At 34.1% G+C, this 69634-nt stretch overlaps 5 protein-coding genes and 2 pseudogenes across 7 annotated transcripts; 3 read left to right on the forward strand and 4 right to left on the reverse strand.

Moving 5' to 3' along the window:
- LOC107873888 overlaps positions 1 to 2828 on the reverse strand; it is a 5355-nt pseudogene extending 2527 nt beyond the window's left edge.
- A 1402-nt stretch (positions 2829 to 4230) lies between these two features.
- LOC107875838 (homeobox-leucine zipper protein ROC8) lies at positions 4231 to 8883 on the reverse strand. The gene is made up of 10 exons (XM_016722690.2): positions 8197 to 8883; positions 7628 to 7745; positions 7339 to 7524; positions 6783 to 7247; positions 6592 to 6693; positions 6290 to 6502; positions 6011 to 6191; positions 5530 to 5798; positions 5273 to 5362; positions 4231 to 5150 (listed from the first exon to the last, which is right to left on the reverse strand). The coding sequence occupies exons 1-10, from the start codon at positions 8319 to 8321 to the stop codon at positions 4695 to 4697; spliced, it is 2205 nt and encodes a 734-aa protein (XP_016578176.1). The 5' UTR covers positions 8322 to 8883; the 3' UTR covers positions 4231 to 4694.
- An 8838-nt stretch (positions 8884 to 17721) lies between these two features.
- Positions 17722 to 28390, reverse strand: LOC107873887 (long chain base biosynthesis protein 2a). Of its 2 annotated transcripts, none has more exons than XM_016720820.2 (13): positions 28010 to 28326; positions 27656 to 27721; positions 27441 to 27529; positions 27066 to 27211; positions 26862 to 26986; positions 26691 to 26784; positions 26432 to 26595; positions 26090 to 26251; positions 25233 to 25359; positions 24951 to 25117; positions 24668 to 24775; positions 19081 to 19176; positions 17722 to 18359 (listed from the first exon to the last, which is right to left on the reverse strand). In XM_016720820.2, the coding sequence occupies exons 1-12, from the start codon at positions 28133 to 28135 to the stop codon at positions 19081 to 19083; spliced, it is 1470 nt and encodes a 489-aa protein (XP_016576306.2). In that variant the 5' UTR covers positions 28136 to 28326; the 3' UTR covers positions 17722 to 18359. The 2 variants fall into 2 exon arrangements, with proteins under 2 accessions (XP_016576306.2, XP_047269921.1); XM_047413965.1 differs by lacking the exon at positions 17722 to 18359 and adding an exon at positions 18492 to 18968 and having other exon boundaries at positions 28010 to 28390.
- Positions 28391 to 29360: 970 nt separating this feature from the next.
- Positions 29361 to 30411, forward strand: LOC107875836 (mitochondrial import inner membrane translocase subunit TIM14-3). Its single transcript, XM_016722688.2, has 3 exons — positions 29361 to 29629; positions 29845 to 30014; positions 30096 to 30411. The coding sequence occupies exons 1-3, from the start codon at positions 29627 to 29629 to the stop codon at positions 30250 to 30252; spliced, it is 330 nt and encodes a 109-aa protein (XP_016578174.1). The 5' UTR covers positions 29361 to 29626; the 3' UTR covers positions 30253 to 30411.
- A 102-nt stretch (positions 30412 to 30513) lies between these two features.
- On the reverse strand, positions 30514 to 40592 carry LOC107875835. Of its 2 annotated transcripts, none has more exons than XM_016722683.2 (8): positions 40277 to 40592; positions 38337 to 39722; positions 36183 to 37518; positions 33525 to 33804; positions 32999 to 33106; positions 32639 to 32917; positions 31324 to 31467; positions 30514 to 31027 (listed from the first exon to the last, which is right to left on the reverse strand). In XM_016722683.2, exons 2-8 carry the CDS (start codon positions 39646 to 39648, stop codon positions 30839 to 30841), a joined length of 3648 nt encoding a protein of 1215 aa, XP_016578169.2. In that variant the 5' UTR covers positions 39649 to 39722; positions 40277 to 40592; the 3' UTR covers positions 30514 to 30838. The 2 variants fall into 2 exon arrangements, with proteins under 2 accessions (XP_016578169.2, XP_016578172.2); XM_016722686.2 differs by having other exon boundaries at positions 40357 to 40591.
- A 643-nt stretch (positions 40593 to 41235) lies between these two features.
- On the forward strand, positions 41236 to 46795 carry LOC107873886 (annotated as a pseudogene).
- A 1311-nt stretch (positions 46796 to 48106) lies between these two features.
- On the forward strand, positions 48107 to 49802 carry LOC107875834 (CASP-like protein 4D1). Its single transcript, XM_016722682.2, has 3 exons — positions 48107 to 48332; positions 48438 to 48573; positions 49351 to 49802. Exons 1-3 carry the CDS (start codon positions 48187 to 48189, stop codon positions 49588 to 49590), a joined length of 522 nt encoding a protein of 173 aa, XP_016578168.1. The 5' UTR covers positions 48107 to 48186; the 3' UTR covers positions 49591 to 49802.
- The last annotated feature ends 19832 nt before the right edge of the window (positions 49803 to 69634 follow it).

Genomic DNA, 69634 nt, shown 5'->3' on the forward strand with positions numbered 1-69634 from the left:
TATATATATATATATATATATAATAGTGCAGTAAAATTTATGCCGCTTCTGCTTGCTGCTGCTAGGCTCTTGATATCTACTAAATTGCTATACTGAATCATGGACTCAACACACCAGTTGAGATAAGCGATGAGAACCAATGGCCATAGTTACGGATGGGAAAAAGAGAAAAAAAATATATATAAATACGAACAATATATTGATGGGAAAAGAGACATATGAATTTCTAGCTATGTAAAAGAGACATATTCTAGCTATGTAAAAGAGACATATGAATTTCTAATTTGATGGGAAAAAAAACCCATATAAATACAAACAAAACCTATATAAATACAAACATAAAAATAATTAACTAAAGTGAGGGTTATTTTTAATTTGTAAACAAATAATATATTTTTACAAACAATGCACTATATATTATTTTTAGTACCACAAACCAAACAACCACTAAAAAATAATACCAGCATAATTTATCCCAGCACAACTAATCCCACCATAACTTATCCCAGCATAACTAATCCCGATATAACTTGTTTTCAAACCAAACGACCCCTAAGAATTTTGTTTAGGAGGAGATTTTCTCTAATTTATTTTTTATGCTTTTGATTTAGGTTTTTAACATGTAGGTCAATTGGCCGAATCATATCAATAATATTATGTTTTGGTATATTTTTCTAGTCATCTTATTTATCGTCTAAATAGTTTGCAACTAGTACCTTCCGCATGATGTGCCGTGGATTTCGAACCCAACAAATTATTGGGGCTGCATGTCGGATTTAGGTTTGACAAAAATCCAACAAGAAAGCCTGGAAAGTATACAAAGGGTAGAAACTACTGAAAAGACAAAATGATGTGCTTAATGCTATACTTCTTACAAAAACAAAGTAGTAGTACAATATAATTAACTTATTCTTCTTGTCTCCGCCGCAATAGAGTAGTTAGGAAGACAAATCTCAACCAAATTCTTAATGGATAAATTTGGACCTGATTATTTTACCTAATAAAAGTTTATTCTCTCTACTTATTTAGTAAGAATCCAGCAAAAAAATATCGACAAATCCCATATGCTTAAAAAACAAGAGTTAGGACAAGGGTATGGACGGCTAGCAATATATATATATATATATATATATATATATATATATTATGGTGACTTATCTATTGGCAATTTGTATTCATGTTAAAAATTGGAATAAAGTGAAAAATAAAGCAACCAATGCAACCGACATCATCTTATACAAAATTGAAAGTGATGTGTGGTTAGGGAGCCCTACTTTTAGCTAGGTTAAATCCAATTGATATATCATCATGATTTCAGTTTCTTCATGTGAGGAATTAAGAATATTTGATTCTAAATTAAAGAAGGAAAAAGACAAGCAAAAACCAATCAACAAAAATAGCAGATACAGTGATGATTGAAGGCTAGAATATTCGATCATACGTATTATTACTACTTTCAGGTTACTATATATATGAAGAGACAAAGTGAAGACAAAAAAATTGTCACTCAAGAGATCTAAAGTGCAAGTAACGAATATTTCAGCTAGATTTGTTTATTTCCATTATCATTCAAGAATATTATAGTATTGATATCCTGCATATATATAAGAAAAGATAAATAAAGCAATAAGGAATATATGAAACACTAAAGCTTTCCATGCATGCAATGCAGTCCCACATTAGTACTAATTAATGCTCATGATAAAGAGTTTGATAATAATGGAGTACTCATTATAATGGTGTTAAAGTATTATTCATGTTAGTCAGCAACATCACTTGTCCAAATGAAATAATATTTCTTATACTGTCGTCGATATATAGTAACTAAAAAATTATAAAATGAACTAGTTACCTGAATGGTGGAGCTTCCTTCACTCTCTTGATGATCATCGATTCGATATATATTCATGCATAACCCTATCGGTCCTGAGGGGCTCTCCCTCTGTAGTAAACCGGTGTCTTCTTCATCGCGATTGCTCGAGTTTGGGACATTACTGTTCGATCTTTCCCTGTCGATCGATTTCCAGTATCCAGCTCTGGTCGCTCTATTTGTCCAAAATCCATTTGGGTATTTTCTATCCCTTGGCCCAAAAAAATATCATTCTGGATCTCTACTTGGTAAAAATGATTTCTCTGACCCGAATAAGAAAAAAGAAAAAGAATGAATGATTCATTCCTGCCTGAAACTTTTGGGGGAATTATTTTTAATAATCATTTTCTGGAATGACATGATTATATATATACATTTTCTAGTAGCTAGAAAGAATGTGTCATTAATTAATGGCTAAATTTGTGTGTAAATAGATAGAGCCAGCCTTTTAAAAGTGTTGTTTTCAAGATCTCAAGTAAATGAGGAGCTAGTACGTAAGTCATACCCCCCCCCCCCTTCCTTTTCCTGTATAATTACCGATTTAAAATTTAAAGTTTATGGTTCTGATAATTTCTCATTTGCAGCTGAACCCACGAATCATTTATGCTACTGAATTTGCAGTACTTATTTAGAATATTTCTCTGACACATATACAAGATTTGAGCTAAAGCTATTAGGTACGTACTGCAGAAGCAACACCATATATATATATACTGAAATATCCACTTCTGTGTCTACATTTATAAGTAGTAGCCAAAAACAATTGGTCAATAATAAGGTACACATGATGCAACCTAGGTTTTTGATGCTCGTGTTTTCACTTGGAACATAATAAGTCAATTGCCAAGGCTCACATTTGTAAAGATCAATTTGAGGCCATGTATTTTTCTCTTGAGATAATAATTGACAAGCTCTTCATCTGTTGGATACCAGGAGGCAATCCCACAGCTTCAGCCATTGATATATGTCTTTTCTTATTAAAGCTATGCACATATATACAGCAGTTAATATATGTATATGAATCAATATATTTTATACATAAAATATACCCCTTCTTCTAATATTTAATTTTTCACTTTTTCCCTTTTCCGGATTCTCTTAAAACGTTTCTCTCAAGCACTACTATATATACTGTCTCTTCTTGGATACGACTGTTTAATTAACACATCTTATCTAGTTCTTCCACTAGCTCATTAATAAATTAATATATATGGCTTTCCCTCGTGAATTATGTGGCTAAAGCAGGGAGAATTTAACATCCCGTTTGGATGGACTTATAACTTTTGGCTTATTTTTGTCCGTTTAAAAGTTATTCTGGCTTTAAAACACTTAAAATAAGTCAATCCAAACAGGCTCTAAGACAGTTCTGTTCACACTAAGCTGCTTAATTGTCTCTAATCCCTACATAATATATACATGCGCTTAATTATATCCTACATGACTCCCAATGAGACTTTTTTCTTATACGAAGTAATGGCAATGCAAATTCAAAAACTATATTCATTGAGTTCAGAATATGTGTGATCTTAGCCTTAATGATCAGCCTCTGATTAACTTGTACGTCTATCATAATAATTACAGATTATAATTTTGTTAAATTTTTGATGCATCTAAAACGCAATAAAGTAGTTGGTTGAAAGGGCTAAAAATACAGGCGCGCACACACTACTAAAAAATATTTACTAGCTCTTTTGTTTTTTAGAGTATATCAAAAAATAAAATTTTCTTTTACTTGTTCATGTTTTGCAAATTGAGAATGAATTGTATCAATCCTTTTTATTTTTTACCCTTAGTAACACCGTTGTCCAAATAAATTAGAGTATTTATATAGTTAAATTTAAATTTTTAGAATACAATTAATAAGAATAATTCTGTAAAATAAATACTTTTAAGTATTGTTTTCTTTAAGTTGTAACTGGTAAAGTTGTTGTCATGTGGCCATGAGGCCATGGGTTCAAGCCTTGAAAACAGTGTTTGACAGAAATGCAAGGTAAAACTGCATACAATACAACCTTTTTTTTTTTTTTTTTTTTTTTTCTTTAAGGGGTCCAATATGCTATAAAACAGAATGGAGGGAATAATAATCTAGCAAGAAATCTAAGCAAATAAAATGGTGTTTTGTACATCATATATATCTTGGTTTATGCAGTACAAATTCCGACCACAAATTACACAAACTTAGAATAGGTGAGAATTGAGACCTTCTTTGATGTTAGCAAATAAAGTTTTTCCCAACATGTCCTTGTTTTTTTTTGGTCCCATTCATGGTTGTCATTTTTGTACCACATTGGACCACATTTTGGGATGCATGTACATTTAATTTTACTATAGAAAAAATAAAATGGATAGATGTAGATATAGAGAGAAAATGATACACATCATAGTTAGTTAGATTGATGAAGGAAAATTCCATGTGTAGAAGTCAATACCCGAACCATACAAAGTTCTTGCCTCAATAAAATAAACATGTATGGTGCGTTCTTGACTCGCTAAAAATAATATATAAAACAAGGACAGATCGGTGCTGCATTTACGCGGTTCTAGACTCTCTCTTTTAAGCAAAACGGAGAAGAGAAACCAATATTTCAAAAGCAAAAAAAGAAGGGGGAAACTAGCTATGAGTAGTTAAAGTGTAATAAAGCTTTTGGCAGGAGTAGTAGCAGGAGGGGCATATGGATGTATTAAGCATTGTGTCAGCTCCAGGACTACGTATTGATGAAAAAAAAAAAAAAAAAGAAGAAGCATAGCATTGAAAATTCTCAACTAACTCCAAATAAGATCTCTTTCCCTTTTTTTTCCCTCATTGAATTCATGATTCAACTTCTCATCTGTACTCAGTATTTAAAGCAGCAGCTGAATTAAATTCAAAATTGGAGCAATTCAAGGCAGCTTTAATTTGGTGGATAGTGTTGCCTATAAGGTTATTAACTGTGTTTACTGATTCTGGGCTCATTTTGGCTGATGATGACAAACTGCTCACCAATATCTGGAATGCCACTGTCACTAGTGACCCCCCACCCCTTCCCCCTCCTGTCCTGTTGTGTTCTCCCATGGTATCATTATTATTATTCATGGATGCCTCATTGGACCCTCCGTCGTGTCGGCCGTCCCGCAATATAGTGAAACCTGAGGGTAGCAGTGGGATGTAGGTGGTGTCTTCACCACTCATGGCAATGTTGATGGATTGTAAATCCACAGGGCTGTAGACTACTAGTGAACCTGAAGAGTCTATGCAACTTTCTTGAAGTATCAACATGTTATTCTGGCTAGTGTTGTAGGCCTGCAAGAATGTAACATTATGTGGTTATTAAAAGTTTTGAGTAATTTAAAGAGGAAAATAATAAGAGGAAATCAGATCATTCCATTATTTGTTAAATATGTCAATGGATTATGGAAATTTACCCTGAGCACAGAAATAGAATTCCCTGGATGAGAGCCATTTGCAATGTGAGCTACCTCTTGTACTGGATTTTGGTTGGAAAGAACATCCCACTGTGTCAAGAAAAAAGGATCAAAAACGATACAAGAGTTGCTCAAAATAATGAATACGTTTGAATTAGAACAATGTGAAATATGCACACCCTCGATATGTACTACACGTTGAACAACAATAACGGTCTCCCTTTCAAATTCAAGAAGCTTAGTAAATTTTTGCACACCTGAGACCGAGTCCTTTCGTCCCTGAGGAAGTTGAAGACATGTTGTGGAGGAACCGGGAGCCAAATTGTGGAGGCTGCACTGATAACTACGCCATTGGGCTGGCCAGGATCGGTGCACTTTTGAAGGGTGGCTCTGACTTCAAACTCATTCGTTGTAGAAATGTTGTTCCACTGGTGTCCATTGGACGGATTTATGCTGGCACAGAAACTGCTCACCATTCTTTGAGACACTTTCATCATGCTCTTCTTCCCTTCTGGTGATGGAATCACTGCCACCATTGCGTCAGACACAAATTAGTTTCAAGAAAATCAATTTTCCTTTGTATATTTAGTCTCAAGCTCGAATATAAGAGGGGTTGTAGTAAGTGGATGATTCGTGTAAAAAGAGTCAAACCAGCCGACCCTTACTGATTTGGAAATTACGCATAGTTGATGGATAGATTAAACTTGTATTTGATGCAGTACTAATTAGTGAAAGTACCTCCTCCAAGTTCACGAGAAGAGTTGCCGCTAACCATTAGACAAGCATCTCTCTCACACATTCTCTGAAGAGAACCAAGCCATCTCTCTGCTCCAAATGCCATACCACTATGTATAAGATCTCTATATAGCCTATGAATTGAACCTTTCTCTTCCACTTCAACATGTTCCAACCAAGTTACCTATTATACAGTAGAATTAACCAGTTAGATATAGTACTACTAATACAGAATTATAGAGCTTAATCACAAAATTGTGATATTGGAGACATTTCAATAACCTTGGAATAACCATTCGGCATGTCTTGTATCAAGCATCCAGATGGAAGCTTATGAACCTTGCATGAAGAGGGAGGATACAAATTTTCTTGAGTAATATCATAAGAAACATCGACAATTGCCCATGAGCCTGGCTCAATCTGCTGGCAAAACCGTAGGAAATACAAATGTCGCGTTGGGACTAATGGGGAAAGCACTTGCTGTTCTTCATACATCTGCAAGAAGCAGAACTAATTTCAGCCTCGACAACATATATGAATATAATTTCGAAGAAAAGATGGAAACTAAGACTGCGTTTGTTTACCAATTGTAATGTACTACTCCGGCTGTCCATTATGCCACATGATATTACTTCAAGTGTTCCTGCCTTTGAAACAATTGTAGGAAAGAATTCCGCCCATTTATTCTACAAAATAATGAGAACAGAGAAAAATTTTCACTATCAGGTTATTTGGAAGCAAAATAAAGATAATGAGAGCAAGAAGATAGACTAACCACATCAATGAACATATCAACTAAGGCCAAACCATTCATGATCACAACACCCGACTCCCTGGAAGCCTCAACGCGAACATTTGGATTTTTCAACGAACTGTTAGCCTTCGGAAAAATCTGGTCATAGGTATCGACATTAAGAACATGTCTACCATCAGTTGTAGACTTTGTCCACAAAGGTTCGTTAGTTTGTAAAAGCCTAATCAGTTCCTCCATGGCATTGCCAGCAATATCAGCCATGAGGGACTTATCCATGTCAGAAATGTTCAATGTAGGAAATGTTAAACTTGGAACAGTACTTGTCGAACTTCCAGGGAGAAGATCGAGATCAAGTGAAGGGCCAGGTAGTCCGAAATTAGACATGGACATTAAGTTTAGTGAGGACAGATGAACAGGTTGCACTGGTGGGAGCTGTGCAATAGGCCTCCCCATATACTTTGCAGCAATGCTTGAAATTTTGTCAAGCTGCAAATGCCAAGAAAAGGATAGTAAGATAAAGAAACAGAGAAATTAAGCGAATACGAACAAGAAATTATATAAAAGGATTGACACGGACCTCCTCTTTTAGTTGCAAATTTTCCATCCTCAATTTCTGTTCATCAAAATAAGTGTGTTCAACTGGAGGACCTCCACAAGAGGGACATATCACATTCTTGATGGCTTCCCTCATCGCGATATTTTCACATCGAATTCTATCATTTTCTGATCGAAGTGCACTGTTATCTGCTCGCTCGTGTTGACTCTAACATCAAGAAGTTTATGTTTATTACTCCATCAAAGAAATACATAGAACTCCGCACTTAATATTGAAACAAAAGAAATAATTAGATAAAAAAGATGAAAACCTTCAATTGAGTCCTCCTGTTTTGGAACCAAAACTTTATTTGACGAGGAGCCAAACCCAAATCTCTGCTTAACTGCAACCTGGTCTTCTCGTCTGGGTGCGGACATTCTTTGAACACACTAGTACAATGTATGAACACCAAAATATTACTCTAGTTAGTACTACATAGTATGATAAATTAAGTACTACTATATATTTCCTGTAGAATTTAACTTCTAGTACAGTTGAATTTTGACAGTACGCTATCTAAATGATAACTATAAGTAGGTGTCCATAAAACTGGCTAAGATTTCATCTTTATGGATTATGAATTTTAGAACGATCACTTTAATTACTGGATTCTAAGTATAATATATCTACATACTCTAGGTTTTAGCAAAAACTACTCGATTATGCTTAACCCCTTGTATAAGAAAATGGAATCCGTAAACAGAAAAAAATAAGACATATTACTTGCTACAACACGTTAAAACATACACATTTTAACACGAGCTGATGGTATATAAGTTAAAAGTCATTATTATCATTTTATTCCTATAATAATTACTAATAGTAAGAATTATTTCTTACGCTTCAAGGCTTTGAATTTGGTGTGCAGTGTGTCTATGGAAGCATTTCTTCTTCCGTTGAGCATCCGCGGCGTCGCCGCCACCACTTGAGGAAGCAGCACCACCTCCGGTACTCCCGTATTCCATTGATCTCTTTAATTTCTCTCTATATATATTGTGAACAAGGTAAGGAAAAAAAAAAAATTCAATGATAATAACTATATACACATGGTTTTGAGTAGATTAAATACTTGTTGTAATGAGAAGCACGAGTATATATGTAATAATAGTACTATTACTAGGAAGAATGGATGATATATATATAACTATGAAAAGGAAAAAATGAAGGTGGTTATAGGAAAGGCATAGTAAAAGGCAAGACTTATGGTTAATATAATGGAATATATACAAATAATTACTAGTAATATTGTGTAATGAACATGAATATTGAGAGGGGGATTTGGTGGAGAAAATTAGAAAGTAAGAAACGGATGGAGAGAAAATAGAGAGAGAGGGGGGGGGGGGGGGGGAGGGGAAGGTGGGATGTAATTAATGACAAAGATTGGAAAATGTGGGAGAAAGGAATGAATATTAACAAATATGCTATGCTATAGAGGGGAAGGGAGGGAAGACAAAAGCACATTTGTTAGAGAAATAAAAAAATGCCAACACAAACCTTCTTTAGAGATCTATTTTTTTTTTTTTTTAAATTAGGTCCAGTACATGTATGGATCACATATGTTCCAACATAAATATTTGCTCCCTCCGTTTTAAAATAGTTGCCTTGCTTCACTTTTTAAGAATTCAATTATATGTAAATCAACATTTTAAAATATATTCTATCACTATATTAGTTGATATGAGATGCATCATATATTATCGACGTACTTTTTGTATAGTTTATGAATATCTAATTGTATTTTCAAAATATTACATTAATTTAATTCAATTTAGATCCAAAAGTTAGTTAAATTAATTCTCGAAAAGTGAGACATGAGAACTAAAAAAGAATGAAGAAAGTAGTATCTAATCATGGTTAATTTTAGTAGGAAAGATTACACACACAACAAATATAACTCTTATATTTATTTAAAATAGCAACACTACTTTAAAAAAGTTAAGATGCATAATGTAATTAAGTTGGGGTTTAGTCGCAAACGCACCTTATTAAACACATATCTTCTTATTTAAAGTCTGAAATGTTAGTGTATCACTAAATACAGTGACATGCTATTTTCAAGTGATTTTTTATTGTGGTTAGCCTGTTTTCTATGAATGTTACAAGTATAACAAATAAAATACAACAAATAAAATACAAGTGTGATACCATAAAAATATAGTGACAAGAACATACATATTTATTTCCACGTGGATACACTATATTATATTGCGTGTGGATACAATGTATTTAAAAATTTCATTACATTTTGAAACAACTATTGTTATGTTTCGTTTAACACACAAAGTCACAATCTATATATTGTTATGTTTTGTTTTGGTTAGGAACAAGTTCTTTGGGATAACTAATTATTTTAAAATAAGTTATTCTGTGATTTTATTCCAATCAAGCATGAAATAAACTCATATTAAAATTAATTTTGAAGTTAGTTATTCCTTATTTCTTATACTGAACTAGCCCTTATTCTAAGTACGTATATTTATTAGTTACACCAGTGAAGCACAGGAGCTCAAGGAGGTTCATTTGAACCTTCTTTGTCGAAGAATTACACAGTATATATTATATTATATTAAATCTTCTTGACCTTTTTATGTGCTTATTTTTTGATATTTTGAATTTTTGTTGATGAAAATTATGACTATATCACTGACTGGTGATATATATGAATACTATTTCTACTACTTTACCTACAACCTGGTGTAGATCCAATGCTTTGTCACTCGATTCATTCAAAATCAGTATTTATAATGTAAATATAGAATTTTATACAGACAACTATAAACATTTCAACAAATATTAGATTTGAATCAGTAATCTAAAAAATATTATTATTATTAATTTAATGTTAAAATTTTAAAAATTAAACCTATGATATTAAAATTCTGAATCATCATATGATTGCAACGTATTTTAGACACTACGAAAGGTGTGTGGGCGGGATTGAATTTAAATCTTGACCTATAGGTTTTATATTTTAAATATATATATAAAAAAGATTCATGCGTGAAGAGATTGCTCATAATATATATGTGGAGGATTTTAAAGAAATAACTAGTTATTATTATTATTATTGATTTATTGGACCAATTGATTTTTTTTGTTAAAATTATATGTATTTGAAAGTTTGTACTAAATATAATCGTAAGTATTTGTTTTATATGAAAAAACATGAAGATATATGATTAACTAATGCATCGCCTTAGGAATTAGGATATTATGATATGAATATGACGTGCTGATTTGGTAATTAAGACTGTGTAAAAGTTTGAGAAGTAATTACAGGACTTGTATGTTTATAAGAAAAAGTACAACCTTTGAAATCTAAATCACATAGTAATTTCGAACTTCTTAGTCAACCTCTACAATGGAAAAAAACAACAAAAGATATAAATGTAGAAGAAATAAAACAATATCCCTTAGCAATATTGTTGAGTCTTATTGTCCGTACACTATACTTCTTCCTCCAAGTACATATACTATTGGTCGTTTTAGTCAAATAAAATCATTTTAAATATGTGACTTTTAAAAAAATAGATATTATTTAATTTTTCTTTCTAAATCTACTCTTAGTACTCCAATAATTAGTGAAAATTGAGACGTTCCACAAATAAAAAAATAAAAAAATAAAATGATAGTGTAAGTAAACACTATCAGAATTAAGATATTATCTTTTTAAGTAGCATACAAAAGATTAAAGAAATATGTAAGTTATAAGTAAGTAGACAAAGAAGCAGCAAAAATGAAGTATCTTGAGTTTATGAATTTTAAATTTTGAAATAAGTTAATTTATTGGGTTTTATATGAAATATTTATACATAATAATTAGTAAATTTTTAAATATAACTATAGAATTTAAATCAAAATTAATAAATTTTGCCGAATCTATAGGGAAGCTTCGGGGTCATTTGGTAGATTGTATTCGAAAGTTAATGCATGCATTAGTTTAATGTGTACTACTAATACCTCGTTTGGTATACTTTTTCATCGTAAGTATAATACACTCTATTGTGTATTGAGGTGTGTATTACCAATACCTCAAAATCCATGGTATTAGCAATGCAGTGGATCTAATGCATCCATTAACATGATTAAAGATACTATTATACCAAAAAAGAATTTTCGCATCCTTTACGACATATATATGGAGGATATTTTTGTATTTTTGTTTATAAATTATGTAATTCATGTTATTTTTAATATAATACACCAAACTAAACACTGCATAAGAAAAATACAAATATAACTAATTAATGCAAGTATAGCTAACAAAAACATTATTAATACAAGCATTACTAATATACCATATTTTATATTATTCTTATACACTCTATCAAACGATTAGTGTGAAAGAGTAGTATTTTTGTTCTCATAACTTTGTAGAAAGTAGAAACAAAGGATTATGGAAGTACATTAAGGAAACAATTGGTATATATGGAGGAAAATATTTTCTCAAAATGTTTTTAAATTTTTCATGTTTAGTTGGTCAAAATATTTTCTCTACGAAAACAAGTTACTTAATAATAAGAAAAATAACTTCCCTAATAAAAGTGAAAAAGGAAAAAATTCGTAATTAAGTGATAGTTCAAGTTCATTGTCTCTTTGCCACCTCAATCGCTTCCCAACCTCCACCTATAAGTTTTTATACGTGATATTTCAAGCTCATCGTCTCCTTACCACCCCAAGCTCCGGGCACATAACTCATCGGGTAGCACTTTCGAGGTACCTAACGACATTCAATCACCACGAGCTTAGGGCATTGGTTTAGAATTCCTCCACGGCCACTCTCCAATCGATCCCAATTAACCACATGTATTTTCTTAAATTACATATAAATGCTCTCGCCAGAATATATTTTTTTCACCAAATATTAAAAAGAAAAAGTAATACCCCCACCCCCACCAAATTACTAGGCTGACTAAGTCAATAAGCAAAACTATCTGTGACTTCATTAAAATTCCAACTGCAAAAGTATTGCTTTGCCAGATAACAATGTTTTAGGGGTGGTGACTAGTGACCGGCCCAAATTTGAACATTTCTCCCTTTCAATTTCTCTTTTTTTTTCTACAAAAAAAATAATAATTAAAATCTTCATTTTATTTTCAAGAAAATAGTACTATATATATATATATATATATATATATATATATATTTCCTTATTGCCCTCTGCTAACCGATACAAGCAACATGTTTAAAATTAATTGTCTTAGTTTGAACTCAAATTTTCAAGCTAACTTATTGATAACCAAATGTTATATATGTATAGTTGGCAAGGTATTTAGTAGGTACAAAAGAAATGAACAGGATATAAGTTTAACCTTGTTTAATGAGTGTTTTTATATGAGCTTTTTCTTTATATACTGTACATTTTAAGATAAAAAAGTAATAATGTTATTAATTCAGTCACAACCGTCAATGAGACTTGGACTCCGTTTTTACTTTCATAATTTTAAGATCAGCACTACAGGGTCCTTAAACAACACTAAATTAAATAATGTATTTAATACTATTTTTAATTCTTGTGGGTGCCCGCATGCAATTTTTTTTTTTTTTTTATTTATTTCGCGCTATTTACATTAGAACAACCTCTTTATCTCCTAAGGTAGAATATAGTTTGCGTACGTTATATTCTTTTCAAATTACACTTATAAAATTACATTGAATATATTATATTATTATACTACTCGACATTTATATTATCAGGTATTGATCTTAGCTATTTAATTTGGAATATATTTTGAGTATATAATATATCGAGTTATCGATATCGTTATGTCCACGGTGGCTGGGGGGACCAGAAAGTTAATGCTAGGCTTATGGAGTAATTTTTTCCGGCGAGATTAGAGATTAAATGACAAAATAAGTCACTTTCATATAATATAATGTTCCAACTATTAATATTGACATTTCAAGAATGAAAAGGTCCTTCTTCGAAAGTCAAAAAGCTTGGGTGAGACTTAGCTTCAATTCTTCCTTCTATTGGCTTCTCTTAATTTGAAAAAATGGTCAAAATGCAAGGGAATAAAGAATAGTTTTTTAATTACAAAGGGGTTTGAAGAAGTCAAATACAATATATTAGTACTATTAACGCACTCCTATAGGCTATAGTAGTTAAAAAGATAGATTATTCCTGTCTTAAATTGCTTTGCATATTTGCTTTTTATACAACTCTTAAGCAGAATTAATAAGGAATACAAATTGATCATTATGACCTTATTTAATCTTTGATTAGATGAATCTTCTTTAATTAATATTGATATAGTTGGAAAAAATGGTTATATTATCTCTTGAATACTTAAACATTTAGAGACAAATTCTTTTAACAAGTACTTTAAGTAATTTAGGACGGAGGGAGTAATTAAGAACAAGATTTTAAGAGAGAATTATAACTTCTTTATTTAGTAAATCCTTGTAATAATAGCCAATAAATCATTTAGTTATGCAAATGATTTGTTTGTATTGAAGAACGTACGGTTGATCATACGTGATATGCATTTTTAAGAACTTTAATTTTGAAGAATTATAAATGCCCTTAAAAGCTCCATGATTTATTGGTTTAATGAAAACAGAATTATAGGAAGAATCGATCCTATGATCGTTAAAATTAATTTTGAAACGTTTTAAATTTTCATGGTTTGAACTTTGAAATAATTATGAGGTCTTTCAATATTAGTTTATGTTTGAAATAAAAATAACATTTATCTCTAGCATAATTAAGGTGTACAACTTACACATAATATACGTTAAACAGAAACTTTTGTTTTACCAACATCGGTTGTGGTGCAGCGGATGGAGCTGCTCCACCCTTAACCAAAGGTCGAGGGTTCGACCCTGGGCATGGAGGAAACTCTGTTGGGAGCGCTACCCCCGAATGGGACCCTACCCAGCGCGAATCCGGATTAGTCGGGCTCCAATGCGGGTACCGGACACCGGATGGGAAACCAAAAGAAAAAAAAGAAACTTTTTTAATATGTACATAATATCTGACTGTAATAAAAGTTGGTACAAAATTATTCAAAGGACAAATATATTCGGCCTCACTAAATCTTAGAAAGGTCAATTATGAAAAAGATTTAATTTTTTCTCAAGCTTCTTTTACAAAGAAAATAATAATACCAGTAGTAAATCCTGAAGCATTTTTATGTACCTTAATTCTCTTCGAAAAATAATTAGAAGACAGCGTTATTTTAACTAACAGTCATCATTACTCTACATCCTGTTGGAATGACAGAACGATCAAGAACACATATACAATTGTTATTTATTGTATTAACTTTTGTGTTATTACACACTTGGAATAATTTTTCACCTTCTAAGTAGGAATAATATAAGTTGTTTTTTTTTATTCGGTGTCCAATATTCGATTAAATTTAAATTCACGCATTACAAACCCATTTTTGGAGGCGAGCTCCCAAGTGAAGTTGTTTTTCTTTCCCAAAAGCTTTGATTAAGAGCAAAGAAATTTCATTTATCTCACCACAACTCATATTCATTTACACATAAATGGTTAATGAAAACCTTATAGTACTCCACATGCATACATATAATTATGTAGTAGTTAAAAGTAATACTACTACTAATTTTTTTGGCCAGACAAAAAGGAAGTAGCAAAAATGACATGGAACACGGTATTAATATCCATTTTGCTAATAAATTATTATCCATTTTTTTTGTAAATATCATTTTCAAATATTTTTTCACTCACTAGCAATGAATTTTGATTTGTTGTATGGAACACGGTATTAATAAATGGTCTGTCTACAAAGTGATTATTCAAACTTGAAGGGAGATGATAACAAGGGAAAATTGAGAACACAAAGAGGAAGAAAAAAGGAAAATAAAAAAGTAAGAAATTGATTAAAAAAAGTATATAGTATCTCATATTTTCATCCATTTCATATTAAGTGGTGTTTTAAGTTTTAACTTAAGGGCACCCCTTAAGAAATTTAGCGGCTCGTGAAAAGTTAAAAAATGATTTTAATAACTTATTCTTAATTAAAACAGTATTCTTTCTTTCTCAAATTATTTGTGAGTTATTTTTAAAAATAGTTGCCTCAATTGCTCGTCATTTTAGAAGCTTAGGACAATATTTTTATTTTAAAAAAGTTGTGCTTAATAATAACTGTTCTTGAATACCACAAACAACCACAGTAAATATTTTATAAAGAAAGATTATATCTTATGATATATTTAGGGTAAAATAGTAAAAGAAATCCTCCTAATTATTTTATTTTAAGGATCATATAAAAGAGAAATATGAAAGATAATTTAAAAGCGAAAGAATACCTATTTAATATAATTTTTTTTTTTTGGTTATGTTACGTAAAAATCTACTTTTGAAATAAGGGTAAATTTGAAAGAGAACCACGGATACCTTCTTGATTTTGTGAAACACCAACATATATTTTGAACACAACTGAAACGAATACGGATGAATCCAAAATTTGAAGTTTATGCTTCCAAATAATTTTTTTTTTTTTTTTTTTAGAAAATTTTTATTATAGATGTCGAAGCGGAATTGAACCCTCAAAACTTAAGCAAGTTCCTCTTCTATTGCTAGACCCAAGCAAAAACAACTTTATTATTGAACTTTAATTTCAATAAATATTTTTATATAAGTATTTAATAGATTTCATACGCCTACACGTACACCACTTATTATAAAAAGGAGAAAGTAATAAATACATATGTTGGCAAAAGAAGCTCACCAAACCCTAGAGTCCTCTATTGCCTTCTAAAACCTAACAATTAAATATAGGAGTATATAGGAGCTGCTGCAACTTAATTCCTCTCCAACATATCATATACTAGATGGACAACATATAAGTAATAGTACTAGTATTTATTATTACTACTACTTCCAATTTATATCTATTGATTTGTCTACATCTTCAGAAGAGGCGGAGCCAGAATTTTTTCTTAGGGGATCAAAATCTGAAGAAAAATTCATCGAAGAGGTTCAACATTTAGAATATATAAATAAAAATTATTTTAACCATATATTAATAATTATAATTTTTCATCGACGGAGGTTCATCCGAACCCCCTTTAATAGGCTAGCTCCGCCTCTGATCTTTACTCCCTTCCTATACCCAAAAGTAAGGGGGGAAATCCTAATAGTAATACTTTTGGTACCTTGATAGGGAGTGAAATTAATATCACTGCTCGAGTTTGGATTAATGAATCGTTCATTTATTAATTTAGTTTCGTCTAATTTAATTGTGTTGATTTGGACTAAATACATAGATGTCGCAAATTGACAATGAGAAACTATGAGAAAGCATTAAAAAAGAGAGAGTTTATGTTTGTTACGCTATGTATAATCATAATTATAATAATAAAAATTACTGGATAATTAAATAAATTATAAGAAAACAAATAAAGAAATTAACAGTTGATAAGAGTAGCAGATTGAGTTATGATACTTACTTTTCAGTTTCTCTTTTAGTAATTTATGATGCCAACATTAGATAATAAAGATGGGAGGCTTGAGAAATGTACCTTACTAAGTTAGCTTTCAAGTAATCTAATGAAAAATTGTTACTCCTACATTTTTAGCGTATGAAAACTAAACTGGACTATATTTTGCAGACTACTAGTCGAGATGTATGTAAGCTAACTCGACTGCAATGTTGGTCGTGTATGTGTTTATGAAGCATAGTATTAATTTGATTTCGTGAAAAGATAGATAAACTCCAGCTAGCAATGCTTCTTCGCAGAGTTTGATTAAATGAGTGTGGTGGAAATTGGATCAAACATTGTTGTGGAGTTATTTCATTTATATGTACACACCTTATTAAAGACAAGACAAGCTACCACTCTATGAGATCTTCGTTGGTTGGAGAGAAATGTTTGTTTATGTCAAGTTTTCTGCACAGTAATTTTACTTACAACAACAAATTCAGTGTATTTCAACAAATAAGATCTAAGAAAGCTAGGATATACACAAATCTTACTCCTATCTTTGTAGAGTAGAAAGGATGGATGTTTTCAATAGACCCTCGGCTCAAGAAAACTCGTGTTTCAGATCATGTTTGAAAAATATGCACTAATAAAAGTACTAAAAGTAAAAATAGTACAAACAACCAAAGTAAAAGGAACATCGGTTTTAATGAAATTAACGTTTTTGGAATGACACTAATAATCAACGAATGACGAGCTCCGCAGAAGAATAAACTAATTAAACGAAAATTAAGCAGCTGAAGTTCAAATTCAAAACGAACACTAATATACTTTGGAAATCTCCAAGACACTGAATATATGGGTGTCAAGGAAAGGTAGATTGTTGGACAGGTCAAAATGGATCGAGATGAATTAGGTCAAGATGAACAAACTAATAATTACTATTCAAGAGAAATAGCCTCTCAACACTAGAATAATATTTCAATGTAATAAATACTGTCAAGTGTATTCATCAATAATAATCAACAAAAACTTTTCCAAGCTCCATAGAAGTCTCACAATCAATATTATCAATAAACTAAGTAAAAAAATGAAAATAAGTCCTAATATTTATAGTCATGGACCATTTATTACACATATGGCTCAAAAGTGACCCAATTCCATAAAAGAGAGCAAGCTGGCCGCTTAAGACCCACATGCCCACGCAGCGCGCAGGTGGCTCCAGGTCGTCGTTTAGCTCCTCTTATCTTCCTGACGATCCCTCCAATGGCTCCCTTGACTACAAGCTATCTCCCACATGTGATTTTGCTCTACTTGGAGCTTGAAATGGACCCTCCACACATATCCTTGTGGCCTTATGATCCTTTGTAGTCGCTCTTGAAATACAAGTCGAGAAAGGTTGATGTTGATTTGGCTTGTATCAAGTTTGTTCACTCTTTGAATGAGAAGCAAAGCAATAAGTCTGAGCATAAAATGCCTAAGGAATCCTTTGAAAAATCATTGCACAGCAGCAACTTTTACTTTCCCAGGGGGGATGATTTGCATAGTATGACCTTTTAGGCCACTCAAAATAATGTCCCCCTTTAACCCAGTGGGCTAAATTTCACCTTGAAAAGTAATTGGATGAAGATATTTAGATCCTTGGGCTAACAAGAGACAATTGAAAAAGTGGCCTAAAAGAAGACCATTTGTGCAAATGCCACAAAATTAGCAACTGGTCCATGTATGAAATTTTGACATGACATGATAAAAACACTCTAAATTATTAACAGCAAAGAACTCAAACCGTCTGAAACTGTCAATACACGCATTACAACCTTCATATTAGCTGAAATTCCATCCTTTGACAGTTTAACAAGTTTCCAGAAACTATTACTGGCAAATAACAGAAAAGACAAAAATAATAGACAATAACAAAGCTGAATTGTATGAGTCTCATCTTGACAGCGAAAACATAGTAGTCGTTTTGCTCCTTGTCCTTCTTTGTACAGTGCTTGTTATTGTCTTCCACTACCATGTAGTTTCCTTCCTCTCCACCTTGAGTCAATATTGAAGATTTGCTTTTTTTCTTTATCACATCTCTATTTTTGTTTTGAGAGAACAAAATATCCATGACTTGGCACCTTGCAGCATTTCTCTTTGGCGAAACATTAGAGAATGCTTACATCGAGGTAAAATTCATGATAAGACTATCCCATGTAGTACACATTACAACTCTGTTGTACAAAAGTTAAAAAAGTTTCACATTTCTCATCCTAATAAAGACATCATGCTTAAATCAATTCTGGACCTCCTTTGGAGAAGTAAACTGAGAAAAGAAAGACATACTCATTCTAGCTTGACTCTGTTTTCTTCCAGCCGCTCTTTGTATAGCTCAGCAGGAAAGTATTTTATGCCCACTAGATCACCAACTTCGCTGATAACCTGACAAAAGCAAGAATTGCTAAGTAACTACCTCGTCACTTGCACCAGTAACGGCCACACTGCCTTTCTTTTCAGATAGGTGTTAATTTACATACGCTGAAATACTAATTGAAACACAGAAATCATCTTCATTCAGGATTCTAATATGATACACTAAATACGCAAGTAGTCTGTTTAAATCTTCTTTTTTATTTTTGTATCTTTTCTGCTGGGAAGACAGAGGGTTCAGGTATACTGTGGTGCTAATCCAGCTGACATTATTTATAGTTCCACCAACTGCCAAACGAGTAATCCAGAAAGATTGATAAACAAGATAGCTCATCTCTTGCAGCTCCTTTTCTTTTTGTTTTCTGATGAAGTTCTTACAGCTGTTCTTATGAGCAAACATAAGGAAATAATTACTCATTCTAAGAAGGTGATGCCTTTAAGTTCAAAGTTTGTCTATGCAGAGGTCCCCGAAGGGACAACCATCCTATTCCACGACTTCCCTCCTTCAAAGTGTAGTTATTGGGCCTTATACCTCTCTTGAAAAAGAACATTTTTTTTAGTGGAGAAGAATGTGAAAGTGAAAAATATTTTGTATGGACATGCAATAGGTTAATCCCTCGTTAATGATGGTAGTGTTAGCATGATGTAAATATTGTATATTAATGTAATCATATATTTTGTATATTAGTGTAATTACATAGATTTGATTTAGTAGTTAAAGAGAATAATAGTGACTTTAGTAAGAGCAGATTTGGTGGGATAGAATAGCGGATTTAGAGGGATAGAAAAACTGATCTTTAGGGATAGGAAGACGGATCTTTAGGGATGGAATCATTGAATATTTTCTAGTTAATGACAAACTCTCAATACTGAGAGGCATTCTACAGAAAATTGACATGGTATCAGAGCTAGGTCCATTCCCGTTTTGGGCTCCCGATCCACGCGTCAGTGCCAGTTGGGCCTGGGCGTGGGGGGTTGTTAGAGTGGGTAAAAGTCCCACATTGGTTGGAGAATGTACTAGTGGTTTGTTATATGGACTTGGGTAATCCTCACCTCTCTTGAGCTAGCTTTTGAGGTTGAGTTAGGCCCAAGGTCTATTCTTGACATGGTATCCGAGCCTTCTCTTGGCTGTCTTGTTTCATAGAGTTCATTTGTGGTTTCTTTCAAAATTTATTTTGAAAATTTCGGTTTTTGTTGATTGTTCCTCGACAATTAACACCTAGGACTTTGATCTTGGTCATTTTGGTTGTTCTTTTTGAGTGTGTTTGTAGTTTTCATAATTATGAGTTCATATCAGTTTGAATCATTCAGTGGTCGTTTTACTGGAAAGATTTTTTCGTCATGGGAGTTTCAGTTTCAGTTATTTGTCACTGGAAAAGAACTATGGGGCTATATAGATGGAGCCGATCCTGCTCCTACTGATCCTACAAAGTTAGGTGAATGGAAGATTAAAGATGCTCGGGTGATGACATGGCATTTAGGGTCAATTGACCCTCTTATTGTTTCTAATCTCAGGCCTTACAAGACAGCTAAGGCCATGTGGGATTATTTACAAAAAGTTTCCAACCAAGATAATAGTGGCTGACGCTTTCACTTAGAGTATGAAATTGCTAATTACTGTCAAGGAGGTCTTTCCATTTAGGATTATTATTCTGGATTTCAGAACTTATGGGCTGAATTTACAGATATTGTTTATGCCAAAATACCTTCCGAATCTCTCTCTGTAATTCAGCAAGTTCATGAGCAAAGCAAGCGAGATCAATTTTTGATGAAGTTACGCTCTGAGTTTGAGAGTGTTCGCTCTAACTTGATGAATCGTGACCCGTCTCCCTCCCTGGATGTTTGTTTTAGGGAATTGCTTCGTGAAGAACAGCGTTATGTCACACAAAATGCTTTCAGGAGAGGAAATGATGTCGCTGTTGCATTTGCTGCTCAAGGTAAAGGTATGAGTAGGGATATGAATAGAACTCAATGCTACAATTGCAAGGAATATGGCCATATTGCTAGAAATTATGGCAAGAAGTTCTGCAATTATTGTAAACAACAAGGACACATTATCAAAGAGTGTCCCACACACCCTCAGAATTGTAAGGTAAATAATTTTCATGCAGCAATAAATGGTTCCACTCTTGAGAACTCATCTTCAGGACCTTCAGGACAAGTTCTTACTCCTGAAATGGTACAACAAATGATCGTATCAGCCTTTTCAGCATTGGGATTACAAGGTATTGATGTTAAATCTAATTTTTGGATTGTTGATTCTGGTGCTTCCAATCATATGACCAACTCAACAAGCATGCTAAAATATGTTCGTAAGTATCAAGGTTCATCACAAATACAGGTTGCTAATGGTAGTAATTTGCCCATTACCAAGGTTGGGGATATTGCTCCAACATTACCAAGGGGCCTAAAGTTGGAAGATTGTTTCCTATACAATTTTCCATTCCTCCTGTTATATCTTTTGCTTGTACTTCTACGGCTAATAAGACTGAGCTTTGGCATAAGCGTCTAGGACATCCAAATTCTGTTGTGTTGTCTCATTTATCAAATTCTGGTTTATTAGGAAGTAAAAATCAATTTTCCCCTGCTTCATTTGATTGTTCTACTTGTAAATTAGGCAAAAGTAAAATTCTTCCTTTTCCTAATTTGGGTAGTTGTGCTACAAAGTGTTTTGATGTTGTTCATAGTGATGTTTGGGGTATTTCACCAATTGTTTCTCATGCTCAGTTCAAGTACTTTGTGACATTCATAGATGATTATAGTCGATTTACGTGGGTGTATTTTCTTTGTACCAAATTTGAAGTATTTTCCATGTTCAAGATATTTTTGACTTACATTGAGACTCAATAATTTTCTACTTGTATTAAATTATTAAGATCTGATTCTGGTGGAGAATATATGTCAAATGAATTCAAAAATTTTTTGCTTGACAAAGGAATTGTCTCACAACGCTCTTGTCCATATACACCAAAACAAAATGGGGTCGCTGAGCGTAAAAATCGTCATCTTTTAAATGTCACTCGTACTTTATTGATTGAGTTCTCTGTCCCATCTAAATATTGGGCTGAAGCTTTGTCTACTGCTGTCTATTTAATAAACAGGCTGCCATCTAAAGTGCTATTTGAGTCTCCATATTTTCGTCTTTATCACAAAAATCCAAGCTATGATAATTTCATATATTTGGTTGTATTTGTTTTGTGCATCTTCCTTTTTCTCAGCGTAATAAACTTTCTGTTCAGTCTACTAAATGTGTTTTTATGGGTTATAGTACTTCACAGGAAGGTTTTCTCTGTTATGATCCATGTTCTAATAAATTTCATGTTTCTAGAAATGTTGTTTTCTTTGAGAATAAGTATTTTTTTCCTACTCATGTTGAGTCATCTCCTGCTTCTCTTCTTCTTCCTACTTTTGAAGATTTGTCATCTTCTTCTGAGAGGTTCAAACCTGGATTTGTGTACGAACGTTGGCGGCCAACTTTACCCCTTTCTGATATTGATCCGCCATCTGAAACTGCACCACAACTAGAATCTGAGAATTCTTCAAGGCCTGCTCCTCTTGAGCCCACTCGACGATCTACGAGAGTATCTCGTACTCCTAATAGGTATGGCTTTTGATCTACTTTATCCACCATTTCTGTTCCAACTTGTTACTCACAAGCTTCTAAGCATGAATGTTGGCAGAAGCCAATGGAGGAAGAACTTTTGGCTCTCAAAGAAAATAACACATGGGATATTGTTTCATCTCCTTCAAATGTCCATCCAATTGGATGTAAATGGGTTTATTCAATTAAATTTCATTCTGATGGAACTCTTGATCGGTACAAAGCTCGGTTGGTTGTTCTTGGTAACAAGCAGGAGTATGGTGTGAACTATGAAGAGACTTTTGCACCGGTAGCAAAAATGACGACAGTGAGAACTATTGTTGCCATTGCTGCTTCCCAAAACTGGACTCTTCATCAAATGGATGTCAAAAATGCTTTTCTTCATGGTGATCTCAAAGAGGATATTTATATGAAACCTCCACCAGGTTTGTTCTCATTGCCTATATCAGATGCATGCAAGTTGAAGCGGTCTTTGCATGGATTAAAACAAGCTCCCAGAGCTTGGTTTGACAAATTTCGGTCTACTTTGCTACAATTCTGTTTTGAGCAGAGCAACTATGACTCATCTTTATTTCTTCGTAAAACATCCACAGGTTATGTTTTCTTTTGGTATATGTCGATGACATTATTATTACAGGAACTGATTCTTCACTAATCGCTAGCCTGCAACATCAACTTAAGGATTCTTTTCATATGAAAGATCTTGGTACTCTTACATATTTCTTGGGTTTGGAAGTTCATCGTGATTCATCCGGTGTGTTTCTAAATCAACACAAATATACCCAAGATTTGATTTCTTTGGCAAGTCTTCAGGATTCCTCCTCTGTGGATACTCCATTAGAATTGAATGTAAAGTATCGCCGGGAGGAAGGCCATCTTCTTCCTGATCCAACTATATTTCGGCAATTAGTTGGGAGCTTAAATTACCTTACTATTATCAGGCCTGATATCTCTTTTGCAGTTCAACAAGTTAGTTAGTTCATGCAAGCTCCCCGTCATCTTCATTTGGTGGCTGTTCATCGCATCATTCGATACCTCCGAGGAACATCTAATCGTCGATTATTCTTTCCTAGTGGTTCGCCTATTCGTCTTAATGCTTTTAGTGATTCTGATTGGGCGGGATGTTCTGACACTCGTCGTTCGGTTACTGGTTGATGCATGTTTCTTGGGGAGTCTTTTATATCTTGGAAGAGTAAGAAGCAAGACCGCATGTCAAAATCTTCAACAGAGGCTGAATATCGAGCAATGTCTACGGCTTGCTCCGAGATTGTGTGGCTTCGTGGACTACTTGCTGAGATTGGATTTCCTCAATCTAATCCTACTCCTCTCCATGCTGACAATATAAGTGCTATTCAGATTGCTACTAATCCGGATTATCATGAGCGTACCAAACACATTGAAGTAAACTGTCATTATATACTAGAAGTTGTAGATAAAGGTGTCATTACTCTTCCGCACGTGTCCAGTGATATCAAATAGCTGATGCATTTACAAAATCAATGGCACGACAACGACATCAGTTTCTGGTCAGCAAATTGATGCTTCTTGATCTACCAGCATCAATTTGACGGGAGATGTTAGCATGATGTAAATATTGTATATTAATGTAATCATATATTGTTGTATATTAGTGTAATTACATAGATTTGATTTAGTAGTTAAAGAGAATAATAGTGACTTTAGTACGAGCAGATTTGGTGGGATAGAATAGTGGATTTAGAGGGATAGAAAAGCTGATCTTTAGGGATAGGAAGACGGATCTTTAGGGATGTAATCATTGAATATTTTCTATTTAATGACAAACTCTCAATATTGAGAGGCATTTAGCAGAAAATCGACAGGTAGGACATAGCTAAACATGCTCATCAGTTGAAATGATAACAAATGCAAGAAAAAGCTAACCTCAAGCGCTTTAATAAGATCATCCCTCGAGTGAGCAGCAGAAATGCAAATCCGTGCCCTGGCCAAAAGTAAAGGAGTAGCTGGAAAAGCAACTGTCACTACTGCCACCTACAGTAGTAGAATATGAAGTAAATATATGTTTTTTTTTTTATAACCGTGGTGTCCAGGTCAGCTTTCGCACACCTCGACTAAATCCACGGGATACCATGTAGTAGGAATAAGCATTTATTGGAGAATAATCTAGTCTGGATGAAGTTGAAACAATAATAGAAAACTGTAATACATTTCGTTTGAGACACTCCCGTGAAAAAGCAGGTATTTTTGCTGGATTATAGAGCATAATGGGCATGACAGGGGAATCATTATCCCCCAGAACCTCAAAGCCCATCTTCTGCAATTCAGAGCGGAAAAAGTTGCTATTTTCACGTATGTGCGCTAGCTTCTGAGCCCCTATAAGAACCAAAGTTGCTCTAATGATCAGTAGACTATCATTATACCCAGTGTCGAGTTGCATTAAGAGTATAATGAAAAGTAGAGTTGCACTTAGTAGGACGAAATTTCTGACCTCTATTAGAACCATCTTCACCGAGTATAACCTTGATGGAAGAAATTATTTGTTGGGCAGCTGGCGGTGATATTGATGTGGCATAGAGATGAGCTGGGCAAGTGTACTTCAGATATTCAATAAGTTCCTATATTGTTGTATCAAATGTCAAAGCCACCTCATATAGATGAAACCATAAATTTACCACAAGAAAAAGCTCAGTGAACACACATCCTACTGAAGTGGAAAGGAAAAGTAAAAGAATCAATCATCCAGACAGTTCACTAGCAGAAACCATGAAACAAAGCATGTAGCTACAGTCGACCAAATCAGTTATACTCGAAGATCAGACAGGACATGCCCGCAGGCCCTGTAGTACATATAATTTCCTACAAGAGTGGTTTTATTATCAGCTGGAATTTGGGATTTCATTCTCGTGCCAATACCCTGGTTTACTGGGTTGCTAAGTTCTTTAGACAAGGTTTCACCTGCTTATGTAATAACATAATTTTCATGCAAAGATCGAGTATACTAGCTTAAGGAAAAAAAATGTAAAAGGAGTATCTAGAAAAAGGCAATGCATAATGAGATGACAGTTACCAATGTAAATCAATTAAGAAACCAACTAAGGCTACCAATGCACAATTTTATTTTAGTTTTTACTATGGTCGGAGCAAGCAGTCATTTTGAACCCACTGAAATGTTAGTAATGAGGCAGCATTAAGCAGATACAATCAGATAATATCCTTGAGAAATATGAAGTTTGATGAAAAGCCAAAGTTATCCAGGAATGTTTCTTCAACTAAGTAATGGTTGGAAAGCTTATAACTCAACCAATGAAAAAGCTAGTCAGTACATTTCGTTTATGAAAATCATACCTTTGATCCTGCAATATAACCCCCACATGATCCAAACGACTTTGTAAAAGTTCCCATCATAATCTCCACATCTGCAGTGTCAACTCCTAAGAGCTCACAGACTCCCCTTCCAGTTCTTCCAACTGCTCCAATGCTATGAGCTTCATCCAGATACACATATGCCTGCAAAAATAGATAGTAGATGAAGACGCATGAAAATCAGCAAAGCTGAGCCTCATAAAGCAGATACATATAATCTAGATGCTCTGATTATAAGAACGAGCTTGGCAGAAAGTATAAAGGATTATTGACACGTCAATTAAAAAAAGAAGTTCCAGGAAAAGACATCAAACGCTATATTACCTTGTACTTCTTGCATATGGCAACAATCTCCGGGAGTTGGCAAAGCTCCCCTTCCATACTGTATATGCCCTCGACCACAACGATTATCTTCTTCCATGGCCTGTGTGTTCTGGGTTGTCCCTCAGCAATATGTTCTCTCAAAACATTCTCCAAGTGTGATGGTGCTAAAGAATAACGGAAATTTAAAGCAAGGACATGACATTGGACACCTCATTGAACGTCATTTCTCAAAGGAACGAGACACCTCGTGAATACTTACTGTTGTGTTGAAAAACACGAATGGTGGCTCCAGAACCTCGAGCACCATTTACAATAGAGTTGTGGTTCAGAGAATCACTGATGATCAAACCTCCCTGCAAATGACCATAATCAAAAAGCCAAATAAAATCACAAGTATAAAACAAGAATGGAACTTATTATAGCTCTATACCTTTCCAATTAAGACAGGAAGAATAGCCGAATTTGTCACATAACCCATACCAAAAACAATAGCAGCTGGTTTTCCAACAAAATTAGCCACACATTCTTCCAATTCACTATGTAGTGTTGTGGTGCCTGACCAGACAATTTTCGTAATCAATGTTTACTTATGCAGAAAGATGCATAGTGCAAAATTGAACAGGATCATGCCCACCTCCATCAACACGGGTACTGCATGTGCTTGGAGAAAATCTTTTCAAAGATTCAATGACACGTGGGGTACAGTATTCATCAGAGGCCGCAAAACCAAGGTAATTATATGACCCCAAGTTCAGGCACCTTGAAACTTTTGTGGTCCGCCTGTATAGAATCAATTTTAAGTAGACTGAACACTAAAAAGAGTGTTTCGAAATCTTAAATTGTACAACAGAGAAATATTCATACATCACCAGTCAAGCTGTAGTAACTTTCTATCCATAGAGTTCCCTTTACAGTATTAAAAAGAGCAACCAAAGAATCACGAATCGAAATGAAGCATTTTTAGAAAGTTAAATAAACAGATTAACCAAAGCAAATGAGGTGTACTAACTTCAGTGTCTTGTTATTATCATTGGACACACGCTCCACTACATCAAACCAAGCATCAGGAGGACTGCATATTGGCCTTCCAAAACAATCCTAAACAAAATATAAATCCTCATTTAGCATTAGACAGCTATTGAGTTAACAGAATTATACTAATTCAAGCATAAACCATGACAACTCTGCAACAAGTGTTGTAAATGCAGTATGATGATTAAGTACCTGAATGCGAAGATACAACCGACGGATATAGAAATCTTCAAGTCCTAAGCAGATAGGTGCATATCCCTGCCATTAATTATAGAGTTAATAGTCAAAACCACATATCCCCATTTTTTGAGTTTCATACTGGAACTACACGTGCGAGTTTTCTAACTGAACTATTTATCAAAACACATCTCAATTATCAATTACGATGGTGATATTTCACGTAGAAAAAGTGAAAAATCAATAGTTGTATTGAGCTTTGATAAATATTTTTAGTTAGGAAACTCACATAGTTCGTTCATGTATGAAACTCGAAAAGCTGTAATAGGTCGAAACGTAAATAAGAGCAGGAGAGAAATTCAACGGTACCTGTAGATTACTAGCGTGCCACCAATCGAAGATTTTTCTGAAGAAATCACGAAATTGGCCAAATGCAAAGAGCAAGCCGTAGCTGAAATAGGTGGTCAACGCAGTCAGATATGGAATGGTGATCATTCTCACTATCGGAGATCGGAGCTCCGGCGAAGTAAGGAGAATTCAGATCTCCGATCCCGATCAGATAGAGTGAGGGTGGGGGTGGGGGTGGACAAATTTTGAATTAAATACTAATATACAACTGTTAGAAATCCAGTTTATTTCGGTAGTCATTTACTAGGTGAAATGTGATCCGTAGTATATTTGATTGAAAAGTAATTTAGAGATATAAAATTTCAACTTTCACAATTTTTCAAAGTTATTTAATTTCCAAATCTTCTACAACTTTAACTACAAAATACTTCATTTTTTAAATTGTAACAAAATATTATTCAAATGTTGTATTGGCTAAATTATGAATATGACGGTTGAGAATTAGTCAGATTCAGCTCAACGAATATAATTCTAACCTGAATAAAATATAAAATCACATTGAGTTCAATGTTCTAACTCGCTCGAAACTTGGTGCAAGTGATAGCTTTCTTTCTACCAAAACATTATGATCGGTGATTTATCTACAATCGATAAAGATAAGCTTCATCCAGTAACTAGTTACGCAAAAGGTATAATGCATAAACACACGCTCAAATCTTGCTTCAGTGGGCAAATAAGCACTACAACTTTGAGAATGCATATCTAAACATCTCAAAACTTGGTCTCAACTGAAAATCAACTCATTCTAATGGTGTCTTGTGGATACCTAATGCTGATGTGGCAGATGAATTTTGAGGATACCTAGACACGATCATTTTACAAGTTGGAGGATTCAACGGATACACAATGCAGATGAGTTAAGATGTCTAGATGTGCATACTCAATCTTGAAGCATTTACTTGTCAATTGAGGTCAAATTTAAGTGTTTGTTTTTACATTACATCTTACACAAAATCAAAAATCAATGCACTTCAACAGTTACAGACGCACGCAGAAAATACTCCAACGTATAGAAAATGATCATCACAAGGAGCTTGAAACACGCAAGATGTTGCATGAGAAATTACTATAGATATACCTCTTTCAAATTTTCGATAGATTTTTATGACAAGAATTCTATAAGCTCTTACGTCTTAACTTTGTATAGCGACGTACTCAAGTTTTTACTCTTCCTAAGTTTTTAAGAAATTATTTAAAAAATATATTGTTGCCATCAATCAAATATACAATAAAATATCTAGTACAAGTGGTTGGGAAAAAAGAATGAATCCTAATAATTCCTTTTTTTGATTACACATTGGACCGGCTAAAATAGGGTGAACGAGTGGAATCCTCTAGAACAACTAATAACTAAAAATAAGAACCGCCATCTAAAATTTCTTGATGCCCAAGCCAACCACCTTTTCAACGGCAATTTGTATAAATTCCCTGTTTCCAACATTCACCATAAAATAAATTTACTATTTTTAGCAAATTGATGATTCTGAAATCTTTATCAAATTTAGAATCTGATCATTCATTTATGTTCAAGGAATATTTTGAACCCTGAATATTGTTTCAAGTCTTGCGACTTCCCTCATGGTAATTAATTAATTAATCTTTCACTTTGCTTATCGATTTCTTTTTGTTTCATATTCTTCATCTTTTGTTTTAGGAAGATTCTGGTTAAGTATAATTTAGCATGAAAAGAGATTGCTTTGCTATCTATGCAAGGATCTCTGTGAATTGTATTGTTAATCACATTCATTCCTTTTAGATATACTTACCCAAGTGCTTCGGGTGCTTTCTCTATTCAGTCATCTCCATTAGTTGTGGGAACTACCATAGGTGCTGCTGCTTTGGGAGCTAGATACTTGATAAGAGCATGGCAAACATTCAAAGCAGCACCTCGAGTTCGGAGGTTTTATCCTGGCGGCTTTGAAAGGAATATGACGAGGCGAGAAGCAGCACTAATTCTCGGTGTCAGGTGTGATGATCGATCTTACCCGGTTTTAGTGTAATACCAACGATCAATTGAATTGCTGCTTATGTTCGTCGTCCTTACCAGGGAAAGTGCTGTACTGCAGAAGATCAAGGAGGCTCACAGGAGAGTGATGGTAGCAAATCATCCAGATGCCGGCGGCAGCCACTATCTTGCCTCCAAGATTAATGAAGCCAAGGACGTCTTGTTAGGGAAAACCAAGGGAGCTAATTCCGCATTCTAATTCACTTCTATTTTTATTTCTCAACAGCTTCATCATAATCAGCACGCATATACCGAGTCTAAAATGAACATTTTTTATGTGGCAAAATTGTATCATCTACTCTCATAATTTTCATGTAATGCAACCACAAGTAATTCTTATTTAATATCGACTTGTGTCTTCCCTATTCCTCTTTATCTGCATACGGTATGTATCTAGGTGGCGGGTGCACTTCGCCTACTGTTTCTTTAACTTCAACTAACTATATACACAGCATGCTTACGCTCCCTACAAAACCAGAGCATTTTGCATATTATATCTTTCGCGAAATGTCTCTGCTCTTGCTTTCATTCTGATACATAGTAGCAACCCAAAACTGGATAAGCACCTATTTCACAAGCTATCACTAAGTACCTAAAAAGAATTAGTAGACATCATGTACAAAACAGAATGCAAAGACGAGCAAGACACTGAAAATTTTAATGCGCTCAATTTGTGTTGACTAGGAAAACACCCAGTTTGGACAACTTTCTTCATATGTCATCATCACTGGAGAATCCGAATTGAAGCAATAGAAAAACTTTGGTGCCAAGAGACCTCACATAATTCATGACGATATTGGCTCATATGGATATGACAGCCATGGGTGTTTTAGAGCCTCTGAGGCAGAAGGCCGCTTCTTTGGGTTAACTTCTAAAAGATGAGCCACAAAATCAACGAAATCTTGATCTCCCATAGGTAATCGATACCTTAAGGATGTCTTTTTGGGTATTAAGTATTCCAATCTGTTTGTTTCCTACAAAAAGGAAAAAAAAAAAGAGGAATCAATTATCTTGACCTGTGTATTATTGCATGTATTCTTATGGAACATCCATGCCATGGCATACTCATTGGACATGGGTGGTACGTCAAGGTAAAGGAAGGATCCATGTTACATAACCTCCAAATAAATCAGGTTGTTGATACATGAAAACATTGCTCGTTATATGTCACTCGACGTATTAATCTCTTGAAGATGAGACATGGTAAAACAGGTGACCACCCCGAAAAAAGAAATTGAAATGAAGAGTGGAAAACGAGAGGAAATTTTACCTGATTTCGTTCATATAGCATGTGGTTTTTGGTGAAATATTTGTAAGTGTCTCGTCCTTTGACGAGCATCTCTTGGTCAATTGGACCTGTGATACCAAGTACCCTAGCAAGTAACGTCGCAGGAGAGTCATTCTGGAAAAGGACCTGCAAACATGGAAAATACATATGAACTCCCACTAATAGCGAAATTCAAAACAGAACATAAAGTTAAATTTGGACGATATTTCGAATATGAACTGAATAATACAAAACTTCGATTTAAGCAAATTTCTGACAGTGGCATGCCCAATGTAATTTGATGGAGTCAAGTTATGCATTAGGAAACTTTATATTTCATTCAATTATCAATATTTTCTCTAAATCAGACAACAAACATTTGCATTAACAAGGCATAAACAGTTGCTAACACGTTTATTGTTACAATCATACTCTTGTTACTTCTCTCAGAGCTGAATCTTTCTCGAGCGACTAATATCCAGTTGACAAATTTTACCTTATCGCCAAAAAATATCCCATTGACAAAGCAAATGTCAAGCTATGAGAAATGGTTTATGTTATACCTCTTACTTCATGAATAATTATAAAAATAAAGTCTTAAAAAAAATTTCACAAGGTCTTAGTTGCGAAGATTTTCTCTCAATAGAAAAAACAGGATCAAACCCAAAATCGATAGTACATGTCGCACAGTAGATCTGATAAAAATCCCCTAAAGACTACTCATCAGGAGCAACAATTCTTCTTGCACGTCAGATATTGGTTTCTTCTGATTCTAACATAAGACAGGAGTAAATGACTAAGTAGTGAGATCGAAGAATGGTCTCTAAATGCCCGCCAAAAGAAGTTTCATATTAGGATTACTGGGGCTTCCAAAAGATTTGTTGCCAATAGTAACGGGAGACATAATTTTTTTTGATAACTGAGAAATCCCCAAAAGTCAATAGCACATGGTTTGAAACTCGGTGGAGGGTAGGTCAGTCTCTTTACACTTCTCTACTTAAATTCCAGATTTTTGTCTGCGGAAATATTTGAAACTGTGATCTGCACCCAACCGGCTAACCCATAGTCCCATACATCACGTGCTATGTTCATACTGCTAGACCAAAGCCCTAGGGGCTAACTCCAAAATATAATGATGCTTGCGTTTGTCAAATTCATCAATCTGGAAGAGCGGAGAAGGGGATAAAAATGAAAAAAGGAAATAAGCACTCAAGAGCTTGCAGGCATGATGGAGAACATACCCACTATAAAATCACGTTAACAATATAAAATTGAGAAAATAATCAATATGGGGTGTGTGTAAAGAACAAAAACTTACATTGCCCGTGCAAAGTTCTGCCAAGATGCAGCCAAGGGACCAGATATCTATCTTTTTATCATAAGCAAGCCCTAAAATAACTTCCGGTGCGCGGTAGGATCTTGATTGGACGTAAGAACAAAGATGATCTGTTTCAAAACAACTGCTACCCAGATCAATTACCTTCACCTCACATCTACTGTAGCTTTTCACCAATATGTTTTCGGGCTTCAAATCACAATGTATGAGCCCAAGGCCATGCAAGAACTGAAGAGCCTCTAAACACTGAATAGTGATCGACTGCACAACAGGTTTATATAAAATTCATCACACAAGATATCATTAGCACCAAATATCTATAAATATATTGATCCAACAAACCTGCAATCTCGGCATGGTAAAGTAGACTTCTCCACCAGATTCTCTATTGAATTTTTGGAATTCATACAGATTGGCCTTCAGTAGTTCACATACAATTAACAAATGTTCCTGAAAACAGACACAAAGATCAGTGCCAAATTTTTATGACCAAGAGCTTCTGTTTTTTTGAGACAGGTAAATTAAAGTGACCAAGAGCTTCTTTAGCATACATTCAGGATGATACGTCAATGAGAAGTATACAACGGTATTGCATAAGCTCAAAAGGCACATCAATATTTCTTCCCTCTTCATATTTGATCACAGAAAATGTTGTTCTCAAAGTATGGAGTTTGGAAAGCAAAAATTTTTGTTCTCAAACTATGGAGTTTGGAAAGCAAAAATTCCATTGACCACTATCCCGTTGTACGCTAGCTAAGGTAATAAAGCAACAATCCTATACAGGAGTTGCATAAAAGCTTTTGCAGAAATATTTCCACTAGTATATAAAACAGTAAGATATACATAATTTTATAAAGCTACAACTTACTCGATAATAAAAATAATCATACAACCGAAGTAGGTGGTACTTGTCGGCAGGATCATGCTTGTTGACAAATTTGAGAAGCTTTATTTCATCAAGACTCTGATCAAAAAAATCTTTGTTGTTCTTTATAATCTTAACACAGACATCCATGCCTGTATGAAGATCATGTGCTTGTACTGCTTTACTGAATGCAGCAGATCCAAGATACTCAGTTACTTGATATCGCCCAGCTATAACTGAATTTAAAACAACCTGGAAACTTTTGTCCTCCTCAAACCCAGTTCTGAGTTAAAAAAAAAAAAGAACTTCCATTAAACACCAAAATAACACCTCAAAGCCTGAAATATAGAAACTATTTGAGGTCAAGAAAATTCAAAACATGTTCATTTTATAAGGGAAAATTCAGAACCTGACAGGATGCATGAAGAGACAATTGCGGAAAGAAAGCTTGTTACTTAAGTTGGAGAAACTTGCCAAGGTATATTTTCCAAAGGTAATACAGAAATAAATCAGAACATATATGTTGAAATTTACAAGGTTAAAACATGTCTTGCTGAAGTCAATAAGATTGACTAGCTACAATCAAATAGATAGACAAAACTCTCTTTATGTCACTAGCCTAGTTTCATCAACACCGAGTGCATAAGGAAAGTGGGAAACTACAAATTAATCTGGAACTTCTAAGTAGCTAAATGGAAGTGATGCAGTTACAGAGCTAAAGATCAGAGTTCCCAAAGAATTTTCAAAAGCCTCTCGTCATTCCTCAAAGACTGCAGTGGAATTCCTTCCAAGTAAATACAGTTCAAGCCAAACGTACAAACTTCTACAGCTCCCTTCACAATTATTATCGATCAGGTAACAAATTTGGCTACAGATATGTACATGGAAAGTGGAGAGAAGCACAGTTTTGTGAATGTATGAATATCATATCTATAAGAGTCTAGCTTTAATACAAGAATACATTATGTACAAAAACCAACTTATCATGCACCCTAAAGGGACATTGCATAGTCTAATTACTAAGCGACCCTGTTTTTGTTAGGCATGAAATAGAGTTTTAAGCAGGCAACTATTTCCTAACATCCTACCACAATCAAAAATCTTATCAACAACTGTAAACTAGCAAAAAACTTGGGGTTGTTTGGTTCATATACTAGTTATAAAAGGATTATAGTGCAAGGATTGGTAATGCAACAATTAATAATGAAGGGATTGTTACGCATTGTTTAATAATGAGGAGATTAGTTATAAATGAGAAGGGGAGCCTTGGAGTAATTGGTAAAGTTGCTGCCATGTGACCTAGAGGTCACGGGTTCAAGCCTTGGAAACGGGCTCTCTGGCAGAAATGCAAGGTAAGGCTGCGCGTACAGTACACCCTTGTGGTGGGTCTCTTCCCCGGACCCTGCACATAGCGGGAGCTTTAGTGCACCGGGTTGTCCTTTTTTTTTCTTTTAGATTAGTTGTAAATGAATAACTTACCTTAAAAGGGCATTTTTTTCCTTTAAATAGCTTAATCCCCACATTGTTAATACCCATATCCTTATCCAACATTTTTTTTAATTTTTATAACTGTGGTGTCTGCGCAAGTTTGTGCGCACCCCGACTAATTCCACGGGATACCTTCTACCTTCCCACCAACACAAGTACAAGGTAACTTTGTCCAACAAGGCTTGGACAGATGGGAAGAATCACATTCTTATTCCACATTCTGTCCCAGATAACATAATACAATAGATTCCTGCATAACCTAGTGCAAGTATTATTAATATTGAAAACAAAACGCTACATTTGTTATGCGTTGATTTTATGTTGAAATTAATATTCCAAACAATCGAACAAACGACCCCTTAGTTATGAGCATGTATGTTGAATTTAATGCCAAAATTCTCAAAACATAAGCTCCCCGTGACTTCTACTATGTCCTTTCCCCTTCATATCCAGTGGAAATAAGACCATTATATATAATCTTTTCATGATCCGTATATAATGCAAACTGAATATTTATCTAAATGAAAACATACAAAATCCGCTTTGCACCCTTTTCAGCATAAATGAGGCCCAACAAGAAATTTATGATATTTTAAACTCCTTTTCTATCTTAAACCTAAAATTTCAGCTAAAAATGAGGTCCATCAAGGATTGCAACAATGAAAAGGGAAAATGTAACTTTTTGGCTAATTCAGACGGTTCAGGTTGCATAGGCTAGCATCGCCCAGAATTTATTCTTGGGGAGAATTGCTTTCACTGGTTTCAGTGATGACTGCTTAACTTTACTATGTTGTCAGAGCATGCTAATAAGTTCTCTGACTCTACATATAGCTCAATATATGTTAACGACGGGAGCTCCCAAAGCTATAGGAGAGCTTTTCATTGACTTACGGGAGCTCCCAAAGCTATAGGAGAGCTTTTCATTGACTTACTATATCTTCACATCCTGAATGAAGTACATGTTTCTAATGTATTCCGTACATAACCTCTCTCTTATCACAGTTTAAATCTATTCTTGATCAGTACAGCACTGAAGAAAACCAACATAAGGAGTAAGAAAGATGAAGACTGTAACTGCATATATGAAGCAGTTTCCTTCAGTCTGGAATAATATCAAACCACTGGTATTATGTCCACTCAAATTCAAAAGAAGCAACAAGAGATTGAACATGCCTGTTTTTCCTATGCACAATCTTAAGTTCAAAAGTTTCAAATTCCTCTTCTTGTGCCATGATCTGCTTGACTTGTTCCTGAACAGCAACTGCTTCCTCATCCTCCAATGACTCCCCCAAATCTTCCACTCTGGCACTGGCTACTTCTGTGCCCTCGTGTTTCTTTACATGCTCCCGTTCTACATAACCATAATTTGAAAAAGATGAAGGGCTAGAACTTACTGATCCTACAGCAATTTTGTTGCTTTCATCTCTTGAGCTCTTGATAGGTGATGACTCATTGCTTTTGCGGCTCAAAGAACCTAGCATGTCATCATTTGCAATCTGACTGGCGTGAGCTTCATCAGTGATAATAGCATTGCCTTTGCTTGACCATAAAGATTTGCTCGAACTTGTATGAATCAACTGACCATCTCTGGGAAGGGCAAATGAGAAGTCTCCAGGTAAGTGATTTGTTGGTACAGATCCTCCTTTATCAGTACCCGAGACACACTTATCAGATCTCAGCTCAACTGTTTTCTCATATCTGTTTCTTATCTCAGAATAAGGCTTATCTGAATCAGGAGGTATGTGTCTTGCCCCACCAATACTGGAATCATGATCATGGAAATACCCTATTTCCCCCTGACAGCTCCTTCCAACAAAACTTCCGCGCACTTCACTACTGACATCAGCAGTATCACTGTTAATACCTACACCAATAGACCTAACTGAACCATGCTGATCACCGTCCACATAAATATCATCCAATCGGGACCTTTCACGCTCATTCAAGGCCCTATCATCTCCTAACATGGCAAATTCACTTGTTTGAGTAACAAATCCTTGCCAAACAGGCTCTTCACACATCAAATTCAGTTCTTCTTTATCCATCAACTGTCTGTCGTATTGGGCAATCGTGTTAGTTCTCCTATACATTTCAGTTTCACAAAGCACTACAGGATCATCTGAAGGGCCAACCGGATCAACATTCTTTGATAGGAAATATCTCTCACCTGATAAGTAGGAATCTTCCTCTGCAAAAGATTGCTCATCATCCTCTTTGTTTTCCTCTCGTTGAGGATCTGGAACACTACCATGTCCTGTTCCCTTTTCATTATCACTAGGGTAATCAATTTCATGAGCTAAGAACCAGGACTCATCTTCGATAGGTTGTCTCGTATAGCCAGCATCGTCGTCGTCATCATATTCATCGGAATCCCAATATTCATTGGGGAAGTCAACATATTCATTCAATCCATCACTAATAGTAGCAAAACCAGAAACAAGCTCAGAAGTGTCCTCAGCAATGCCTTGACTCACAGACAACCAACTGCCTCCGCCAATCCTTTTTCCACCTGATGATCAGTTGAATAATGATGATTATTCCATGAGACATCAATCAAATTGGCATAGATAAGCTCCAAAATATAACACAAGGATAAGTAGACAACATCATCAGGTCAAGTTTTTTTTCTAGAACTACCTCAGAACCCAAAATTGGTGGAAGAGCGGAAAGCTAAGTTTGTGTCGTCTCAGAAGTCTACTGAGTAACTTACATGCAAGAGTCCCTTCGCAAACAAGATTTTTCTTGATAACAGAGAAATCCCTAAGCTATGCATGATTCAAAACACGGTGGTACAATCACAAACAAGATATTTTACTCGCTTTTTATAAGAACAATCGAAAACAAGATTTAGGATGCTCCACAGTCCACATTACAAGCAGCTGATTAGCAATACAGATCATCCATTTACCATCAACGGCAAGAGAAGCCAAAACCCTCTCCTCCCACCAGCCATAAGAAACAGTACAGAATAGGACAATGATTAAGCAACCTAGATAAATATCATTTAATAGTCCTCCATCAGACATACAGTCCTGGGGCACATAGGTAGTCCAGTCCTAAACAAAAATATAAAAGGTTGATGACTTGGAAGCATTTCTTTTAACAGAGGTTTAACATTATTTATTCCCTCTAAATTGCATCTTTTTTTTGTTCTTTTCTAATCCGGCAACGCTTTCAGGGCCTCATTTTGAATCCTTCATTCAATTTGTGACACGCAAAATTCCCCCTGAGAATTTCGGAGCCATTTAGCAATTTTTGTATGTCCAAGAACAGGCTAAATTTTTCATCCAAAACTACAAGATAAAATCAGTGAGTAGACAAGCAAACCTGAATTGGTAAGCTCTTGTCCAATAGGAACATCTAGAAATGAACCTATGGCATATGTATTGTCACCATTTGTAATCTTTGAGCCATGTCCATCTAGTTCAAACTTTTCCTCACAATGAATATCGAAGGACTTCTCTTCTGACTTGATTCTAACAGGTGGCAATCTGGGTAGTTCTTCCTTCTGGCTTTCAGATATAAGTGAAAAGCCTAAGCTGCTGAAATCTTTTGGTTCATTTCCTGGTGTCTTCCCCAGATAGATAGCTCTTCCGACCTCATCAACTTGCTCTTTCGTTGTATTCCTAACACCATTACCCTCTGTTATCCTTTTACCAACCTTGTTACCACCAGTACAAATGTTGTGCTCATAACTTGTGAAAACATCTCCTTTGGACAATGGGAAAACAGTTTCCACGGAGTAATCTTTCCAAGGCTCAGATGAAAGGTTAGTTGATTCATCACTTTTTGACCTAGGATTACTAACAATTACATCTTTGGATGTCCCGTTTAGTTTAATTTGGCGATTAGACTCTTTGAGTTCACTATTTTGACTTCCATGTTTTGGTTCCACATTGTCTTTGCTGGTAATTCCAGGCCACGACATTCTCTTTTCACCAGAAAAACTGACATCTTCCCCAGATTTTGCGTGAGCCTTTCCACTATCAAAGACCTCAGACGAATTTAACCTCAACTTACCACAATGTACCAAGTTTGAGAAGTCCTTGGCAGCACTACTTCCACCATCATTCAGATAAGACACAAGAGAACCATTATTGGGATTATGTACCAAGCCTGAAAAGTCCTTGGCAGTACTAGTTCCACCATTGTTCCGATACGACACAAGAGAAACATTACTAGGATTGTAGTTCCACGAGTACATATCAATCATAGTATCCTCGGGATTGTTGCAGACACTGAAGGTTTTATTGTATGTCCCAACAGATTCATTATGTTCCTTCTTCTTCCCAACATACGTGACATTTTTCAAGTTGCAATTTGAGCCATTACTCCCAATCTCACATTCTATCTCCTTAACGATAAGCTCCTTTGAAGTTTCACCACTGCTCCTCGAACTTGCCTCCTTCAAAACCTCCCCACCATTTCGACAGGCCATACCGAGATTCTCCCTGGTTACTTTACCCCCATTTGCTTCTAACGTTCTGCTCAGCTCTTCATCCTCTAGAGTAAGCTTCTCTGCCACACCATTCAGGTCAGAACGTTTATTCATCTCACCACGCAAAGCAGCCTCCGCCCCTGTAAATTTGTTCTTTCGCAGAAATTCCAGTATCGCATCTAAAGATGTAAAGTCCGCCATTCGATACAGTGAAAAACTCAAAATTCTTGCAAATAGTCAACTGCTACAAACAACATTCAAGTTTTCAACCCAACCTGAATAAAAAAAACAAAGAAAATAGTAACAGAATGAGAAGAGCCAATAACAAAAAGAGCATAGTAAGTTCAAAAACACTATTCCAGAAGTTGACAACACATAGGCAGAATTAAGAAAAATTACAATATCAAATGTGGACCAAGTTGGGCGTTGATTGACTTAGAAACACAAAATTGGAAATACCCATTTTTTACTACTTATATGCTATTAACCCCCAGATAACATAGGATTGTACAATCACAAGAAAACAAAAAATTTAAGGATAAAACTCCTGAAACAGAAAGTTCAACATAAGTTCAGTAACAAGAAACAAGTGGAATAGTGCACTAAATTCCAATATTTTATTGAAAACCAAACACCCAAAAAAAAAACCCTAGCTAGATTTTCCACACAGCCATTCAAAGATCTCAACTTTCTCAGCAAATTACAGAGTTCAAAAAAAACTTTAACTGATAAAGGAAAAAGAAAATCAAGAACCGAAAAGGGTTAAAAATGGGCAAGATTCTAAAAAAAGGAATACCAAAATGATAAAGAGAGGAAAATGGCAACTCACGGATCGAAGGAAAAAGAAAACAAGCAACACCCAATTGAAAACATCGTCAAAAAAACACATCATATCCAAGTGAGCCTCACCGGAGCTGAATATTAAATGCTTCCATTCACATTACAACAAAATGGGAGCATTTTGATTTTCAACTTTTTGCTCCTCTCTTTGTGGGCTCTTTCAATTTTTTATTCTCTCTTTGTTGTGTTCTTTGGTGTTCACCTTTGGCTTAGCTTTCCTTGCTTTAATCCCTTTTTCTCTTTTGTTCCGCCGAGGAAATATTCCAGGTCTGGTTCAACATTTCATATATATCAGTAATATTTTTTGGAAAAACTCTTTGTTATAAAACAAAATTATGGTTTAATGCTATTTTATGTAATTTTTAAACACGTATTATTTCATCTCAAAATGATTCAAGTAAATAAATATTATATTACACCTGTGCATATTTGCACTTTAAAATAAATACAATTCTTTCACCCATAAATAAATGTCTTGAGTTTGAGATAGTATTTAAATATTATTGCTCTTTTAAATCACAAAGGAGATGAAATTTCAGAAACAAGAGAAAATGATTTATATTATGTGGCTGACAGAACAAGATCTCTATAGTAATTACTTCATTACTATTATGATCTTCATTTAATAACTCCATTTTAATCGTTTTTTTTATAGACATATATTTTATAATCAGGTATTTTTCCATTTCATAATAATTGAAATGTTGAAAATTTGATACACATATTAAGGAAAAAAAAAATGTAAATTAGTTATATTTTTTTATTTTTCAAACTCTAAAAACTTAATAATGATCATGCTAACTCTCCTTAGAAATTTAATTAATGGGATAAAATTAGAAAAACATTTCAACATCAATTTAATTATTTATGAACGTAGTAATAAGGCCAAAACTAATAGTAGTACTTACTAACTTTAAACAGTTTGTGAAACAGAAATATAGAATAAAGATGCATGATAATTCCGTTATGGTGGAATTATATATCTGTTGCAATAATATACCATTGAAATCTCAGAAGCGAATTCAAAAAAAGGTTTATCAGGAGGGTAGAGATATAGTTCTAGAGAGACGCTCGACCTACATATCTCTTGACAATTCAGAAATTAAAGAGTTATTTACAATGATGGTAGTTCAGCACAAGCGTCTCTTCCCCCCTAGCTAGTGCTTAACAGAATCAACAACCATTACTTCTATTCTACCTTCACACATTTAACAGAAAAAAACTCTCAATATACAAGAAGAAGGTATAACAAAGAGAAACCAAAAAATGGACCATCATTAGAATCCCAAAATCAAGAATCAATAGATTCAACTCATCTTCTTAACCTCTTCAAAGCCCAACAAAATTACCTCAATCATTTCTTTCAAAATCTTGATCTTTCCCAAACTCTCCTTAATTCCAAAGGCACCATCTTTTTCACCGGTGTAGGTAAATCAGGCTTTGTGTCCCAAAAAATCTCACAGACCCTCATTTCTCTAGGAATAAAATCCGGGTTTTTATCCCCTGTCGACGCCCTTCATGGAGACATTGGAATCTTGGGTTCTCATGATATTTTGGTTATGTTTAGCAAGAGTGGGAATACCGAAGAATTGTTGAGGCTTGTGCCTTGTGTAAAGGCTAAAGGGGTTTATTTGATTTGTGTGACGAATGTAAAGGTGAATGCTTCGATGGATTTGTGTGATATGAATGTGCATTTGCCTCTGGAGAGAGAATTGTGTCCGTTTGATTTGGCACCTGTGACATCTACTGCAATTCAGATGGTTTTTGGGGGATACCGTGGCGATTGCTTTAATGGGGGCAAGGAATTTGAGCAGAGAAGAGTATGCTGCTAATCACCCTGCTGGGAGGATTGGGAAAAGCTTGATCTTTAAGGTGATTGATATAAATAGTGTATCTTCCTTTCGACGCTTGTTTGTGAAAATCTGAAACTTGGTAGATTTATATTTATTTTCAAGAATGTTCACCAAAACTTGGGCTAGTTAATAATTGAAACTGATTATCTTGATGGCATTGCATTTGTCGGTCTTAGTAGGCTAGTGTTGAGTCCCACATCGGTGGGGATTAGGAAAATTAGTCTCTTTGTATGGTGTTCGGGAAACGCTGCATACGATACACCCTTGTGGTGGGGCCCTTCCCCGGACACCGCGCATAGCGGTAGCTTTAGTGCACCGGGTTGCCCTTTTTTTAAATGGTGTTCAGGTAATCCTAATCTCATGAGCTAGCTTTTGGGGGTTCAGTTAGGTCCACGGTCCAACAGGAAGAGAGTTCAAGCTTGTTTCACCTCCATCTGCCCATTATATTTGTTCCTTGTCAGGGTGCCTGAAAAGGAGCTTGGGTGCTTTAACTAATGAAGATTTTGGTTTCTGCAATGTCTTGGTACCTCTAGTTTCAGAAAACCTTTAATTTATCTTAAAAGATGGTTTTTTGCGTATCTTTTGATAGGACTCGAATAGTACAAAATGGCTATAAAGATTCTTATTACTTATCCCTAGCGGTTGGGATTGAGGAGCAATAGTAGTGGCAGTTGTTGCATCAAGTACAAGTATTGGCTGTTTAGAAGTACGAACTGCTTGTGCTTCATTAAATGCTAGTCGCAGAGGCTAGAGCAAACCTAGACAATTGTGCTCAATTGCAATTAGTTGAAGGTAAACATGTTAGTTATTACAAGTTTCTTGGACTTCTCAGATTCTAGCATCTTACCAGCTTGTTTGCCCTGCAAATACCAACAATTTCTTATCGATTCCTGAAAAGATGCCTAAATTCGCTTGTTTTCCCTTGAAAACAAGATCTATTAATTTGTTAGCTGATTGTTACCTCTCCACAGTCTGCTATGTATTTGACCAAATGTGCGCATCTTGGTAAGTCAAAAGGGGGTAAATTGAGAATTTTATACTGCTGAAGTTGATTGCTTGAAAACTTATACCTGAGCTTATTACCGTAGGCATTTTGTATCAAATCATGGAAGGTAAGAGTTTGATTGACTGACAGGTTGATTTGCAGGTGAGAGATGTGATGAAGAAGAAAGAAGAACTTCCAATATGCAAGGAACAAGATCTTATTATGGATCAACTAGTAGAGCTGACCAGTAAAGGCTGCGGGTGCCTCCTTGTTATTGATGATGGGTTTCATCTACTGGGCACATTCACTGATGGTGATTTACGCCGGACACTGAAATCTAGTGGGGAAGGAATCTTCAAGCTTACTGTAGGAGATATGTGTTACAGGTAATTTCTGGCTAATGTATCTATTGAATATTATTCCATTGCCATGTTAGTTCCACTAAAAACCTGCCCACAGAACCAAATAAAAGAGGGAGGGAGGGAGGGAAAAGATTTGTGTATATTTTCTTGTTTATCCTGTTAAATTTCCATTTTGTGATTCTTGTCTTCTTGAGTCTTGGCTGGATACGGTTCCCCAGCAATACATGTACTGCTGTTGTTGAAATGTGACTAACTATCACGTTTCGTGAATACTGTTGGCATTAGAACTCTAGTTAATGTGATTGTTTAAAAAGGGCAGCCCGGTGCACTAAAGCTCCCACTATGTGCAGGGTTCGGGGATGGGCCCGACCACAAGGATCTATTGTGCGTAGTCTTACCTTGCATTTCTGCTAGAGGCTGTTTCCATGGCTTGAACCCGTGACCTCCCGATCACATGACAACAACTTTACCAGCTAATGCGATTTTGCTTGGGAAGATATTTAGCTTTGTATTATGAGTAAATGTATAGGGGCAGATACTGTATTTCTTTAAGGGTAAACTTATGATACTAGGCACTAGCACGATTCTCTTTTCCCAAAATGATAAGCAGCATCTTCTTCTCATGAGAAACTTCCTTATCCCCAAAGATTCTCTTGAGTACAAAGGAGATCAAAGTTTCTTGCTTATCATACCATTTGAAACACTTTAACGCCAACACTAGAAATGGAAGAGAAATAAATGACATATTCAGGGGCTCTTAGCTTTAAGGACGCGGGCAACAACTGCCTCCTGTGTGCACAATGTGGAATAGCCATGTTTGTATATGTTAGTAGGGGTTGAGGCCTTCATTCTATCAAATTATGTTGTTCTAATGGGAAAATTAGGCGTAAAAATAACCAAATTTGATTCTTTCCCTGGTTTAGAAGCTTATTAGCTTGCAGTTTTAGAGAAGCAGAGCAGGAGCGATTCCACTGAACTCTGTTTCCTTCCCCCGGTAAAGAAAAAACACAGAAGATTGTAGACTTATGGTTCTCAACATGGAGTCATTGCTTTATTTTGAACAAAGATTCTTTGATTTTCTTGAGCACGATCCTGCATGTATCACGCAACCATGTTATGATTTAATTTCTATCCACCTCAAACATGGTTAATGTTAAAGATTCTGATTTTATATTTCCTTATGAAGTCCTAAGATGATTTTATAGATCAACATTGTAAGCATTGGTTAAATAAATCATCATTGAATATTTACTGATGTTTTTGGTCAATTCTGGACCCCCTTCCGATGAAATGCATTTTGTAATGTTAATTTTTATTTCTCGTGTCAGTCTTGTTTGTACTATCAAAACCTGATGGTTTTCTTATTAACTTGTCACACAATTTGTGTGACACAAGTGCAATGAGCTGTTTTGGTTCTTCCCTTAAAGCTCATTGTTGGTTAGATTTTTCTCTGCCCGTCACTAGCTGTAATAGTTGTAGTAGTTTATCATATTTCGTATTCTTCTCATTCTTTTCACCTTGAATAGATTCATGGACAGTTTACTTTGGGACTATCAAGAAGGTTGACTATAAAACGTCTTTTCACTACCTAAGAAATAAGAATTTGTCGGCAATATAAGTCTTTTCCCTGAGAAACTATATTCCTATAAATTCTGTTCCTTTCTTCTTTTTGTTTCATCATCTCATGATCATATCGTTCTTTCTCTAACGTTGGTGCAATGTTGAGAGAAGTACCATGGTTACATACATACAACTTACTAGCTGATCCTAGTATTGGAGTTTTCTTGTGGATTACCATTTCAAACATCAAAGATGAAGATTTTCATAATTATTAGTGTAAGGCAGGCACACCATTTTAAAATGATACACTACGAGATTAGTAATTGCCTTTTTGTGGAAAAAGCTTTAGTATTATTTATGTTTTCGATCTGGTTGGACGTTTCATTTTTACAACTTCTTTGGTGTTACAGGAAACCAAGGACAATTGGTCCTGATGCAATGGCAGTAGAAGCAATGCAGAAAATGGAGTCTCCACCATCTCCAGTTCAGTTCTTGCCAGTCATTGATCATGAAAATATCTTGATTGGTATTGTTACATTACATGGACTGGTCTCAGCAGGCTTGTGAAGTTCCTCCCGACGTCGGAACCACCAAACCCCCTTCGCGGAAAATTACTGTAATATAAGGTTAAAATTATTTTTATGTATATAGTAGATGTTGAATCCCATCCCCTTGATTTCTTCAGTCTGTTTAATTCTTTATAGTTCGAAGCCCTTGGGGAAAATCCTGTCTCCGTCATTGGTCACACCTTCCCTTCATTAGTTGAGTCGTTTATTCGTTGTGCATCTGTAGTTTCTTTTTCACACGTAGTTAAACTGATGACGTGCTTAATGTAACATAAACAGATTAGTCATATTATTAGATTTTACATTAGGTATAGTGGAGGAGCCCAAATCTAGCTATTCCCAACCCAGGTATATCCCTTTGCAAAGTCTGAACTAGCACCATCCTCCTCCATAAACTCAAGAGCTAAGTACATTGTGCATGCTTGATGAAAAACACATTGAATTTCGTTGTAAAATGACTAGTTTTTAGGCCACGTCCATCCTTAAACCGGGCTTAGGACTGACAACGCAAACATGTTGACACCAGCTAGCTCTAGAGAGGTCACTTTGAGTAAAGTTTGTCACATTAGCAAAAGCTAATTAACCAATTTATTATATTCTTCCTCATCGCGATAGAAGTATAAAGTTTCATTCATGTCATTGTATCTAAAGCTTGTTCCTTCTGATACCTTACAGGTTCTCCTCATCACTCTCGAAGTGGAGAAAACAGAAAAGTTGTAACAGAGGAGAAATCTGGATGCTGAACTTCAAGTATTCTTTTACAAACAGGAAAACTGAAGTAAACGAGTCGCAGTCCCAGATCTACCTCGCACAAGGACCCCTCGTCGATGAAATACATTGTATATATAGGTAAAATTATGTTTCGAAAAAAAAAAAAGTACGTGAGAGTGTGTATACTTGACATAAGCAAATTCTTCATTTGTACCAATTCTTTTTTCCAATTTAAAACCCTCTTGGTGAAAATACTCACGAGTTCGGCATTGAGGTAGTAGGATAACTTCGGTTGCTCTCCTGAGGTGATCTGAGATTTGAACCTTATGGGTTTTGGATTCAAGGACAAGGACTTAAAAGCTCAGTAGTTGAGTTTTGAATTTAATTTGTGTACATATTTAGTGAATTTTTGATTCATGAGCAAAGTTTGAGCTAAAATTACGAAATTCTGTTGAATTGTATATTCAAGCCCACAGTACCTCTTTCTTTATTTTTCTCTTTTCATTTTGGTTGAGACGATGAGTTTACCTTGTTTGGGAAGGGGACCTTCTTTGTCTCCATCAACCTCAGCCATGCATGATAGTGACCATCTCTTGCCAAAAGACAAATATCGAAAAAGAAAGGCAATTTCACTACCAAATACAGAATGGAATTTTGTGTAATCACTTGGAGAGGAGCCTTGGATGGGAATAACGGTAAGTGACCTATTGGTTACAGGTTAGAGCCGTGGAAACGACCACTAATACTTGTAATTAGCCGTGGAAACGACCACTAATACTAATACTTGCATTACGGAAGATTATTTACATCATACCCCAAGGCCTGTGTGTGAGCTAGCGCATATTGCTTTGTGCACCGAGCTGCCATTCATCAATAGTTAAATTGATTGCAAGTTTCACAAGTTTTCTGTTGCTTCTTGATATAGCCTAGTCGGATTTGACAGTATTTTGAAGCATAAAGCATCGAAATTTCGTAAATTCTCTGCTGATGGTGCATTTTTAGAACAAAACAATGTTGAGAAAGTGACATTTACAGAAGGATTCATAAGAGACAACAGGTTACACACCAGAAATAAATGAATAAAAATAACAATAAGGATATTGTATTGTTGTTAGTCGGAAAAAATGGCAAGGATATCAATTAAAAACATAAAATTATGGAAAAATACTCTATAAAGCAAGGATTTAAGGATAAGATGTAAGACAAATAAATACATGCACGTCAAATATATGGTGCAAATGCGGATAATTAAGATAGTAGATATCTAGGATCAATGCTGGAGGAGAATGTTATGATAAATGAAGATTACATATTTACATGTAGAACTAAAGTGAGATGCTTGAAATGAAAAAGTCTAATTTAGAAAATCATGAGATAATTTACTATTTCGTGTCTATTTTGTACACTTACTTGTAATTAATAAGAGTGATATAGTGAAATTATTCTTTTATTTCTTGCTTCTCAAGAAGTGTGTCAAGTCAAATATGTACAAGTAAAGATCAACGGGGAGAGTATGTACCAAGTAATTAACCATTAAATCCAAAAGAGAAGTTTCCTAGGCAAGGGACTTGCTGTTGAAATCCAAAAACAGAAACATTATTAATTAATTATCTCCCTAAATCATTGATATAATTGCACATATATATCAGAAAAGAACATAATTGTGAAATGATCATGGAAACTTCTTCAACGATAGTACTACAACACAAACACTTTACTAGAATCTTGGACATGATAACGACAACTTGTTTAGTTCTAGTCCAAGGTATAAAAGGTTGTTCTCTCTACCACCTAAAAATGTGCAAGAATTAAAGATCATAATATAGCTAAAAGAGAAAGAAAGAAAGAAGAGTACTACTAAAATGGAAACACCAAGGGCTTTTGCAATCCTTGTTCTTAGACTTTTTACTATGTTGTTGTGTGCAGCTTCAGTGCCACTCATGGTTTCTAACAGCTTCGAACTTAGTGGAGGTGACAAAACCAAATACAGTGATATTAAGGCCTACAGGTTTACTTCAATTCTACTTTTACTCGTTTACTCGTTCATTATACTGAAAATATATTTTCTTAGTTTTTACTTGTCCGCTATACTAAAAATAAATCGTTAATACAGGTATGTGGTAGCGGCGGCAGTAATTGGATTTGTGTACTCATTGTTTCAGCTGCCATTCGCATTGTATTATGCCATTAAGGGGAAGAGAGCTTTTCATGGCAGGTTTCTTGGTCTGTTGGATTTCTTCGTAGATAAGGTATACTATATATATGTTGAAGGTATAATTAAGTAGATATATTTAAAAAGGTCTGGTTTTAGTAAAGTCTTGATCGGATTGAGTATTACCGTCATCCATAGTAAAAAAAAAAAAAAAAAAAGGAAAAAAAATCCAAACATTTAGCCTATTAAATAGAATCACAAGGACATGTGAAAAAAAAGGAAAAAAAATCCAAACATTTAGCCTATTAAATAGAATCACAAGGACATGTGCCTGAATTGAAAGAATTCAGATAATATAAGCACACATTTCAATACTACTAATATCATAAAAAAAAAGTTGTTGTGGATGTGAATATGAAATAGTGAAACACTTACATGGCTCGATTCTTTTCTAAATGACTTTTATTTGTTTCATCTTTGTGTATAACTCAAATATCCATCCTTTTCCAAATGGATTATTTTATTTGTTTCACCTTTGTTTATGACAAGCACAAAAGAAAAGAAGCAAAGGTCACGTACTAAAAATTAAAAAAAAACAAAACCAGCCTTTTTTTTTTTAAGGAAAAGTTAACATTTTTTTTTTTTTTTTTGAGGAGAATACGCACATAATAAAACACCTACAGAAATATTACCATAACTTTAGCAATTCAGCTATAAACAGAAAACCTTTTTTCATTTTTTTAATATATTTATTATATTTAATATTATAAATTAAAGAAAAAAAAAGTGAAAAGATAATTTTGTCTTTCAAAGTTTTAAGTAAACAAGTACATGAATACATATATATAACAAAGTATGTTTGAATGAAATACAGGTGATGACATTCTTCATGGCAAGTGGAGTTGGTGCTGGTTTTGGTGTAAGTAGTGAACTCAAACGTTACGTTAATGGATTTGTTGACACAATGGAAACATCTGGGATCGATACATTCGACGAGTTAAGGAACAAGAGCCTAAAATTCTTTGACAGGGGTAACTTAGCAACTACTCCCCTTCTTGCTGGATTTACTGTTATGGCTGTTCTCACAACTATTACTTCCTACACTCGCAAATGAAGAAGACCTACTACGTATACTGCACTTTATTTTTTGCTGCAATGGTTATCGATCAAGTGTACGTATAGTAAAATAAACCTCGATTGAGTCTTGTTTGTTAAGTTCGAGTGAAGTTTAAATAATTATTTGTGTGTGTTGAGTTTTATGGTGCAATAATATTATTGTGTACTGCTCTCTGTCTCAATGAATGAATATCAAGAGATGGATATCTACTACTGTTGTTGCTATTAGCATTGTTGTTTGATTTGTTTGAGGTTCTTGAGTTTCCAATGATGGTGGTATTTTGTTAAATTCTACTCCCAACATTTCAAAATAAATGAATTGTTGAGTTATTTTTTAATTTTCGAAATAAATGAATTATTCATGTTGGAAATTTTTTTTAATTTTACCCTTTCATTTAATGCGATTTAAATATTTCATATTTTCTAAGAGAATAATTTAAAAATAATTAAAATAATAATAGTGAAAAGTAATCTGCAATTTATATCCTAAATTTTTTTACTTTTTGTTTTATGGGGTATGTCATTCATAACTCAATAATTCAATCATTTTGAAATGGAGAGAGTATATATTATAAAAGGTGGTTTGACATGACAGTTTTTTGCCATTATTGATAAACATACTGGGCTACTTGATCATTGCACATTACAGTGACACGTGTCTTCGAATTAAAATGATCCAAAATTATATGGTGTCCTACTAAATTAGTGATGGACCCAGGATTTAAGGAGAGTGGATACTTACTACACAAAGAAATAAAAAATCATGTGTACCTAACCAACTTCTTATTTAATGGGTGCTTTTATATAATTTATATCAATTTTCGTATATTTTTTATGTAATTTTATCTATTTTGCGTCGATTTTAGTGGATGTCGAAGCTCCCATAATTGATGTGTAGGTCCGCCCTGTACTAAACCGACAGAAACATCCCCTCATTCCATTTAGATTATTTTTTATTGTTTACTCCATTCGTTCATTTTATCAGTTGATTTAATTTTAAACTAGAAATACGTAGAATCATAATATATCAAAATATTATTTAATTTTATAATATTAAATATATCAAATAGGAATTGCAATTAAACAATTGCCCAAAAGAAAAAAAAAAGAAACATTCTTTTTACAACGAACTAAAAAATAAAGTAAGTTAAACAAATTAAAACGAAGGAACTAATAAGCTTGTCTTTTCAATCCTTTTTTTTTTAATTTCCCAAGGTATCTTTACAGTCGGCAGTCGTGAGATTAATCCTTCGTTCCACTTTCAGCGCACTAAGCTATAGGGAACTGACCACAGAATTTTCTCTATTCACCAGAGGTGGGGATCGACCCCCCAACCTCTTGCTTAAGGGCATTTCACAATTTATGGTATGTGGTTATATAGCCAGAAAAATAATCAGAATATTTAAATTTATAACTTGCTTACACTTTCCTATGAGTTAATAGGTTTTGTAATTAATACTTTAAGCGTTAATTACATGTTGGCTTACAATCATTTTAATCACCTCAAACATACGATTCCTATAAGTTAATAGATTTTGTAATTGAAACTTTAAACGTTAATTACATGTTGGCTTGTAGTTATTTTATCACCTCAAACCCAATATAAAGCTTTTAATACTTCATTTTTTAAAATTAACATATAAAATATATTTTACTCATAATTTTATTCAATGGGTTTGATATTTTCTTGATTTATTTTTCTAAAATTAAAAGTCTACCGAATTTATGATTTTAATTGAAGAAACCTAATAATTATTATTTTTTTTTTTTTTAATTTCTAAACATTCACTAACATTCTTAGAATCAACTAAAAGATTGAAAAAGCGTCTTTTTATAATACTTATTGTATTCCTAGTCTTGGACTTGGGAAGTTATTTAGACCCGATTCTTCTTTTTATGAGATTTGAGATGGCAAATTTAGGAATGTTACTGATAAAACTAAATGAGATGTTTTTATTTCATCCAAATAAATTAGTTTTTTATATTCATATGATCTACTAAAGTAGATCAGTATTAACCATATAATAAACGGAAAAGGCTTTATCTCAAATAGCTCAAAAATGCTCTTCGTTAGATTTTTGACTCAAAAATACCCTCCATTAAATATTTGGCTCGAAAATGCCCCTTCCTCTAATGGAATTCGAAAAAAGGATCAAAAATACCCCTGAACTATCTGAAATTGGTCAAAAATACTCCTCTGTTAAATATTTGGCTAAAAAATACCCCTCCCTTAATGAAATTAAATTATTTCGTTAATTTATATAAAGTTCATCATTTAATTTATATTTCGTTAATTTCTTTAAGTGAAAAATCATATTTCGTTAATTTCTTTAAAGATTAAAAAGATGTAAAGTGAAAATACCTTTCTAGAATAAATGTATGTTTATTTTCCAAATCAAGTTCAACCAATTTATATTATAATTCAAATACTTTTTTTCATTATCTTATTTTTAAAATTTAAAAAGTACTTTTATGTAAAAAAAATTAAAGTATTAGGGTTAAAAAGTTAAAGTTAGGATTTAATTCAATCGAAATAATTTAATTTCGTTAAGGGGAATGGTATTTTTGAGCCAAATATTTAACAGAGGAGTATTTAATGAAATTAAATTATTTCAATTATTTTGTTAATTTATATAAAGTTCATCATTTAATTTATATTTCGGTAATTTCTTTAAGTGAAAATTTATATTTCGTTAATTTCGTTAATTTCTTTAAAGATTAAAAAGATGTAAAGTGAAAATACCTTTTTAGAATAAATGTATGTTTATTTTCCAAATCAAATTAATTCAAACACTTTTTTTCACTATCTTATTTTTAAAATTAAAAAAATACTTTTGTGTAAAAAAAATTAAAGTTTTAGGATTAAAAAGTTAAAGTTAGGATTTAATTCAATCAAAATAATTTAATTTTGTTAAGGGAAGGGGTATTTTTGAGCCAAATATTTAACAGAGGGGTATTTAACGAAATTAAATTATTTCAATTATTTCGTTAATTTATATAAAGTTCATCATTTAATTTTTATTTCATTAATTTCTTTAAGTAAAAATTTATATTTCATTAATTTCGTTAATTTATATTTCGTTAATTTCTTTAAAGATTAAAAAGATGTAAAGTGAAAATACCATTTTAGAATAAATGTATGCTTATTTTTAAAATCAAATTCAACCAATTTATATTACAATTCAAACACTTTTTTTCATTATCTTATTTTTAAAATTAAAAAAATACTTTTATGTAAAAAAAATTAAAGTATTTGGGTTAAAAAGTTGAGAAAATTGAAGAAAATGTGTCTTTTAAGTCTTGAATGAAGGATTGGTAACATTGACCAACAGATAGGGTCAAACATCATTAGGAAACTTGATTAAGCTAATTGTGGACTTGATTAATATTTTCAAAACTTTCTAATCTTTTCAAAAATACAAATCAACCCAACCCACACCCCTCTTCAATCCAAATCAACTACTCTCTTATATCTCTCGACAGGTTCTCTCAACTCTCTCCCAACCAACAGTTCTGCAAAATTTCTCCCTTCAACCCCCGACGACTTCTACCTCCGACGACAAATAGTTGGGCTTCGAGTTTCCCTCTTCAATTTAATCAACCTGTCTCTCATCCCTCTCTCGACAGCTTCTCTCAACTCTCTCCCAACCAACTGTTCTGCAAATTTATCATTTCAATCCTCGGCGACTTCAACATCAGACTACAAAATAGTTGGGCTTCGAGTTCTTTTTCGACTTCAACCTTCAATCGACGTGACAGCCTTGCACTCCGGCCACAAAAGCTTCGAATTCTTCATCGTTCTTTTTCTTCTTTCACAGGTAAAAAATTATGGAATTTTTAGTTATGAAGAAAATAAGAAGCTTGAGCCAACTTTTTTTATAGTATTGATTAATAATTTCAATATTTGTTGCACTAATATGAAATGCGGTTTGAATAAAACCCTAATTTCTGGTATTTTTTCTCTTATCTTTTCGAAGTGAATTATGATATTTTGTTGTTTGTTGCATTTTTTTGAAGTTTGATTTTTATTGTTTGTGTTTATAAAGACAAAACGACAATTTGGTTTGATTTGTTCTGTTCTTGTTCTTGGTAAAAATAGTGAAATGGCTGTTTTTTGTTGAACAAAATCGTGCTACTATTTTTTGTTTCCTCCGACAGATTACCCATCTGGTGCAACATATTAACCATCTGATGCAACAAATTTATTATATGATGTAACAGATCAACCATCTGATGCACCAGAGAAACCATCAGATTATAATTCTGATGCAACAGATTAATAATCTGATACAACAACTTTACCATATGTTGCAACAGATTAAGCATCGAATAAAAAATTTGATGTAACTAATTAACCATCTGGTGCAATGGAAGAACTATCAGATTAATGATTTGATACAACAGATGAACCTCCTGTTGGATAAAATCCAATCAACTCTTCCTACAGGAAATGTCCAAGACTTGATTTTTTCAACTGATCATTCATCTGCCGTGATAGACGACCCTATATTGGAAGAAATCTAAACAATATTGACCGTTGATAACTGTTCCAACAGATCACTCATGTGTTGCAACAGATGTGTGACCTGTTGCACAGACCATTCATCTTTCTCAATAGATGAGTGATATATTTTGTATTTTCACAATAGATTACTCAGCCGTTGTTGTAGGTTAGTTAACTTCTCTTTTAGATCACTCATATGTTACAATAGATGTGTGATCTGTTGCATAAACTATTTATCTTTCTCAACAGATGAGTGATATGTTTTGTATTATCGCAACAGATTACTCAGCCGTTGCTACGGATTATTTAACTGTTTCAACAGATCACTCATATATTGCAACAGATGATGTCATAACAGTTGTGTGATCTGTTGAACAGACCATTCATATGTCTTAAAAAATAAGATATATATTTTGTATTATTGTAACAAATTACTCATCCGCTGCAACAGTTTGGTTATATGCTGCAACAGATATACTACCTGGTGCAATAAATCGGTGATCTGTTGCAACTGTTATTTTACTGTTTTGCTTATTTGATTTACTGTTATCCTTTTTAATGATGCATTAATCAACAATAATATATTATTTTATGTTCCTATTAATTTTAGATAATATGGTTCCCAAAAGAACAAACACCGAATCAAGTCCATGTAAAGGAACAAGTAAAGCAGCTAGGCTACATCCACCACTCTATGAGCTTGCTTTACAAGCGTTATCTCAATCGGGAGCAGAATATGATGAACACAGGAGGAGGATTATTTCAAAAGAGATGATACAGATGCTAATAGCACTTCCACCGAAGAGCTGGTCAAAGCCTTCAGCATTGACCGTTATCCTGTGAAAATACAGTGCGATGGTGCTGCAGATTTAACGGGTGATTCTGTGGTTAAGTCATCCATAGAAAAATCTTTTGACGCCTTCAGAAAAATACTTCGAGAACAAAAATTGGATGCTTATTTCGGGGACAGCTGCTTTGGGAAATATCTTGATTTGCCGAAGGACAACAATGCTCGTTTCCAAATAAAAATGGTATATGAACTTCTCAAGCGTAGGTTTATATATGAAAATAAAGATAAGATGGATGAGGTGTGGATAAATTACTGTGGCATGCCTGTTTGTTTTAGTTGGAAGGAGTTTTCCATAGTTACTGGACTAAAATGTTATCCTCCTTCTCAAGCTATACCTATTCTAACCCCAAAAAAGCACCCTGCACACCCAAAAAGGCAAAGACAAGTCGTGTGATCGTGATGACCTGGTGTCCATTGTTGGTCCAAGCTTCAAAAACAAAAATTTGATAGAAGCATTGAAACGTGAAGGACTTTCAAAGAAGCACAAGCAGTCATTGTGCTTAGTTTGGTTTGTACATAATATTCTTTGGGCGAGAGACATTAACAACAACATAAGCCTCGGTTTAATAAAGCTCTTCGAGGATCTTGAGGCGTTTAACAGCTATCCGTGGGGGTATGAAAGCTTCAAAATGACTGTCAAAGATTTGTTGACTCCGTTAGCGCCAAAAACAGTCAACTTATATGGCTTCCCATGGGCTTTCATGGTAAATGTTTCTTTCTTCTATTATGATATCATTCATTTTTTTTTTGCTCAATAATGGTTTTGATTTATTGGAGTTATTTTATAGGCTTGGGCGTTTGAAGCCATTCCTTATTTGAGACAACAAGTGAACTACCAGGAAGGAGTATCCTATCCAAGAATCTTGAGATGGTTGTCGGTCAAAACTGATAAAAGTGCAAAATTTCTTGATGTCTTCAACCCCCCGAAGGATGCAGTAAGTATAATTATAATTGATTTTTTTTAATTAACGATCTTTTTTTAATGATCTAATCATCATTCTAATATATGCAATGATTTATGTTAGATTGTGCATCCATCGCTAGTTCTGACCAATCGAGAGTTAAAGAAGTCATTTTTTCTTACTTTACGGTTTGTGCAAACTTTATCGGATCCTAAGGTCATCGGCAGAATAAAAATAGAATTATTTGGAGCAACAACCATTACAAGAAAAATAATTTTGAAGGGTGGGCTTGTTGTTGTTGTTGATGGTCTTAGTGGTGATGAAGATGTTGGTGGTGGTAGTGGTGCTGCTGTTGGTGCTAATGATGCTCCTCTTACAGTATTTAAAGCAAACCATTATGAGTATGATCATACTGGTTATACAAATTTTGCCTTTCCAAGCGAATGTTTTGCATGCAAATATCAAGACTGCAGGGCGAAACATGATGTAGTGATTAATGTTATTAACGCATTAACTGCTTCTGTGAAGGAATTAATATCTAAGAGGGGTCTTATTCCATCAAAGAGGATTTTATTTCTATTCACTTCATTAGAGATTAGGGCTAAGAGGAGAAGGAGAGTCATTTCTAGGGCATTATCAAGCATCCAAAAAAGTAAAATTGCAACTCCTCTGTCTGTGTGTTGCACTGAGCAACGTACAATATCCAAAGAAGAGCAGCACGAGCTGAAGAAGATAAATATATTATATGTCTTCCAACTGACAAAACATACAGACACATACCTGTTGACACATCTGCTAAAAATTATCAAATAAATATATACATCTGTTGCAACAGTTGACTAACCTGTTGCACCGGATACTTTATCTGGTGCAACATATGTCTCGTCTGTTTTAGCAAATCAAATAGCTCTTCGTACTGCTTTTATTTGTACCAACAGACGACCTATATGCTACAACAGGTGATTCATTCGTTGGAAATTATCACACAGGGTCTTCCTTATGTAGAAATTTATCTCAACAGTTGATTCATTGTTGCAACAGAAATATAATCTGTTTGGGACAATTTAAAATGGGAGAAAGACCTGTTTATTTGCTAGAATAGATGAGTTATCCTTTTCCATTTTGTTGTATCTCCGTGATTAACATTGACCAATTTTGGCTTTCCAGGTGGACGTAGAAGAAGCTACTGCTGAAAAACATTGATAATATGCTACTCTTTTTATGGAAATATGGAGAATAGAAAGCGCAGAAACCGTACGTAAGCGACAATAAAGATCCACGACGAGCAAAGCTGAATTCCATAGCACTAAATGAAGAGCAACTTGTCCATACTGAGTAGATATTTATAGCTTGAGCTTGTCAAATCAACGCAATCCTTGGCGGTATACTTAAATTGTTGTTGATGTATTTTTTGAGATCTGTACCCATATTAATTTTCTTACATTTCATTTATTCGTTGACTTATTTCAGCTAATTTATGAAGGCTTCGATTTATTTTATTTTGTCTACAAATTTTATTCATTCCTTAGATTTAAACTTATTAATTGAAAAAGAATACTAGATTCAAATATTGCAATAGATAATGTATCTGTTGCAACAGACGACATATCTATAGGAAAATCGAACAGATTTATACATATGTTGCAACAGGTCTCCCCACTGTTGCAACAGATGGACTTTAGATAAAAACATCGAGATAATGCAACAGATGACCAACCTATTGCAACAGATAAACTATATGTCAGAATAAGTAGGATAACTGTTACAACGGATGGAGAATCTGTTGCATTATAAAAATTCAACCTTCGTTGGACATAAAAAATTGCAACTACGTGTAAAAAGGTTAAAGTTAATTGAATTGAAATAAAAAAGGCGCAACCCATCGACGGTGTTCAGTTCAAACACATAAAATAAGATAGGCGTCAAGTAGACAGTGTTCATTTTAAACACGTAAAATAAAATAGGCATCAAGTGTGTCAGTGTCAGTCTGACACATTTCGCTGACTTGCCGTCACTTGGTCCCCAACAGTCATTTTTCCCCCCATTGTCTTATATATTCATCTTCCTCCTAAAATTTAATCCTAAATTCCCAAATCTTCTTCTTCATCGTCATCTTCTTTTATCTATTCAAATTATTTCTTTCCTTTTTTCCAACTGAGCTTGACAATGTCGAGCACATCTTCCACTGTTTTTTGTGATAAAGATTTTTGATATTGTAAGTGCGGTCATGAAGCTCTATTAAAGACCTATTAAACTCAATAAAATCTGGGTCGTAGGTTTTTTACTTGTAAGATTTCAAAGGTAATATTTTTTTATTTAATTAATTGATTAATTATTGACTTGTAATTATTTTGTAATTGTGTTCTCTTTTTTATAAAAATTGGGTGGATGCAATTACTTTAATTGGTATGAAGAACGACACCCTTCACAAGCAAATCGTGTAATCTGGGGTTTGTTGAACAAAGTCAAGGCTTCTAAAGAGAAACAAAATCGAGCAAGAAGATACTACATTATTGTCGTTATTGCTACTGATTTGGTGTTATTGGGCACATGAATATTCAAGCCTAATTGCTGAAATTTTCATGGTGGTGTGTATATTTGCTACTGGTTTGGTGTTGTCGAGCACATATATTCAAGCGTAACTGTTGGAAAATATCAAAAAGATTTAGGCATATGTTGTAAAATTTAGATCATCTATTAGAAATTATCAAACAGGTCTTCCCACTGTTGCAATAGATTAGACTTAGATTATTTGATTATTCATCGAAATAACATTGTCGTAATGCAACAGATGACCACCCTATTACAACAGATAAACTATCTGCCAGAATGCATTAAAGATATTTTACAACAAATAATCTATTGCATTATAAAAAACTCAACTTTCATCAGAAAAAAAAATTATTGCCACTACATGTACATGTAATAAAGTGAAGGATGACTTGAAATTAAAAATTTTCTATTTCACAGGCTCTTTTATATACACAGGCTTCAAGCGTCCAGGTAGTACCCCATAAGCCCAGACCTCTTGCAGGTTTGCCACAGTGTTGTCGTATAAAAAAAATCATTGGCTCAGCCATTTTTGTGCCGGTCAGCAAACATTCGATGTGTGCAAAAGCGTGTGAGCCGCTCGCTTTAGCGGCATCATCTTTTGGAAGGATCATTCCCCTGTTTCGACCTTCAAAATCCTATGATTTTTTCATCAACACTTCATTTGGAAAATGCTTCATCAGTTTACTCTCCCTTAACAAGATGGGTAACAGCACCATCAGTGGCTCCACGAGGAGAAAAAGATCGAAATCGTCAATGAGAGGTACGTTGGAGTCATAAACATTGATCTTTCCCTCCTCGAGTAGTATCTCAACAGCTCAATAATGCATGTCGTTCACGCTAATGACTGCAAGAATCCTTTTGGCCTCGGTCCTGCTCTTGTCGTATGGATTTAGCCTATCCTCTCTAACATATCTTAACGTTTCTTCTTCATCCAAGACCAACGTAGGAACTATGCAATCAAGTCCCACGCCAAGGGCTGACGCCTCTCCATTAAGTTGATCGTACCTATTCTTGAGCTTCTTGCAGAAGTTGAGGTCCATTATCCTATCGGCAACGTCATAAGCTTCACGGTAGTTAATTGCCCTTTCTTCATGAGGCATAGAATTATGTCAACATGCTGTAAGATAAAAAGTTAATTTTTAAATTGGTTAGTAATTGTAAAGATGCAATGGATGGTCCATCTGTTGTATAGGGTTCTCTGAATTAATAATCCAACGCAACTTATGCAACAGATAGATAATAAGTTGCAACAAAACCACTACCAGTTGCACCAGTATACCCAGCTTTTAAAACAGATGTGAAATTTGTTGCGTAGCTTCTTATTCATAGGGTAGATTAGAAGGGCTAGGATAAGAAAAGTAAACTTGCCTTGTCCTCGTACGGCATACGCATATCAGTCATAGTCTAAAAGTCTTGGGGGGAAAGGAGAGGCCTAGGGTAATCTGGTGCGCCTGGCTTGGAATTCTTGGCCTGTCACAGATCTATCTTCTCTTCGACGCCAAGTTCCGCGTATATGTCCACCTTCTTGATTGGCCCCTGGACTTCAACAGCTTTTGGAAAGGGAGAAATTGTAATTTCTTTTAATTTTCGAGCAGAGAGTACGTCTCTAATTGCTCTTTTCTTTCTCCTAACCAACGTTGTAAGAGTGTGTGGCTCCCTCACCTTTTTGGATAATATGACACACCTCTTGGATTTGAATTCCTCGATAGCTTTAGAGATAGCCTCTAATTTTTGAAAGAGTTTATCCTATCTGTCCTTATACTCTTCGCATTCGTAACGAGAATAAGAGGGTGAAGAAGGGTGAGATGGACTTGTGTAAGGGCAAAAAGGGTTGTTTTCAAACATATTTATTCTTTCTTGAGCATCAATATGCTCATCATCACGAGTGGTAGCAGCATCAGCATGCCTGCCACCAACACCAACAACTCCACCAAAAGAAGCACCCGAATCTGCCTTAGCAAAAGGTTGGTCATGAAGAGCCTCAATATTAGGTTAACCTTGCCTAACTGCTCTTCTTATGGCTGTTTCTCCAGCCAATTACTTCTTTATTAACTCCACCGTTGGGTCTGCAATAATATCAACATAACCTAGAGTAATATAAGAAGTCATCACCCATCTGTTGCATAGTTTGCAATATATGGTTAAAATTCGTTTGAGTCTGATTCAGAGAAATAGAGAAACACATAGATAATCTGATGCAAAATATCAATCATCTGTTGCAACAGCTACACAAAATGGGTAATCTGTTATACAATAGATGATCTGTATGTCGCAACAAATGAATAATATATTATCAGATTAAATATTTGTTGCATAATTTGCAGTAGATGGTTAATCTTTTAGGAGTCGGGCTCAGAGAACCAAAGCAAAAAATGGGTAATCTAATGCAAAATATACCCTGTCGCAACAGATGTCCCATCTGGTATATCAGATATAACATTTGTTGCACCAGATATAACATCTGTTCAATATCTTTTTGATCTTTGAGTAGAATTATTTTACTTGAAGAAGACGTACTGCATCATTCAGAGGGTTAAAGAGATCAGCCTCATTAATATTGGTGTTGTTGTTTGCTCGGTAATCTATTATCATCATGTTGATGATCATTCTCTTTCTCTTTCTCACTGTCCAATTCCTCCTCTTTCTTACTTTCATTTTCTTTATCACCATCTATGGACCCTTGTCCACCTCCCTCAACGTTGTTTTTACATTTATCCTCAGCTTTACTTTTCTCTGACTGAGATTGTTCAGGAAGCTTCTCTAAATCCCTCTGTACTGTAGCCTTTTTTATCCACTTTCACTTTCTTTTCTTTTGGGAGACATGTTTTACCTACAGAGAAAAACAAAAATTACATTACAATTAATGTATGCATAAATTTTAAAAAATACATTACAAACATCACGAATACCGACACACCAACAGCCACCATCACAAACACTACCAACCAATGCCAACAAACAAATACCGACACCACCGACAGCAACCACAAACACCACTAACCAATGCTACCACCAGTGCTACCAAGACGAACACCACCACCACCACCACCACCACCACCACCAACACCACAAACACCATCCAATAATACCACGATACGACAGTCAACGGAATACTGCGATGGAAACTAGGGATTTCTTGAGTTCTTCCTATGATTTTACCATCAAAACTCAAAATTGTAAACCCATTCTCGAAGATAATACAACTAAAAGTTTTATTTTTCATCATTAACTTAAAAGCCCTTATTTTTTAGAAAAAAAATAACAAATATAGAGCTCTTCTCAAACTCTATTGCTTACGAAGACCAAGAAAACGACTGATACAAGCTAGAATGAAGTCAAAAATAACACCTATGTGGTCAAAAATGAGAAGAAAATTGATCTGTTGTGGAGGGTTGAGCAAATTTATTGAGTAGTTGTTGTCTGTACTGTATTGTTAAGTGAGTGAGAATGAGAGAGAAAGAACGAGACCTCAAGATTTGAAATGATGAAACATTTTGTATGGGTCGATTTGTATTTTGGAAAAGAATGACAAGTAGTTTTAAAAATGTTAATTTGGTCCGAATTGATCTTAATTATTTTTAAAATCATAAAATATATGCGTAATTTTTAACCTTCTCATCATGCAATTGCCAAAAGTGTAATTCAATTGAAATTGTATAAAAACAATTGAAGTCGGAGTTGACCGAGTACTCTAGGAGGTGACCCTATGAAAACTCACCCTTGGTCCTAGATTAATCAATTTAGGTACTATTAGTCTAACATATGAACTCAATTGAAATTGTAAAAAACAAAAGTTCAACATGTTGCGTCAGATTTCTCATCTGTAGTAAATTATTAATCAGATTAGGTAACAACAGATTACGAATCTAATGTAAATTAGTATCAAATAAATTAAGTCATCTGTTGCGACAGATTACCCATCTTTTGTAAATTATGAAATAGATTGTCATATGTCACAACAGATTATCCATATGTTGTAAATTATCAAATAGGTGTTGCCATCTGTTGTGGCTGACCCTATGAGAACTCACCCCTAGTCCTAGATTAATCGATAGTTTACCCTATGAGAACTCGCCCCTAGTTCTAGATTATTCAATAAGGTATTAGTACCCTAGTCCTAGATTAATCAATTAAGGTATTAGTCTAACATATGAGGTAGTAAGAATCGGTCCGGCTCAGAGTGATCGATCGACGACTCTGTTGGGAGGAATGCAGTACCGTCTCATTATGCAATTGCCAAAAAACTCAATTGAAGTTGTAGTTGAACCTATGGGAACTCACCCCTAATCCTAGACTATTCAATTAAGGTATTCGTACCCTAGTCCTATATTAATCAATTAAGGTATTAGTCTAACATATAAGGTAGTAAGAATTGGTTCAGCTCAGAGTGATCGATCGCTGACTCTGGTCGGGAAGAACGCAGTACCGTCTCATCATGCAATTGCCAAAATACTAAATTGAAGTTGTAGTTGACCCTATGAGAACTCATATTCAATTAAGGTATTAGTCTAACATATTAACTCAATTGAATTATATATAAATAAATGTTCAACCTATTACAACAGATGTCTTTTCTGTTGGATCAAATCAAATAGATTGTGTAATCTATTGCAACATATTACCCATCTATTATAAACTATCAAATAGATTAAGTCATTTGTTACGACAGATCACGAATCTGTTGTAAACTACCAAACAGATTAATTCATCAGTTGCGACAGATTATCCATCTGTTGTAAATTATCAAATAGGCGCTGTCATCTATTGTAGTTAATATTATAAGAACTCACCCCTAGTCCTAGATTAATCAATTAAGATATTAGTTGAACATATGAGGTAGTAAGAATCGGTTTGGCTTAGAGTGATTGATCGATGACTCTTGTCGGGAGGAACGCAGTCCCGTCTCATCATACATTTGCCAAAAGACTCAATTGAAGTTGTAGTTGACCCTATGAGAACTCACCCCTAGTCCCAGATTATTCAATTAAGGTATTATTTAAACATACGAGGTAGTAAGAATTAGTTCGTCTCAAAGTGATCGATCGATAACTCTTGTCGGGAGGAATGCAATACCGTCTCATCATGCAATTGCCAAAAAACTCAACTGAAGTTGTAGTTGACCCTTTGAGCTCATTCATCCATCCCTAATTCCACCTAGATCAATGTAGGTACTATTATTAATCTTAACATTAAGTTAATGAGAACACATTTTAACTCAGAGTGATCGATCGACGACTCGGGTTGGGATGAATGCAATACTAACACCATGCAAATGCAACGACTCAATTAGATTTGTAGTTGACTGTGTGAGCTCATTAATTCATCCCTTGTTCCACCTAGATCGATGTAGGTACTATTATTAATCATAACACTAAGTTAATGAGGAGCTCATTCTTTCATCCCTAGTTCCTCCTGAATCAATTGTAATGAAATCTGTTGCAACAAACAACTGAGCTGTTGGAGAATTTCAAACAGATAACAATATATGTTACAACAGATGACATTTCTTATTTAATTATCAAATAGACATTTGCATCTGTTATGACGAATGACTGAGCTGTTGGAAATTTTCAAACAGATACTGGTATCTGTTGTTACATATGATGTTTTTTATTTAGTTATCAAATGACATTTTCATCTGTTGTCACAGATGATTGAGCTGTTGGGATTTCTCAAATAGATATTTAAATCTATTGCAATAGACGACATATCTATTTGAAAATCTTTTTTTTCTTTTAATTTTAAAGCAAGCTACTGTCCGAGTAGATAAAGTAGTAGTACTACTAAAGGCGGTAAAAAATGTTTCTTGGATAACTCAAAAATCTCATTGAGTAGTCTTGTCCTGTCTTTTCAATGTCACCCGTTTTCTTCCTCGTGCCCCTCAAATTATCAGTGAATATTAATTAATGAATATTGAAACCCCTAATACTTCTTCCGTTTTATATTGACTTGGCACTCCCATTAAGAAAATATTAATTAGAGGTTTATTTTACTATACCAAATTAGCCTTATTAATTATGCTTTGAAAATATAAATTTGAATAAATACACTTTGTTTAGTCATTTAATATTAAGGGTTGTACATCTAGAAAATAGAATTATCTCATCTCTCCTCTCCTCTTCTTCAGTCCTAAATCTTTAATCTTTTTTCTTACTATCCTCTTTAGGTTTATCACAACCTTTTTTCTCTCTCCTCTTTCTCATAAATTTTCGTTCGGATCTAAATTGATCGATATCCATATCTTAGATTCCTCGACTGAAATTGCTGTGTCGACCCCCTTTTGACATTAAGGTATGATATGATTCACTATTGCTCTTTTATTCTCGTCTTCTTCTTGCTTGTTTTTTTAATTTAATTACCATTTTTCCATATCATATTTATTTAAAAATTTTGAAGGAACTTTTAATTATTGAATAAACGAACCGAGAATTTTTATTATAAGATTAAAAAAAAAGTTATCTGTTGGGAGAAGTTTAAAAGTCTTGTTGACAGTATCATTTTTTATGTATTTTGTTTGCTTTTTTGTTGTTGATGTTGTTATTGATGTTGTTGGTGGGATTGGCGTTGTTGGAACTTGTGGTGTGGTATTATTGACAGTGGCGGATCTATATTTTTAGACGGTGGGTGCTTCTTAGCTTAAAAATAGCGGAGTCCAAACAATCAACACAAGGAGTATGGGAGAAAAAAATAAAAGAAAGTTTAAAGTGAATAAGAAGAGAAGAGTTGGTTACCAAACTTAAAAGTATGTGTTGAGTGGGAATTGAATTCAAGACCAAAAGAAATAAATAGCCTTAAGCACCCATAAACAACAGCTAGGCTAACCAAACAACTCTTACTATGAGTGCTTACTGATTAGATTATATATGTTTTTTTTCTTTATTTCCATATACATATAGAAAGTTCGATACGAGTTCAGTCTACGCTTGTGCACCCGGAGGACTCCATGTGGGTCTGTCCCTTATTGTTGATGGTGTTGAAACATAGGATGTATGCTTCTTTATTGTTGATGATATTGTTGGAACAAATGTTGTTGTTTTCTTTGTTATTGATGTTTTTTATTTGTTGTTTGTAGTTTATGTTGTTGTTGATGTTCCAACAGATGGAGCAACTGATGGAACAAATCAAACCACCAGAAAGGCTGCTATGTATTCCAACAGACTCCATATCTATTGCATCAGACTCCACATCTGACACAACAGACTCCACATCTGACGCAACATACTCTACATCTGTTGCAGCAGAAGGATAATTTTCTTTCTGTGACATAAATTTTTTTCCTTCTTCTTTGTAGATATAAAAAGAACTGAAAGTTGATCAACTTTTGCCTGACCATCACAAGAGGCTGTAGTAAAGATAGGTTCAGAGGAATAAGCTGCATGCAGATGAAACCTCTTCATATGTGAGAGGTATGTATTACTGATAATGTTATCGTGGAAACACACATAGAGTACACTGATTTTGTGAATGATGTTTTTACCGATTAGTCATAGATCATTCTAACAAGATATTTGCAATTTTACAGTTGAGTTTGGTAGGTCCGAACTGATAAGGCTGAGGGACCATGAATATGGTTCTGATACCTTGTTAAGATTTAATGTCGGATATTACTCATGTTTATTTGTCATGCCTTCTACAGACTTTTGTTGTGGCAAGTATTTATGGCGACGGTGTAGACTTTTACATGACGGATATGTTGTCCTCTATACAGTAGAAGAATGATCAATCTTGCCCCTCCTTGCTTTTCTTGTGCATGTAAATGTTATGAGTGCAAGGCAAAACATGATGGTGTGATTAATACTGTTAATGCATTAACTGTCGATGTAAAGGAATTGATATCTAACAGTAGTGTCATTCGATCAAAGAGGATTTCAGTTTTATTCACTCCATTAGAGTTTAAGGCTAAGTGGAGAAAGAAAACAATTTCCAGGGTATTATCAATTATTCGGAAAAAGAAAAATTTTGGATCTGACAAAGGTGAGAAGATAAAAAGGGAAGGGGAATAAGAAGGAAAAACTAAATGCTAAAGTTAGTTCATCTTGTTTCGTTATGTAGAGATACTCCATCTAATTTTGAGTGCTTTTTCTTTTCAAGATGGTGAGGAAGGCAGAATATCCCCATCATTAGCTAATACCGAAAACAAGACATCTGATGTTATTGAACCACCAGACTACTTAGTCAATAGATTAAATGATCTCAATCACTTGGTTTTTCTTCTGATCAATCTTCTTTGTAGAAGACAAGATATCAACAGAACTGCTTGACACAGCGAAAGCTAATATTGATAGATTACTGATTATGTCTTCTCAAGACTTGCTTCTACCAAAAAACTATTCTGTATTGAGTGCTGCACTATCCATATATGCTGCAGCACAGGATTTATCAGCTGAGAGAGCGTTTGCCTTGGAAAAACTCAAAGAGAACCTTCCATACTTCTCCTTGACCTTGTGTAGAGCTAAGAAGGACCAAGAGGAGTATTATAATAAAGCCGCCAAGAAAGAAAAAAAGTGAGTGAGTGGTCCTCGTTGACAAACTCACAAAAGATCAAGAGCCCTATACTGAGCTTAACGACCACAATGACAAAATGATTAAATTGGAAGTGGTGGTGACTTGACTTAGTCAAACAAAAAGGCATGACTGTTCATATCCCTTAATTAAATAAAACTGGTGACTTTTCGAATATGTAAATTAAAAAAAACTGGATCTAAATACAATATTTTATTCCTGTCAGATAACTTACACCATATGGACAATCTGTTGCAACAGATGGATATATCAGTTTGCTTTTTCATCAGCTGTGGCATCTGTTGTAACTTGCTATTCATCTGTTTATTCAATTTCATCGAGAGCAATAGATTTTTCTAAACACTTCTTGGTCAAACTCAATTTTTGCTCTTGGATTGCTTCTCTTTTTTTATTTGCATCCTTCAACTTGACCTCCAAATTCAATTTTTGTCCTCAATCCAATAGCAAAAATTTAGTTTGGTTGAAGGATGCAAAGAAAAAAAGAGAAGCAATCCAAGAGAAAAAATTGAGTTTGGCCAAGAAGTGTTTAGAAAAATCGATTACTCTCTATGAAATTGAATAAACAGATGACTAGCAAGTCCAACAGACGCCACAGCTGATGGAAAAACAAATTGATATATCCATCTGTTGCAACAAATTATCCATATGTTGTAAGTTATCTGACAAGTGGAATATATTTTGCAACATATTACCAATCTGTCTTTTTCAGAAATACAACAAAAAAGATGAAATGTTGTATTTAGATCCGTTTTTTTAATTTACATATTAATAAAGTCACCAGTTTTATTTAAGTAACACATAAATCCCGGATAGTTTCAGCAATATTACATAAAATCTCGGATAATTTACTAATTACATCTTATCCTGAAAATTTGAATTGTGATACATATGTTAAGCAGTGATATATATGGACTAGTGATACATATGTATATGTATCACTAGTATATAGATATGTATACAGTAGTGATACATATAACATATATATCACTAGTAAATATGAATTTTAGATTTTATGTAATTTTTTAAAACATTAAGGGATATTGTGTAATATGGTGTCTTAAATATGGAATTTGTGTAATTTTTCCTTTAAAGAGATATGACAGTCGTGGCTTTTTGTTTGACTAAGTCCAGTCCCTTCCAATTCAATCATTTTATAAATAGGTCCCTCCGGCCTCCTCTCACACTTACTCTCACTCCTCACTTACTCTCGTTCATTCTACTATACTTACAATACTAATATGTTAGATCCAGATTCGTACAAAAAGGTTCATATCGAGTCCTTGCAGGAAATTCAAAGACAGTTTGATGAACTCCAAAGGATTTTGGCCGACTTCGGAGCAAGGCTGAGGAGGGTCCAGCTGCTGCCAGATGAAAATTGTCAGGTTGACAATAATAATAATAATAATAATAATAATAATAATAATAATAATAACAATAATAATTAGGTTATGTTTTTTCTTTCTTTTAGCATATGTATTTCCCTTTTTTATATCTGATCTACCTATAAGGGATTCAAAAAAATCCATGTATATGTTTGGTTTGGTTTGGTTTGGTCGATTTTAAATTTTTAATTCTTATTCAATATTTAATTATCATTCTATTTATTTCATATTCTCAACATGTCGGCGGTTAGAGTTAGGGATATGGTCATGATGAGAAATTCTCCTAAAAATGGTTCGTTAATAAATAATAAGGAACTAAATGATATTATAATCGTAAAAGAAAGATTATTTAATTTTAAAAAAGTCACAACATTGGATTAATTTAATTAAGCTATATGATGATATGATTTTTAAGAAAAAAGTTAATGAATAGTCGTGACTGTGACTTTTGTCTAAACATATTCAACAAACAAAAACAAAAAACGTTTCTGATGCATCAAATTCCTCATCTGTTGCGACTGATGAATCAGTTAGAAGAAATCAAAGAAACTCCTTAAACAGATGCTCGATTTATAGCAACAGATGGTATATTTGTTGAAACAAATGGGTTATCTGATGCAACAGATATACAATCTGTTGCCATAACTCAATTAATAAAAATGGTTATTAAAGAAACGAAAGGGTTATTGAAAACCAGGTGTATTCAATTTTAAATTGAGAAAAAGGATATTTAAATTTAATAAGCTGAAAAGTCATGACTTGTCACAATAATAAAAAACTCACCACAAGCTTGATTTAATTAAGCCATTTCTTTTCACAGAAAAGAATAAGGAAATAAATGATAAATACAATTTAAACCGTAAAAAACTCACCAGAAATATTCTTGCTTTTAAATCTTCTTTATTAATTTGTATAATTAAAAAGTCAGAAAATTTGGATGTCATGAAGATATTATTTTTTTTAAAAGCTATATATATTATATGTTGCAACAAATATATTATCTGATGCAACAGGTTAACTATTTGTTGTAACGGATGATATATCTATTGTAACAGATGATTTAACTGATGCAACAGATATATAATCTGTTGTCCAACTCAGTGTAAAAAAAAGGGTTGCTGGAAAGAACTAATTATTTTAATAATTATAAAGCTTCAAGCTGAAAAGTCATGACTTGTCACAATATTGCTTAATTTAATTAAGTCATAACTTTTTACAGAATCAAGAATGTCATTAATAAATGGAGGTGAACAGTTGTGCCTTTAAATCTTCTTTATTAAATTATATAATTAAAAAGTCAAAAAATTTGGATGTCATGAAGATAATTT

Source organism: Capsicum annuum, chromosome 6 (genome assembly GCF_002878395.1).
Source record: "Capsicum annuum cultivar UCD-10X-F1 chromosome 6, UCD10Xv1.1, whole genome shotgun sequence".
Classification (NCBI taxonomy): domain Eukaryota; kingdom Viridiplantae; phylum Streptophyta; class Magnoliopsida; order Solanales; family Solanaceae; genus Capsicum; species Capsicum annuum.

Excerpts from the sequence above, each read along its gene's own strand:
- LOC107875838 (XM_016722690.2), bottom strand. The coding sequence starts at position 8,321 with ATGGAATACGGGAGTACCGGAGGTGGTGCTGCTTCCTCAAGTGGTGGC. Across the intron at positions 7,746-8,196 it reads CAAATTCAAAGCCTTGAAGC|TGTGTTCAAAGAATGTCCGC; the intron begins GTAAGAAATAAT and ends ACATTGTACTAG. Across the intron at positions 5,363-5,529 it reads ACGAAAGGACTCGGTCTCAG|TGGGATGTTCTTTCCAACCA; the intron begins GTGTGCAAAAAT and ends TTCTTGACACAG.
- LOC107873887 (XM_016720820.2), bottom strand. The coding sequence starts at position 28,135 with ATGATCACCATTCCATATCTGACTGCGTTGACCACCTATTTCAGCTAC. Across the intron at positions 26,785-26,861 it reads TTCCTGTCTTAATTGGAAAG|GGAGGTTTGATCATCAGTGA; the intron begins GTATAGAGCTAT and ends GGTCATTTGCAG. Across the intron at positions 19,177-24,667 it reads ATCTTATTAAAGCGCTTGAG|GTTATCAGCGAAGTTGGTGA; the intron begins GTTAGCTTTTTC and ends TGCTTTTGTCAG.
- LOC107875836 (XM_016722688.2), top strand. Across the intron at positions 30,015-30,095 it reads GCACTAATTCTCGGTGTCAG|GGAAAGTGCTGTACTGCAGA; the intron begins GTGTGATGATCG and ends CGTCCTTACCAG.
- LOC107875835 (XM_016722683.2), bottom strand. The coding sequence starts at position 39,648 with ATGGCGGACTTTACATCTTTAGATGCGATACTGGAATTTCTGCGAAAG. Across the intron at positions 37,519-38,336 it reads ACAAGAGCTTACCAATTCAG|GTGGAAAAAGGATTGGCGGA; the intron begins GTTTGCTTGTCT and ends ACTGATCATCAG. Across the intron at positions 31,028-31,323 it reads TGCTATATGAACGAAATCAG|GAAACAAACAGATTGGAATA; the intron begins GTAAAATTTCCT and ends TCCTTTTTGTAG.
- LOC107875834 (XM_016722682.2), top strand. The coding sequence starts at position 48,187 with ATGGAAACACCAAGGGCTTTTGCAATCCTTGTTCTTAGACTTTTTACT. Across the intron at positions 48,333-48,437 it reads AGTGATATTAAGGCCTACAG|GTATGTGGTAGCGGCGGCAG; the intron begins GTTTACTTCAAT and ends TCGTTAATACAG. Across the intron at positions 48,574-49,350 it reads TGGATTTCTTCGTAGATAAG|GTGATGACATTCTTCATGGC; the intron begins GTATACTATATA and ends AATGAAATACAG.